Source organism: Carassius auratus, chromosome 39, assembly GCF_003368295.1.
Source record: "Carassius auratus strain Wakin chromosome 39, ASM336829v1, whole genome shotgun sequence".
NCBI lineage: Eukaryota > Metazoa > Chordata > Actinopteri > Cypriniformes > Cyprinidae > Carassius > Carassius auratus.
In genome coordinates, this window is record NC_039281.1 from 8258906 (window position 1) to 8330994 (window position 72089).

Below are 72089 nucleotides of genomic sequence, written 5' to 3' on the forward strand. Positions count from 1 at the left end.
TTCTTTTGGACAATTCTGTTTCAGTTCACTAGTTTGTTAACATGCAATGATGTAACGTATATGCAATTATATTATAAAAGCATCCAATAATGATGTGAAATGTGGATGTTTTACATGTCTACAGCATATCAAGTGAATAAACTAGTCTTCAGCAGCTCACCTTTTTACATAAACAATGAGAAACCATAAAAACCTTAATTTTGCCCTTCAGTCATGTATTCGATCGGCCCTTCATTCAGAGTGACCCAGGCATCTGTACGTGATTTTGGTTAAGTAACTTGTAGATCTGTGCTCCTCAGTTTCAGTCGTTTAATCCGAATTGATGAACCGATTCAACTAGTTCACTAAAGAGAACCTGTTTTAAAGAATGATTCGTTTATGAACCAGACATCATTCCGGACTGTTTGCTGTTTTAATGTTGTAAATAATATTCAGTTTCTTGCGCAGACGAATCGCTTCACTTCAGCTAATAAGCTTCTTTTTTTTTACTTTAAGAATGAGCTCTTTAAACCAGTGGTGTATTGTAACAAAGTTCTTCGTCTGTAGTTTTTTTGGGAGTATTTGTACTTTGAGTTTTTATATTTCAGCCAACTTTTACTTTTACTCCAATACACTTACTAAAGAATTTATACTTTTGCCCCAATTTCCCTGAAGCATATTCGTTTCTTACTACAAAATAATCTGAAATTAGAGGACTGCAGGAAATCAGTTTTTTTTTTTTTTTTTTTTTTATCATTGGTCTGGCGGCTGTTAGTCAGACTTCTAAAAACACCTTTCCTTTCAAACAAGTGTGCGCGCAACCGAAATTCCCACTCAAGTCGAGTCAGGGGTGTGCGATACAGCATCGTCGTCTTGATGTTGTAATGTTGTGTGATCTGATATTATCAAGTAAATCACCAAATCACGCACAAGATTTACTAGTCTATTAAAACTCAAGACCATTTGTAGACCACAAAATCTATTCTGTATGCTTTTTTAGGTTTATTTAATATAGTTAACTTAATCTATATTACAAAAAAAAATAACATTTTTTTCTGACAATATTAGCATGAACACATTTAATAATAATTTGATACAAGTCCAGTAAAGCAATAAGTGACTTGAATAAGTGATTTTGACTTTGTGTTTCTTTAGAAATAATTAATGGACAAATGGAGTCTTTAAATGCCTCAGATGTAAAGTTATTCACTGTCAAAGTGACGCCAAAATGAATGGGAGGTCAATGGGATGCTAACAGCAGGTGGGGATCTGCTAGCCAATGGTGGCACCCAGGGGTGCTTCAAAAAAATATGCCCCCCTGCTCCGAACTCCCGAAATGACTCAAATGATTCGCGAACCCGCTTTGAACTCCCGAACTGACTCAAATGATTCGCGAACCCGCTACGAACTCCCGAGATGATTCAAATGATTCGCGATCCCGCTCCCAACTCCCGAATTGACTTAAATGATTCGCGAACCCCAAACTGTCTCAAATGATTCGCGAACCCACTTTGAACTCCTGAACTGACTCAAATGATTCGCAAACCTGCTCCGAACTCCCGAACTGATTCAAATGATTCGCGATGCCGCTCCGATCTCCCGAACTGACTTCAAATGATTCGCGAACCCGCTTTGAACTCCAGAATTGACTCAAATGATTCGCGAATATATATATATATATATATATATATATATATATATATATATATATATATATATATATATAAATTTCATTTTGCATTTACTTTTACTTTCAAAACTTTTATATAAAAAAGTTTAAGGTTTAAAAATACTTTTTTTTACTTAAGTAGCCTACAATAAATATCGAATACTTTAAGACTTTTACTCAAGTAATATTCTAAATGGTGACTTCAACTTCTACCAAAGATATTTTCTTGCAGTTTATTGCTCAGTGTCACATGATCTTCAGAAATCATTCAAATATGCTGATTTTACTAATTTGTAATGGAATTATATATAACGGCGAGACATCATAATCTGTTTCAAAATTCACTTAGTGACTTGGTTTCACTTGCTCCTTTATGTATGCTGGTTACATAACGAAGAAATCTGAAGTCTGAAAATTTCTTGAGTCCCTCCACAGCAGCATGGGGGAACTAATCCAATTTGAAGGCTATTTAAATTCTAGAAGTTGCCTATCCTTTCCCCTCCTCAGGCTTCTTTTTACCCGACCTAGAGGAAGACAAGCTCACAAGTTATTGGGAAACCGTAATACGTGCATAATGTCCAAGCTCTGGTGTTGAAGCGCATCTTGCAAAAGATGGTGAGCACAGGCACAGGTGCCAGCCTTGATTATACTGCTGAGCTGTCAGTGTGCCTTTAGAGCACAGCATAGATTTTAGCATACTTCCAGATGAAACTTTGCTGTGTAACTTGTTCTGTTATTCAGATGAATAATACTTCCAATCGTATGTTGTGTTGAAGAGAGGTGTGCTGTTACTACAGTCCCTCATGCACACAAAAAGTATAACACTAGCTCATGTGGGTTGGGCCCGCATGACATAAAATTTATAATCAGATTTAAGGCCATAAAAAGTCAAAACGGTAAAAGAAAGTGTTAATTATGTTGTCTAGAAGTCTTAAATTTTCTCTCAGAAGTCGCTAGTAAATTTCACAAATAATTACAACGAAATGGCAAGTAACATACTGAAACAATATTTTATTGTAAGACGTACTTCAGTATTCCTTCATTTGCAACTTTTTTTTTTTTTTTTTTTTTTTTTTTTTTTTTTTTTAACAGTATGGCATTGGAACAAGCAATATTTAACCAAGTTTTTATTTGTACTTTTTAGCAGAATATTTTTTTATTATTATTTATCTTTTTTTTTATTACACTTTTTTTTATTCTTAGCAGTTAAAAGTGCTTTTTGAAAATGATTTTTTTAATAAAATCTAATTAATGCAAATATTTATTACACTATGCCATTATTATTATTATTATTATTTTGCATGCAAACTTATCTGTTTAATTAAATTGTGAATGACATGAATCACATTAAGGGTAATCCAGATTGAAGGAAATTTTATATGCAATTCAAATATTGCATCATAGGGATTGTGAGTTGGCTTGAAGGCATAAGAAAGTACAAACACACATTTTGCCATTCTTGGACACCAGACACTTTCAAAAGTTATTAAAATTTTAGTTAAGTACATTTTAGTTAAGGTTTCTGAACTCCATCTCAGCCTGCGCATTGCAGCCGTAATGCATGACTTTACTTACACGCTTCCATTTGTTCTCATTACATCAAAAGTGTGCACATATGAGTATTTTAACACTCCAGAAATACTGCTGTGTCTGTAATTGTAATGTCAGTAAGTTAATGTGGAAAAAGAGCATTGCATCTGCTGAGAGCATGTAACATGTTTCTCCTGCATTAATTTTTCCCGTTGGTATTTATACATGCTGAAAGCATGTGATGTTTGAAAAGAAATGTGCAAATGCTCTGCTCTCTTGTCACTGTAATGATTTGTTTCTCCTGGCTGCTGAAATGGAAACTGAGCAGCATCGGGAACATCCCAAATGTATGCTGAACACAGATTCTTTGTTGGCAAATGTCATTCATGTCATTCCTCAGCAATGAGGAAGCTATGAAGATTTGTCTTCATCTGTGCAAGCGGAATCGAAGCTAAATAAACAAATGGTGGTGTGTCATTGGGAAAATAGTGTGTAGGATTTGTGTGAAATGGCCTTATGTTATTGTTACTGTATGGAGGTGTAAGAAGATATAACAGAGCCAAGACTTCCAGTGACTCGTTATATGTGAGATGCTGAGTTTTAATCGAATTATCTAATTTAATGTAATTTATAAGAATTTTCTTATCCCCTGAAACTGTCTGAGATTGTGGCTAATAATAATGACAATAACAATAAACAGCAATTTTATTATCATGTCCAAGATAGAAATTGAACTACACTGTAAACTAAAAATGCATTTCTTAAAGTTTATTAATTTGTAAAATTACAATACTTAGAACTTTATTTCTTAGTCCATCTAAAAATGAATGTTTGCTGAAATGTACATCCAAGATATAGATGAGTTTGTTTCTTCATCAGATTTGGAGAACAGTAGCATTGAATGGGTGCCATCAGAATGAGAGTCCAAACAGCTGATTTATATTTAATGAGGGCTGTTTGTACAAATAGCATGACTTAAATCAGTTTCTTTCAGATGTTGAACAAAAGAAGATATTTTGAGGAATGTTGGTTCCAAAACAGTTGCTGGTAGCCATTGACTTCCATAGTATGGAGAGAGATAATAAAAAATGCTATTGAAGTTAATGGCTACCACCAACTTTTTGATCCCCAACATTATTAAAAATATTCTATTTTGTGGAGATGAAAGAAAGTCATACAGTTTTGGAACAACGTGAAGGTGAGTTAATGATGACGTAATACTTTAACTTTGGGGTGAACTACCCCTTTAAGAGAGCACAGTTTCAGAAAGAGCAGAAATGATGTGGAAGCCATCTGTATGAGACTTCATTTAAGCTATTCTGTCAATAATTTACATTTAATTCCACTGATTAATGAGGATGACACTCTCAATTAGTGATTAACATGCCATTTCTTTGACCCTTATTAAGATTTGATTTAGAAATTATTTGTTCCAGCCATTTCTGTTTCAAACAGTCCATTGTTTTCTTTTTTAATATTATTATTTTATTAGTATTATTTTCCATGTGGTGAAATGTGTTGGCCACAGATGCTGCCAGATTCTTAACCTCTTCTGTGCCTTCAGAGACAGCTGTGAATGATTTCTCCAGACCTGTAGCATGGCCACAGACACAAAGCAAACACATGCTTATTGCTGTTAAACACTGACACACTGGCTTTATGCAACATGGCTTGAAGTGCTTTCACACGACTGCCCTTTGAGGACAACTCAACATTTTGGAGGGGCTTTGTGTTATTCTGGGGACTGAGACCTGCTCCAAATCCCAGTTCATTTAGGCACCAACAAAACAACATGGAAAGAAAGGATTGCTCATTTCCTTATCACACTACCTGTTCTTCCCAGGACATGTATTTCTGAATCCCTCAATGACTGTGATCTCCAGTGGCTGTATCTGCAGCTGATAAATTGGGGTAGAGAAAGCCCTCTAATTTGTTCTGACTGAATAAGTCATTGTATTCAAGCACTTTCTATTTTAGGACCTTTTGTTCTTGTTACACAGTGATAAGAATTAGTGCTGTAGAGATTAATCAAGTGTAAGCGAAGCATGAAAAAAAAGCAAGTGTGAAAAAAAAATTCAAAGCAGGTATTAAACGGGGCATTAGTTTAACTCATTCTGTCATTCTGTGCCAAACATTAAGTGACCATTTCTCATTTTTTCTTTTTAGACAGTCAAATAAATACATAACCAAATTTTTGTTGTCTGCACATCTAAAACAAGGAATAAAACTGAACAAAACTCATGTTAATGCATCAACAAATCTGATTTTAAGTGAGCAATGCTTAACTTCTGCATCTATTAATACTTTGAATTACAGTAGCTTCTATTCATTTTAGTAATTTTTAGGTGCTTTTGACATTTATTTGTTTGTTTGAAATTATTTAGCTTTGATTTATTTTTATTTCAGTTTAAGTCTTAGTAAATTTAGTACATTAACTTTAGTGCTTAACTTGAAACTTTATTCCAGTGAACAAAAACTAATTATATATATATCTTACAAATGTATTGTGTGTGTGTGTGTGTGTGTGTGTGCGTGCGTGCGTGCGTGCCTTGTCTCTTTGTCCAAAGACAGCAGCATGTTGCTCACACACTTCCAGGTCTGCATGCACCAGCCAAGAAACTGCCATTGAGATGAATAGAAATGTGACCGGATAGTTCTGTATGAATATATTAGACCATGATTTGAGGCTCACACCATCTTAACTGTGGCTCAACTAGTATTAAGACAGGATTATTCATTTGTATATCTGACCAATGATCATAAGCTTTTAAAAAATGCAGAAGCTACTGCATAGCGTTAGCTACTGTACAAGCTCACGCTCAGAAAAAAAACGCTACAAAGCTGTAACTTGTTCAGTGCTTTACGGTACAACAGCTAAAGGGTATTTATTTATTCTTAAACTAAACATATTATTACCTTAAATGTACATAAAAGTTCATGTTAGTATCTAAAGTGTATATATTAGTACATGTTAAAAGGATATCGCCCCGTCACCAGCCCAGAACTACATTTCCCAGCAGCCTGTCTGGTTTACACCTGCACCTCATTAATCGGCACACCTGTTACTGATTACTTCATTTCTCCATGCTATATAAACATGTGTCACAGCACAACTTTCTGGTTTCATTCCTGTTTCTCCAGTTCTCCAACCCTGTGTTGGTGTAATTCTCCAGTCTACCTGCTGATGGTGAGTTTTTACGTCTTTTGGTGAACGTCGACCTGTCGTCTTTGTTCTTCTGTCCTCATATCCTTATACCTACAAGGGAAAAGGAAACCAATTATCAGAAGTTGTTTTCATTTGAAGACTGGACACTTACCTGAGTTGCTGTTTGAAATTGCCCAACTCTTTAAGATAAAAATGTAAAAAATCTCTTTTTTTTTGTGATTTATCACTAAAAATCTTAATCTAAAACTCGTTTTCTTTCAACTAACACAGGTCTTGTATTTCTTTTGGGAACTGATTAGTCTTAGGCCTCATTGATCTGAACGTATGCACCTTAGTTTTCAAATGTTGCTGTTTATTATCAATTATTTATCTGTGCACATCACTTTGTAAAATCATAATCCCTTTTAATCTTCAATCAAAAGCATTAACATATCTGCTGCCTCAGTGATTTTTCTTCTCTGACATGTTCTTCAAACTAACATGAGATCACAGCAACAATGCACACATTGTCCAGTTTTACTTATTTTATTTTTTTCGTTCCCTGGGATACAAGTATGTCTCAATAGGGAAGAATTTTTTTTTATTTTAACAATAAATCTTAGACTTGCTAACACAGGCATTAGATAACATTACACCAATAAAATAAATGTTACGGGAACAGTTAAACTATGTAAACTGCTACTGAATTCTACTGTAAATGTAGTGAAGATAGTAGAGGCACAACGAAGGGTGTGCGATTTATTGACAAAGGTAAATCTTAGTTGTTTTTCTGTTTAAAATAACTAAACAACATTTTGCCTATTGTGATTTTTTTTTTTTTTTTTTTTTTTTTGCACTGGTACATTGGCTGGTTCAGGCCTTTTTTGTGTCTTAAATGTAACTCGATATCAACTTGTTTGTTGACCTGTTAAATTAAAATTATGGACTGTTTAAAATGTATCACATTAATTAAATGACACTGTTGCTTGTATGATATTATAAAAACTTGTTAATTGCATTCTAGGCGACATCACAAATTAACATTTTGTGACATTCGATAATGACAGCTTACATATTGTTAAAACAGTTACAATATCACAGATGATAAATATCACACTACCTACTTTTCACACATGACCTATTTGTGAATCTCAGCATGTTTTTCTGCTGTCTGTAGGCCTCTTTTACCACTGAATTGCATTTTGAGATCTGTAACTCAGCTGAATACAATTTTTTGAGATCCCTGCCTGTTGCTCTTTTCTATTGTGGCCATCAAGCTTTTTTAAAAGCGAGAACACGTTTATACTCCCAACACTGATGCATTTTCAACTGACAATATAAAGCTCAATTGCATCCATCACAATGCATTTTTTCTTCCTGCCTCTAAATGTATTCACATTTTTTTAAAGGTGCAGTCCATAGTTTCCTGCGTACAATGTTCTGCTTTTCAATGTCCAGCTCAGAACGCTCTATTGTCTGGATTTATTGATCGACCTTTCCACATCATCTGTCTCTACAGGCAGAATCCAAGCTGAGGTCTTCTGCAGTTCAGCTTTTTTTCCAAGACTAAGACAAACTTTAGGTGATTATGTGCCGACGAGCCTGAGTTTGAATAGCTGGGATCTTTGGCCTTGAGATGAAGCCTGTAGGTCTCTCGTAACACGCTGTCACATGATGGCAGCTGTTCACAATGGGATTATAAACTCTTCCCGCTTCCAACTCCATCACTGTCACCGTTAGAGATGTTTAGCATGGTAATACATTGCATGAATTATTGCCTAACTGCTTAAATCATCAGAAAGGAAATTAAACCCTTTTGTAACTCTTTGTAGTAATGTCGTTTTCATTCGTATATTGTTATTACAGCTTGGTTAAAAGGGCTAATACAGTAGTAATCCATTTTTATGTTATAAATGCTTATTACATTTATCTTTGGAGTAGCTGATTCTTATCAGGATTATTATCATTAACTAAAACCAAAACTATAAAAATTATTCTAAAAACATTACTTGAAATAAACATTAAGTAATAATCTAGTAAGAATAAAAACACATTTAATTTAGGCGACATTTCTCATTTTAATTTAGCTAAAACTAAATAAAACAACTAAGTCTTAATAAAAAAAAATTTTTTTTTATATATATATATATATATATATATATATATATATATATATATATATATTTTTTTTTTTTTTAGTTAATAAAAATGACAAAAACACAAAATGACTAAAACTAATATTAAAATGAAAACTGAAATATAAACTAAAATCTGAATCAAATCATTAAAATTGTAGTTACATCTCTCTCTCTGTATGTGTGTGTTGTATAGTCTTTGTAAGTATACCACTTGTTCATTTAAATATGCAAATTAATACGTTAAAAAAAAAGGTTATAGGAGTTAAAAAATTCTAAATATTAAAAACCGTAACCGTTAATCATTGTTAATAAAACAACAGTGAATCTGATGCTACAGTAGTTAGACTTGGTGGAAGATTCAAGATAAAATACAGATAAAAATGTACCATTTCAATTCAACTGATATTTCATGTGGACATTTATTAATTTGTTGATCAGCCGTGTAATACATGAGATATTGTGTGAGGTGTCAGATATCGTTATCACTGAATAAACCTCAACGGATATTCATACGAGGATGCTTAAAGGGATAGTTCACCCAAAAATGAAATGTTGTTAATTTACAGTAATTTATGCCTTTAATGCAATATTCTGATAGTCACGTTGCTGCTTTCTGTTTGCAAACATTACTATATAATGACGTTTTTCTCCAACCAATTGAAGTTACAGGGAACGTTCACGAAACTGACACTATTCACCTTTAAAACTCAGCGGACCAGCAAACAGCCAAGTGATAGCTTCATAAAACTCATAATGGCCCCTACAGCTCATTTGCAGGGTAACTACCTTTGGATTTAAACAGTGTTGCCTTGTGTCAGTATTGCGCTGTATTGGTTTCACCGAAATGCTTCGGCTCTCTGGGAAGAGGTGGTGTATCGCTCCTAATAAACGGCGAGTGGAGGAAAGAGGGAAAGATACGCACCCCTGCTGAGTAATGCTTACAGGAATCACAAACGCTCAGTCGAGCATCTTGGAAACACACATTTGCTTGTCTTCTCGATTGCATGTGCTGGATTAAGAGGAGGTTTAGTTAATTGGAATAAATGGTAATCTTTTTCCACGTGCATCTGGCAAACAATCAGAGCGGTAGAGAAGATGTGGGTTACACATTAGCATTGCATCAGTCCAGATACGTATGCTTTTGTCATATACATGAATTAATAAAAAAAGAACCTATTTTTAAAACATTAATGCGGAAAACAGACCATGAAATATCTAGAGGGGAACAGAAAATCAGCTTCATCCTTGCACGAAATGTGCCTGGTAATAAGATCGAGAGGAACTTAATGCATCTCTCGACCATCAGCGTTACATTAAGCTGTGTATAACTTCCAAACATACAGTATACTATACATCTGAAGCACATTTACATTCTTAACAGACAGAAATAACTCATGCAGTGTACAAATCACATTATTAGCAAATATCCATGGCTCTGGTCCTTTTCGATCGAAAGCACTGCATTTGACTTAGTTGACCACAACATTATTTGCCTGGAGTCTTGTCTAGGACTTTTTACAGTGATTTCATTCATATTTGTCCAATAGGTGTTTTACTGTTTAATTGGGATATTACTCCTCTACTAACACTCCTCTCAGTTGTGGTGTTGAAGCTTTATAATGGCATTGGAAATAGCGGTCAAGCTTTTTGAAGCAAAATAAAGTGCATCCATCCATCATAAAAAGTGCTCCACATGGCTCCAGGGGGTAAATAAAGGCCTTCTGAATCAATGCATTTGTGTAAGAAAAAAAGTCCACATTTAAAATTGTATAAACCGTCGTTTTATAAACGATCTGACCACAGACCACACTCAATTAGATTTATCTCTGATCACCAGAGATGCTGTTATCTGTGTTATTCCATTGATTCTGTCACGGTGCACAGAAGCTGCCAGCTTCATCATTTTAAATGTGGCTCATCACGCACAAAGTCATGCTTTTGTTATGATTTTCAGCATCAGTCTCCCTGCAGCTGCATGGTGAGTATTGCTTTTGCAAATCGTCTTTATTGAGCTAACACTGTGGTTCTCAATTCCAATCCTCACGTACCACTGCTTTGCATATTTAGTCTCTCTTTATTGAACACCTGATTGATAACCAGCTAGTTAGAAGAGAGCTGCATACATTAACGGTGTTCAGAATGACATTACAGAGTCTTACTACACAAAACTTACTAGAGAAGTGTGAAATATGAACAACTGAGCCAACAGGGTTTTAGAAAGTGATAGGAATTTATTCAAGCACTGGCAAGTCAACTTTTATAAGGAGATATTATATCCATTATTTTTTAGATGTTGGGTTGCTTTTCAGAAAGTTGAACTCAGAGATATGTGCGCTAATTAAATTGAAGAGTATTGTTGTTTGATGATAAAAGTGCTTTTTCTTTTCCCAACTTAGAATAGAGAGAAGTTTAATTAATATAAAAAAAAATGTGGGTGAAAAGAGTAAACTCTGAAAAGAATAAACAATTTTCACAGTAAAATTAAAGATGTAAATTATGCACACCTACATGAGGTGAAAACTTCAGCCATATTTTTGGTCCTCTCTCACGGTGACTGCATTTTAAGACCCAATGACAAGCTGAATAATTTTTATTACGATTTCACTTTTGCGATTTTCAAAACAAATTCCTTGTTTGCAATAAAACTCTTTCTGATACTAATTGACAGATAATTTATTCAAAAGTGTCAAACATGGTTTCAGAAAATTTCACAGAAAAGTTTTTTTTTTTTTTTGTATAATTCATCCACACCATTAGGTGTCAGTATAAAGTCAAGATCACTGTGTGATTTTTCTAGAAAAACAAATGATTCGTTTCGAAAACGATTTCTAAGAAACACCATTGAAAGTTTAACAGAAATCACCAAAACACACTCGTAGCCAATCATCAATAAGGGGGTGTGTCCAGTAGTGTTCAGGGAGGAGTCTTTCTTAAATTGAATGTTTGTAAATTTGGGGGCGGGGCTATCAAGATAGGGATGTGATTGTTTTGGCATGTTTTTCAAATATCAAGTGTTTTTCAGAAATCGCTTAAGTCAAGTCACCTTTATTTGTATAGCGCTTTATACAACACTGATTGTGTCAAAGCAGCTTCACAGTGTAAAACAGAAAAATAACAAACAAGTCAGTATTGCTCCGTTAACACATAGTAGTAACTTCCTAACTCTAGTGCATAAATCAGTTTGAAGTAATTGACTGAAAGTAATGTTCTCCCAAGAACAATAAATTCACACTGGCCAGAGTATGTTATATATTTGCTTTTGCTTTGCATTGTCCTTGTTGTGTCTCCTGAGTGCTGAAACTGTCAGTGGTCTGTTAATGAGGTAACTGAGGGTGTGTGTGTGTGTGTGTGTGTGTGTGTGTGTGTGTGTGTATTAATGAGCGAGAGACAGTCTGTGAAGGACAGTGTTCAGCTGATGTTATCTGTAGTATCTGTACCTTATCTCAAAAATAGTCCTTTACATGACAGAAACTTTTCACTCCCGTACAAGCTCTACATCGTTAACAAAAGCGGAGACAACAAATCCCTCTCCTCCTTCACTCCCTGAAGGCGATCACTTTAGTGCAATATGCAAACTAGAGCTTCATGCTTTTATACTCTCATGCCTGAATTAATGAAATCCAGTATACGGATTTGAGCTTGTGCCGTAGACTGCGGTGCCAAAACCCTTTAATACCAAGATCAACATTTGAATGTTTCTGTTGTGTCATTGCTTCCTGCTGTGATGCCTGAAATATTACCAGACACTTCAATATGTTTGCTTTTATTTCCTACTGTGGAAGGATTTAATATCGGCCGCACTCATTGCACACTGTGATTTAAAGTTAATGCGAATAGCTTCTCGCGACCCATTTTACTTCTGTAATGTGAATGAAAAAGGACATTTAAGAAAACAAATGTTAGGCGAGATTTGAATGGATATTGAAAAGAGGACGTTGCATGCCAGAATGAAGATAAATGTGTTTTATCTGTGGAAAAACTAATACAGGAGTCGTCACAAACAGGATCATTAAAGTTCGGTTGGTAGTCTAAGCAGGTATTTGTTTTAAAACATTTTTATTCCTTATATTGGTTGTTGGATGTTGAATCTGAATGTAGTTCAGTGATGTGGCTACTGGTGATTGTTAGTGGATGCAGTGTTACACATGTTTATTCATGTATTCCTGGTTTATAGTAAAACAACAATAGGAAACTCAACAAAGAAATACAGATAGACATGTCTGATGAGCCGATTTTACACAGACACTCATTTACATACTGCATGATAATCTTTTGCAGCAAGGTCAGTGTCAAGTGGCCATGCACAGACATTTTAGTGAGGTGTTATAAAACTAAATTGCTTTAAATTCACATTTATATATCTAAAAAATGATGGTTAAAGTGCTATTTTTGTTGCTGATTTTTTTTTATTGGTTTAGCATTTTTGTCACTGTCAGGGTCGACCTAATGTCACCCACATAAGGATCGTTCTCTGTGTTTGCAGCTTTATATATTCAGTAGTTCTCATGGTTTTGGCAACACAATACAGACTCTGTGTTTAATGACTCTCTGAGGATTGGATCTAATCCGTAAACGTGGGTTAACATCCATACAGAGTTTGCTTTATTAAAACATTGAGAACGATAGGTTCATTTGGCTGTGTTTATTAGTAATTCTAATGAAATGTTTGTCAGTGGCTTGTCATGTTAATGAACAACACTCTCTGGTCATTTCAGGGATTTGCATAAAATATAAATCTTTGAATACTGTTTTCAGTTTCCTTTACACATTACACCCTTAAATGATGACACTCCGAGGACTGACAACGCTACGAATACAAAAACAACAAAAATGCAAATGTGGCCTGTTGTTAGGTAGACATTTAAGTTTAAAAAAACATTTTAGCCTGCTCTTCCTTAAGCACAGCACTGCATTTTTAAAGTGATGGTTCACCCAAAAATTTACATTTGCTCACCTTCAGGCCATCCAAGATGCAGATGAGTTTAATTTTCATCAGATTTGAAGATCCAACTGGCTTTGAGTGTAAAATAGTTTATATAATTTAAGTTAACTTTCCAAAAGTTTCCAAAAAAATCTAGAATCTGTTCATAAATTCAGTCGAAATATTCTGCCTCTTTCAACCCTAATTAAAATTAGATTATAGTTATTTTATTATTTATATATTTTTTTTTTACTTTAAATCCTTTATCTTGCCACAAGACCCAATGTTCAAAACATGGTTACAAGCTTGACTTTATGATATTCTGGTCTGTACACTGAAAAATATAAAATAAAAATAAAACAAATTTTCCCTCAGAAATCGCTAGTAAACTTTGCAAACAGTTACAAAGAAACAGCAAGTAACACATTGTATTATCTATCAGTGTGCGATTTATTTATAGTCTACAATAGTATCGTAATTACCATATTCGGTAACACTTTATAATAACTGCACACTATTAATCATTAATTAAGCATTAGTTAACAGATATTCATAATTTATAAAGCATAAATAGACATTAATAGGTAGTTTATAAATACAGATATAAATTTGATTTAAAAGCATATCTATAATGTGTTTAATTTTATAGTAATACTTTTTTTCATTTTCATTGAAGTATAGCATTGCCAGTGATTAATAAGATCACAAGAAATTGTAATTACATGTAGTAAATTCAGGTAGTTATAAAGCATGTAGTAGTGGTCAGTTAACTATTTAAGTGAGCTCATCTAAAGTGAGGACTAGTTCTGCCTTGTAAAGCATTTATAAAGGATATTTATAAAAGCTCAGTTATCTTCTAAACAGAAAAAGGACACAAACACAACACAGTGATACAGAACGTAGAAATATTATAAGCCTTTAAATCTCTCTTGTAAAAGCTTTACAAAGCATAGATAGTCCTCACTTTAGATGAGTTAAAAAAATAGTAAACTAACAACTACATATGGTTTATAACAACCTGAATTACAGTAGAAATACATATTAATAAACAATTTATTAACACATTAATTTTTACTATGTCTGATTAATAAGATGTATGAATGTGCATTTAAATAGTTTATTAATCATTTACTTACAATTTCTAAGTGATCTTATGAACCACTGACAACTCCTTAATAAGTGGTGTGTAAATAATGCTATACTTAATTTAGAAATGATAAATTGACCATTAATAAAGTATGAAAAAACAATTAAATACATTATAGATATGCTTTTAAATCAAGTATAAAGCATTTATATCTGTATTTATAAACTGCTTATTAATGTCTATTAATGCTTTATAAATGATGAATTAACTGTTTCTAATGATTAATAGCGTGCAGTTATTATAAAGTGTTACAGTCTCATAAAGGAATTAGTCTAATAAAATACATTTATAATTCAAGATGCGGGGGGTGTCTCCATATGACTCTTATATTCTTTAAAATTTATATCGTCTGATATAGTTAATATCACGAGTGAATTTTGTTCTCCAAAAACCAGCATGATTGCAAATGCGATATTGATTTAATGACGAGCTCAATAAAAAAGAAGCAATTATTATGTGACTTATATTTTAAGAAACTACGGTTCTTGTTTTTGCTGCATTTCGACAATAAAAGTAGTTTCGACTAATTATCGTTATCGACACAATTCCAGACAATATTGAGATGTACGTTTTTTTTTTGTTGTCATTATCGCACACCCCTACAACCATCTATAACAACTCCTCAGTATGCTGCATTTTCTTTTAGGTATTATTCATGTCCATAGCACGAACTGTGTCGAACAGGATACATTGCACATTTTAATATTTAGAGTTAAGACTTAAACGAATAGTATTTGTGATACTCGTTTTCTTAATGACCACATTGTATTAATGGTTTAATTAATGCAGAATGAATGCAATTCTCTAGTGCTTTTTCAATAGCCATCCTCCAGTATACAGTACAGCACACGTATTGCACTTTATGCTCCATTCAAATGAACAAACAATATGGCAAACTGGCTTTCAGCCCAGATTTGATCTTATTTGTGTATTTAGTTGTTAGACGATGCATTAGCGTTGACTCATGACTATGCATCTATTTTTCTTTTAAATAGCTGATGTGACTGCAAAATGTTCACACGTTTGGTAGTTTTTAATAGGGATCTGTCAGCAATGTGAAACTGTATGTAACTTTACCAAATATAGCTAGACACTCCCACTGCAAGATACACATTGGCTGCTATTGTAAACCGTTAAAACACTATAACTTGCATAGGAAGTAGAATTATTTTAGCCAGGTTTTTTAGGAAACACGAGCTTGCCCAGCTGCACTGGGGGTGGAAATAAACCTCCAAGTCCAACCTCTGGTGTTGATTGTGAAGGTAATTGGAAAAGTAGGTTGCGCAGGAGGTGGCATATAGAGTGTAATTGAGTGCAGAACTTCTGGAAGTCCTCAGTGAACCTTTAATTAAATTTCATTTGGCATCATAAAGAGGGCAACTTCAGCATCATGACTGACTCATCCCTCACTTAAAGTGTGTAGGTTTGATTTTGGCATTTTTGGTAGCCATTAGCTCTGGATTTTTCTCACATTGGTGCCCTTTGTTTAGTCACGAGTTGTCAAACATTGGCGATACTCGTGTGCTATATTCATGAACAAGTATGTAACCAGTGAAACGGTCCGTGTCATTACATCAATAGTGCTATATCCCCCTACTTTCTACATAAAGCTGTAATATATCCACAGCCAGCACAATTGCAATGTAACTAATATGATAAAATAGTCTTTCAGTATTACGATAACTGTGATTTCTGAGCTTAATGGTCTTGGACTCTAGTGGTGGTGTTGTTTGTGAGTGTGTGGCCGTTATTGCTTTCCCGGATTAAAGTTGGATGTGAAAGACTTGCTGGGTCATGATTCTTCTGGGATCCAGACATCCGGGACAGGACCTGGAGCTATTAGCTGTTATTGCCATCGCTCTTTCTCTATCAGCCTTCTGCTCCGGAGTAAATTTCAGCAGCTGAACTGATGACCACAGACTCGGAGGTCGAACTCTTTAGTTGATTTCTGAATAGCTGTTGTCGTCTGATATGAGTCTCCTCCTGCAAAAGCGAGTGCAGTGCATGCTGGGGTGTCCCGTCTCTCTCTGTCAGGGCTTTGTCATGCATTGTCACTGACCCGCACCTCACAGTGGCTGTCACGCCGGGCATTATAATGAGCTCCTGCCCTGTCATTTCCACCTCCTTCCCTCCACGCTTCTGCCTGACAGAAATCAAACAGACAGTCACCAGAAAATGTTCTGGGATAGTGAGATGCACCAGCTAAATCTAGCTCTTTACCAGTTATTGCTGGCACAGAATCTACATGTTTGCTTTAATCTCTGATCTGTTTATCCAATCAGCTTTGCTGAAACAGTCTTTACAAGAGATTCAAAATACTATTCCATTCTAGCATGTCACATTTAAGCCAATGTATTACTTGCCATTTATATGTAAATAACTCTGAAAGTTACTAGCAAATTTACTTATCAGTTAGTCATCTCTTCCTGTTTTAATGAAACTCGATGTTCTGAATTGGTCAGTTTGATTTGAGTTATTTATTTATTTCCGTGTGTGTGTGTGTGTGTGTGTGTGTTACAGTGATGCAGAGATGTTGTCGTTGTTGCTGTTTATGATTGATAGTGCTCTCAAAAAGAAAAATTCTACTCCACGATATTTGTTCTGTAGTTTTGCTTTGTTTTGTTTGATAAATTGCAGGTTTTCTCTTATTTCATAGTCCAGGGTTCCCTTACGCATGGATGCACATGCATACTCTTCAAAAACTATGCTTATCGGGGACATGCTGAAATCTAGAGATTACTATGTAATCAAATAAAATGTGTGATAATGTACTGCATGTTTGTACTAGTTTGCTTATTGTGACTATTAAAACCCACGTCACAGTAACAGGAAAATACACTTCTAACGAAGTTTTGGAACGGTAGTTTCAGCCACATAAAACAAGGTTTTAATGCTATTTGATCTATATTTTTTAGGAAACACACACATACAAAAAAAATACATCTTATGTCTAAACATTGTTGACCACAGCTGGCTAACAATGCCTTTTGGAAACTCTCTCCGGGCTTGAAATGACTTGAGGGTGAGAAAATGTATCACGTTATTCTTTGTGTGTGTGTGTGTGTTCTTGTTTTTGTATCATATCAGGACACAACTCTGTATAATGACATGGGTATGACACAGGTATTACAAGGAGAGGGTGACTTATGAGGACATAACCCATGTCCCCATTTTATAAAACACTTATAAATCATACAGAATGAGTTTTTTTGAGAAAGTAAAAATGCACAAAGTTTCCTGTGAGGGTTAGGGTTAGGTGTAGGGCCATAGAATATACAGTTTGTACAGAATAAAAACCATTACACCTATAGGATGAACACACTTTACACAAAAACAAACGTGTGTGTGTGTGTGTGAACTTTCCCTTTTAAACCTAACACATTTATTTATGTGGAATCTTTTGCTTGAAGTGTGCTTGTGATGCATTTCTGTAAAATGCATGCCGCTTGGTTTGACCTTCTGTTATCTAATGCAATGACATTCATACATTTTTCAGTGTAGCAGATAATTGTCAGGGGAGCATGATGTTCCAGGAAGCTTTGCTCTTTCCCCTCTCTGTTGGTGTGCTGATGATGAGCGAGGAGCGTGTGCTGTCATACGTGGCTCCTGACGACAGACAAGATGAGCTGGAGGTTACTGAGATCCTGATGTTTCCTTATTGCAGCTCACCTCTTCCTTTATAATTGGCTGCTGTTGATAAGATCCTAGCGGCGGTGGCGGCTCTCAGACAGCGATAATGCCAGCTTCAGAGCATCAGTCGATAGATTAGGTCCACTAGACAAATTCCTCTTCATTGCCTGCCAACACTCTGTAATGACGCTCTGACATCAATCTCAGAGAGTGTTACCGTATATACACACACTTGTGTCATCGGCGTCTGCATGTCTCACACCAGCCAAATCCATTTTCTTCACGTTCTCAGGAAGCCTCCATGTCCTCCGTGAAATGATGTCTGACTCACAGACCATGGAAAACATCATGGAAGGATATACCGCATTTTCCGGACTATAAGTCACACTTTTTTTCATAGTTTGGCTGGTCCTGCGACTTATAATCAGGTGCGACTTATTTATCAAAATTAATTTGACATGAACCAAGAGAAATGAACTAAGAGACATGAACCAAGAGAAAACATTACCGTCTCCAGCCGCCAGAGGGCGCTCTATGCTGCTCAGTTCTCCTGCAGTCTACACTGAAGACATAGAGCGCCCCCTAGCGGCTGTAGACGGTAATGTTTTCTCTTGGTTCTTGGTTCTAAATAAATGGGACTTATAGTCCAGTGCGACTAATGTTTTTTTTTTCCTCATGACGTATTTTTGGACTGATGCGACTTGTACGAAATTTTTTTTTTTACAATCTACTAACACCCTACTGACCGTTAGGAATGGACCTTCAATGTATCTTTTTTCCCTAAAAGTCATATGTTTGCTTATGGATCAGAATTCATACAAATTTGCCGCCGATTCACCAAATTCGTAAAAGTTGCATTTTCTCATGAGATCTGTGTAGCTGCATTGTGGAAAAAAAAAAACATTTAGTAAACGCTTCTGTAGTTTTAAGTGACTCACTTTTGCTAATTGTTTGTTAAGGTGTTGATGTGATTTTTATGCATGAGTAATAACAGATTAGCTTGTGTGAGTTGTAAACATATTTTGTAGTTTTCGTGAGCACTTTAATATGATACACAAAAGCAATGTGATTTTCATATTCAGCATGTCAAACTTAAAAGAAACATTAAAAATAATGCTTACTGTGTTTAGTAGCATATCGCTTTATTTTATATCACTGGAAAACTGGTGAGACATGGTAAAGAAAACAATTTCTAACTTTCTTGCATTCTACCTTCAAACCTTTTGTCCTGTACCTAGACATTTGAGTAGTTCTGCAACATCAGACAGAGGAGCATTTTGACGTGTTTGACTTCAAAAGAGATCGAATAGATTAAAGGCAAGAAGGATGTCAAGTTTCCCCGAGCAGCGCTTACACTAATACATCTTTCCCTCCTGTTTAATGAGAGATTCTTCTGTTTTAAGTGTTAAACAGATCTGCTTGTCTATTACACCTGCTGTTTGAAAGACATTACACAAAGATTTCGGTTTCACACAGGAAGCAGGCCAGACATGCATTCATGAAGCTTTCTGACAGCTGCATTGCTCATTTTTGTCCCCTCAGTGCCAAAAAAATAGAAAACCTAAGAATGTGTCTCTTATGTGGGAAGAGTGAATTGCTGAGCCTGTCAAAGACGCATCCCTTTGGGAGAACAAACCCAGGGGGTACAAAAAGAAGCATCACTAGGGACTAAGTGGTACTGTACCAACAAACAAAACTGATTCAGTTCCCAGGGAATTATGTGAGAGCAAGACCGGGTATGTGTTATAGGAGAAGCTGAAAATCAAGGATCAGATGTCTCCATGTGAACAGAATGTGTAATGAGGACATCACCTGTGTATCTCACCTCAAGCCAAGTCTTGTCTTTAAGAGAGCAGCTTGTTTTCGTCGTAAAGTTGTGGATCAACCACCTGTTCTACTATAACAAGCTCAGTAACACATGGACATGTCCAGCTGTGCTTATTTTTGCTATTCCTGCTTGTTCAGTAAAGATTATTTGGCATACACTATGCGATGAAATAAAGAACATAAAGTCCCCAAAACAGTTTTACCCAGCCGGCTCCGTTAGCAAAAATGCTAATGCTAACGCTAATGCTAACGCTAATGCCTGGCTCACCCCAGGGATCTTCTGTTCATTAATCACCACGGTCAGGAATCAAACTTGACTTTGTGTTGGAAAGCCAGATTCTGTGCTGGCCATTGTTTGTTTGAAACCATATAGCTTGGTGTTTAGTGTGCAAAAGCTGCTTTAGAAGATTTATGGAAAGGGTCATTCAGAAATCATTGACATCCCATGAGTAGATTGTCTTAAGAGTGTGTTTGATTTAGGCCTGTCATGGATAAATAAATATGACATTAAATCCACCAGTAGGTGGCAGCAAGTCCCTGTCTTCATGAGTGATTCATTGAATCATTCATTCAAGCGATTCTTTCAAAATGCTTGATTCATTTAGAAACAAAGGGTGCTTCTCAAACGTCCTACCGAGGCTGAGTCCTTCCTAGTTGAGTACTTCAGAGTCGTCCTTCATATAAACTATTTTTGTTAGCAAAAAACAAAAACAAAAACAAAAACAGACAGTATTGTGTCTAAAGTGTAACTCACTCAACATTAACATCTTGTTTGTTGCATGAAATCAATGTGCGTTTGGCTTTATGGCATTTACTTGTGTGATATTATTTACTATATAAAAAATAAGTTAAACTTCAAAGAAAGTAAAATGTTTTCAATTAGAAAAAAAGTTGAATATGTGGTTACAAATAGTATAAAGATAGTGTTCAGATGAGTGCAGAATGCATTAATATTTTAAGAGAAACACTATGCAGACATACTAGCGTTAATAATAAACAGCTACTTCAGTAAAGAAAGATGTGAGATGTTTCTTATGCAGTAAACACTAGTGTTAATGTTAGGTAAAAAATTTTAACACTAAGTTGCTTTGGACAAAAGCGTCAGCTAGGGATGCACGATAATATCGGCACAACATCGGTATCGGCCGATAAAAGCTTAAAATGACCATCATCGGTATCGGCCGATATGAATATTTCTGCAGATGAGCCAAACCGATATTCTCCAAGTGAAATAATTGACCTGTTTTTCAGGTGTGAATGTCTGTCTACATTTGTAAAATAATACATTTATGGTAGAATCAGTACAGAAGAGATACATGGATTTCTCTTCAGTAAAATTAAAGTTTAAATATATCAGGCGAAAATGTTTATATATATCGGTATCGGCATCGGACAAAATTATTTAGAAAATATCGGCATATCGAATATCGGCCAAAATCGAATATCGTGCATCCCTATATAATAGTTGAGGCAAATTCTCTAAAGTTAGCTAAAGAGTGGTTGCAGTTCTCAGTGCAGCTAACAATAGTTAAACTGTTATTTACAGAAGTTGTTGACTGGAAATGGTGCTGAGAAAGTTTGTGGTTTAGGCTTTAAATGTTATACCATTAGAAGAGACTGCTTTGGTGCGCAATGCGAAGGTTTGAGTGACCTGTGAAGACCTGGTGTAATTGTTAGGGAGACCCGCACGAGTGTTAGTGATGTGAAAGCAAAGGGTTCAGTTAATAGAGGAACATCAGCTGTGCACAGCCATTGTTCATGCTAAGATGAGGATCTTGACATTTTACTGAGGCTATTGTGCTCGTTACAATAAGATTTCCAGCATTGTAATCACTGGCTTTGACGAAACACAATGAAATTGTAGTGAATTAGCCTTTTTGAGAGTATTTCTGCACAGAAGCTTCTACATTCAACGTAAGGGTCAAGTGGATTCTTTACAGGATTGAATCTTAGTCATTTAGGAAAATGTATTCAGCTTGCATTCTCACTAGCATTCATAGGTGTTCATGTGTAGTGTTTACATCTATATGTATGTATGTTTATGAACATTTAGAAATTTATTGACCGCCTCTGAAGCATTTATCTATACAAGCATAATAATGGAAAGACCCATATGATTTTTTTTTTTTTTTTTTTGTGAATGAAGTTTTATTGTTACAGTTTAATATTACAAAGTAGACAGGCAAGTGAAAGCAACTAATAATATATATTAGTATATATTACACACACACACACACACACACACACACACACACACACAAATTATGTAAATATTATGTAAAACAATGTTATTAATGTTAATATATTATATAAATGTATATGCAATTCTTCAAAACTTCATACATAAAAAATGATCAACTTTTATTAATAATTTATTAAATGCAATAAAATAAATCTGTGCCATTTATTATCTTGTCTTAAAGAACTAATAAATCTTAAGTAGTTAAGCAGTGCTTTTTCCATTGGTTAGGTTTTATCTTCCTCAGTTAAGAAAAATAGCATTTGAATGATACTTTTTCCACAGTTTTTGCTTGAACGTGTTACACATCTAATCATTTCTGTAATACAGTTTCATTTTAATTTTGCAACTTATAAAGCATTAAAATTAGTATTCATTTTACAAATTAAAACTAGTGTGTGAAATGGGAAATGAAAATTATGACATTTTTATTTTCATTTTTATTTTGCACCAAAACGTATATATACACAAATTATGTAAATATTATGTAAAACAATGTTATTAATGTTAATATATTATATAATTGTATATGCAATGCTTCAAAAGTTCATACATTAAAAAAATAATCAACTTTTATTAATGTATTAAATGCAATAAAATAAAACTGTGCCATTTATCATCCTGTCTTAAATAACTAGTAGTTCTTAGTTAAGTAGTTTAGCAGTGCTTTTTTCCATTGGTCATGATTTATCTTCCTCTGTGATCCAGGACTGATTCCACTTCAAAATATACTGCTAAAAATAGAAATAATGCTTAAATAAAGGAACATTTTCATTATTAGCTCCCCAATCCATCTATAAATAAGTGATTAATCATTTGACCACTGTGTCACCTTTCTTCATCTTTGTCATCATAGCAGAATACCCTTTCTTTGCATATTTAAAAATAAGCCATGATTACAATCTTGATTGCGTTTTTTTTTTTTTTTACCTGATTGTGCTCTGAATGTCTAATTCTGGGGTGTAATCAGCCGGATTTAATCAGTCTGCTCCTGTTAACTTGTATGCAGACTGATGATGGTTTAATATAATGAATGCATTGTGAATCCAGAATGTCTTGTGGACTGTGAATGTGGGTGAAGGGTTAATCATGTGTTGGTTATTGATAGCTGCTCTGTTAACCTCCTCAGGTCTTAGAGCTCAGAAGATACTGTCAGACCCGGTTTCTCCTGCTGTCTCCCTCTTGAAGCTCCTCACATGAACACACATATCCATTTCTTTCTTTATTAACACATTTTTGCTGTCTAGAGCCATACATACCATCCAAAGGGTCAGAAGCCAAAGAGGTGATTCTACATAATGCGACAAAATCCTATTCGAGATTTTAAAAGCTTGAACTGATTTTACATGTAAAGTCAATTCAAATGTATCTGTATAGTGCTTTTCATAATGCTCACTGTTTACAGAAATCATTATAGAGCTAAGAGGAAATATATTTTACATTTTGTGAAGATACAAGCATTCAGGCAGTTGAGATCTGCTATACAGTAGCCTATAAATCACTCTATGAGAGCATACTATACAGATAAAGTATAGTTTTCAACTTGCTTAGCAATAATACAGTCACATTTTACAAAAAATAAAAAATCATGCAGTGAAGATTTGCTTTCTAGTATATATCGCTTATTGTACTGTATGTGTGCAAATACAGAAGGATGTACAGTAATATATATCTATCTTTTTGCATGAAGCTGTTCCGGTGCAATAATACAGTTTATATTTCTGCATCGATACACAATCATGCAATCATTTCTGCAACTTAAGCTTGTTGTGAGATTTAAGAGTTGTGAGATTTAAACTCGCAATTGTGACTAGAATTTGCGATTGCAAGTTTATATCTCGCTATTCTTATGGATGCATATGGGTAGCAATATTTAATTTGGAATGTAATATGCAAAATGACAATGCAATATGTAAAATGGCAATGCATTTCTGTATTTACGTTTACATTTTCCAATACATTTGTGCAAAGCTTGGTGCAAATTGAAAACTAAATTACATACCGTATTTTTCGGACTATAAGTCGCATTTATTTCGAACCAAGAACCAAGAGAAAACGTTACAGTCTCCAGCCGCGAGAGGGCGCTTTGTTTTCAGTGTAGGCTAAAGGAGAACTGAGCAGCACAGAGCGCCCTCTCGCGGCTGGAGACTGTAATGTTTTCTCTTGGTTCATTTTTCTCTTAGTTCATGTCAAATTAATTTTGACTATGAAAATGCAATCGTAAGTGTCTTGACTGTGAGTGTTAATGCAATTAAGAAAAATAGCATTTGAATGATAATTTTGCCACAGTTTTTGCTTGAACGTGTTACACATCTAATCATTTCTGTAATACATTTTCATTTTAATTTTGCAACTTATAAAGCATTAAAATTAGTATTCATTTTACAAATTAAAACTAGTGTGTGAAATTATGTAATTTAATTTTCATTTTTATCTTGCACCAAACATTGCACAAATGTATTGGAAAATGTAAATGTAAATACAGAAATGGATTGCCATTTTACATACTGCATTGTCCTTTTGCATATTACATTCCAAATTGAATATTGCTACCCATATGCATCCATATATTCTGACATCTTTACTCAGAAGTGTGAGATATAAACCTGCAAATTCTGAGGAGATTACATTATTTTATTACAATTCTGACTTTATAAAATGCAACTGTGTGTTGTAAATTCAAAATAGTGATACCTAAACTTTCAGTCCTGAGAAAAAAGTTACAATTTCTCGTTTATATCTAAGAACTGTGAGCTTTAATACCTTGAAATTCTGATTTTATAACTTGAAATTGTGAAGTTTATATTACGTAACTCTAAAAAAGTCGCAATTACGGTTTTCATTTTTTATTCACTGGCAGAAACAGGCTTCCATATAATCCAGACAGAAGACAGCCGAAGAAAAATATAAATTAAAATGCATGTTTAAATCTACAAATCACACAACATTTATTTACATATTTTGAGATATTTACATATTTTCTTCCACAGAGCCGAGCTGAAGAAATGCAGCCTGGATTTGTTGTGTTATCTGTCTGCTTTGCATTTCTAAACAAGCTATAGTCATTATTCTGTGGTTTTATGTAGATTTCTCTGCATCTGTTCATATTCTTGTTCTGGCTTTGACATCTCTTCATTTAAAACCTCCAATCCAGATGGTGTCTTTACCTTACAACAAACGTTCACCAGTCTTATAATTTGGTAATATTTCACAAATTACTCACTGTCAAGGAGAAACAAATCCTGAAATTTTCTCAAAGGGAAATTATGCTAATGAGAGCTGGGCTATGAATATCGTATGAGATGTAATGTGCTGTTACCGTCCTCACTGCTGCTTGATTTATGACCACCAAAGCAAATATGTGCATCACATGCGATTTATACATAAATATGTGCAAATGTTTGCATTTTAACCTGTCCTGTGTTATAATATAGTTGTGTCTATTTATTATTATTCATGCTGAGCTCATTGCATTTGTCTTATTTCTTGTATCAGAGCTAACCGTGATGATAGATCGATCTCAAAAGAGGACGTCTCTGTTGACTTGAGGGTTGTATACAAATGGCATGGTGTGTTTTTATCACATTATTGGGTAAAGTGGTTTACTAGTGTGAACATGGTTTAATTTTTTGTAATAACTTTGTGTATTCCTTTCACAGGCACTAATAATGGTGTGTCTCTTTGGATAAAGGATCTGCTAAATGAAGAAATGTAAATGTATGGGTTGGTTTTTTGATGGACATAAGTCCAGTGAGGAACCTGACAAGTGCCTCTTTCAGGATTAGGAGCAAATTGTTGTTCCTCTGCAGTCATACTCAAGGCCTTATTGTGTTGCTGTGTGTGTGATGAGGAGTAATTCATCTGTAATTGGTGTGAGTGTCGCTGCAATTAGCCATGTAATAAATCTATAGCTGCTTTTTTCTTCTCCCAATAAATGCTGAATTGCAGCAGTCTTGTGGTAATTAATGTCCTCTCTGGCAGTGTAAGTGGGACTTGTATTCTGTCATGGCTTCTTGACTGAGCCATTAACTAATAATTGTTTCCTAGTTACATTTTAAATGAAAAGCTCATATCATGAAAAACTGAATTTTTTGAAGTTAAATTACCCTAAATTGGATCTGACCACAAACCCACAAGCTGTAAACACTGCAGTCCATTCTATATGTGAACAATTTGCATCGAAAGTCTTAAAGATGCAGTACCAAAGGCTTGTATAATTCTAAGTGTCTAAAAAATTAAAATTTGTTGAAAATGTACTCGCCCCCAGGCCATTTGAAGAAGTAGATGAGTTTCAAAACATGTTCATTCTTCATTTGTTTCTTCGATTCTTGCAAACACACAGCCTTTGGCTCCACAAGACATTAGTAGTTTGACTGGAGTTGTGTGGATTATTGTGATGTTTTTATCAGCTGTTTGGACTCTCATTCTGACGGCACCCATTCACTGCAGAGCATCCATTGATGAGAAAGTAATGTGTTACTACATTTCTCCAAATCTGATGAAGAAACAAATGGCCTGATGGCGAAAAAATTTTCAGAAAATGTTCATTTTTGGGTAAATTAGTCTATTCTTTCCGAAATGTTTCTCTCAGACATTGCACATAACTGCACAAAAGCTTCACATAAGTCTTGTTTTAGCTCGGTGCTTGATTGACAGGCAAGTGGGCGGTCCTTCGCTGCCATTAGAATGCATTCCACCTTATGCTTTTACATTATTACTTATGAGCATTTTCAAACATGCATGTAAGTGGACAAACTCGCGATGCTTTGTGGCCCGTATTTAGTTTTTTCCGAAAAGTTTTAGAACTACTGCCTCTGTCTGCATTTAATGAATGGTAAACAACAGCAATCACTTGGTGTTTTAAAACACCATTGTGATTAGTAATCATACAAATAATTGCCCATAAAACTTAATTTCTGAACCTGACACCAATCTGTGTAAAACAAATGGTGATATAACATAATTTGGGCTTTAAATGTCTACATCTCTATGCAACCGTGAAGGAAAGTAAACCAGACAAACAATAGATAAGGGCTAGCAATTGGTTTTCACCTTGCTAATGGCAAACACATACCTATATATGCAGTGTTTTGAGCCGGATGTGCGTTGTAGTCTGGATGTTGAAACAAACTTTGACAGGCTCTGTAGATAACTGCGCTTCAGGGCTCTCAGTGTTTACCACAATGATACATGCTTGTTATTGATTAAGAGTGTTTGGAGAACTTGGGTTAAGCAGTAGACCCTCCCTGACAACAGGGGGAGATATTCATAGAGAAACTTGTGAGATTCTTCATAAAACTTTTGATTGACAGTAAAATAAGGCCCATAGTGTAAGCAGAGGTGTCTCATGTTCACGTGGAAAGGGTCACACATACAGAAGGCAAGGATGGATTCCCAATTGAGAGCGAAATCATAATTAATTAATGCCAAAAAGCCTGTTCTGACTTGGAAGTGCTAGTCCAAAAGGGAGCAAGTGATCCACTTTCTTTTAAGAGTTATGAGACATTTCCAACTTGCCTCCAACTGGACTCTCTTGAGTAACAAGCAGATTTAAGGACATTATTTCAGGATACCTTTGGTCAGAGAGGATTTTCCAGGCAAATGGAGCGTGTGACAGAAACACGTGGAGCTGCACGATGACTTATTATTTGTTGCACCTGAAGTTTTCCGGGTTCGGAATGGAAGTAATTCATCACATAAATAGAAACTGGCTGTTTGCTAACAATGCACTTTAATATTTAACTACACTATTTTGATTTGAAAAACGTTTTTTTTTTTTTTTTGTGAAATAAATATGTACATTTGGTTTTCAACTGATTGCTGCTTGTGCTGAATGCTAGCTTGGAGTGGGGTCCATTATTCATCCAAACCAGGCTCTTTGGAAAAACTTCTCTATGATGACATTTCTGCAAAATTACTTTATGCCGCTTCTTGCATGTTTCGCAAAGAGAAATGTCCATTGAGTGGTGCTAAACAGATAATGCTCTAACTCATTTGAAAATAACATAACACCTACTCTTAACCCTACCCTAAACCTAAACTATAGCGTGAACTAGGGCTGCCCCTTAATAGTCGGCTAAACATTAGTTGACAAGAAGAGGCTTAGGTGACCAATTATTTAATTTTTTTAGTCAAAAGTCAGTATCTGTAATGGGCAGATCATTAACGGCTGGTCCTTGGGGTAATTGCAGTATATCGGGCATGAAATTTAAACATTCTCCTGTCATTCACTGATCTCAAATATAGCCTGTCATTTGAAATTGAAAAATGAAAGTTGTAGCAACTTTAAACAGCCGTTCGCTGTATTGTTAAACTAGATACTATAGAAACTAGATACGCAATCAACAACATTTTATTCCTGATAACAGAAACAACATAAAATATGCTGTCATTTGTGTTCATGCTGCAAAGAGTAAGACATAATTTGAAACTTTAAAGGGTCTATGATATCAACAAAAAGTTGTGCTTTTGTAAAATAAAGAAAACAAACGGTATGCGATTTCTGTCATCTCCTCAGAAATATGTCTATAGAAAACAAATCTGAAAACAAATATAGTCTCATTATATGATCTGACAGAAAGGTGCATTTCTGCAAATGTCGGTCACTGTTCTCTGGAGATGTGAGTCAGTATCGTTAGCTTCTTCTATGCAGCCGATGCTGACTCAGAAAACACTAGGTTTTTAATAATTCAGATATCACCTTGCTATTTTTTTTTTCCGACATATTCATAGTCATTACTTTTGCTGGTGCTTTATGTGTGCACTGGTTTAATACTGGTCTACTCAACCACTAGTCAATTAGAAAAATCTTTATTCAGGGACAGCCTTAGTGTGAAAAAAATTAAAGTGAGATAAAATGCATCTGCTGAAACAACTATGCACATTAATATTGCTTCTACAAGTCTTTGACTTCTTTTGTTATAACTGTGTTTTGTAGGACTCATACCCAAGCTCTTGACATCACACGTTATGACCCTATAGTTTCTTTGTGTTTGGTTTGTTGGTTTGTGTGTGTCTGCCCAGGTTGCTGCTGATTGGTTCCTGCAGACTCATTGCTGTTGTTCTCTGATTTGATTTCTCTGCCTTAAAAGAGATGACAGCATTTCCTTTTGTGAACCATTCTGTTTGTGCTGTGCTTGTGCTGATTTACGCCAGTTGTATAATAAGAGAGAGATTGTTTGGATATCTGTTGTTTTGTAACGGTCCTGGCTTACTCGACCCTTGCCTGTTGTACGATTTAGATTTTGGATATCCCTCTGAACTTGATGTTTCTTTTTAAATATTCATTGTGAATATTGTTAAAAATTTTGGAAGATTAAGGAGTCAGACGCCATCTTTTAGTCTTTCTAGTTAATAGTTTGAAGTTAGGTTAGAGAATTAGATTTTTTATTTTAAATTTTTTTTGGATAGGTAATTAGGAGGGTTTAATATTTAGAACATTTTGTTTACTATTTTGGCACCGTCAGCTCCTGAAAGTGAAATCCCAAATAAAAATTCAAAAGAAGAGCACATTTACTACATCAGAAAAGCCATACATATGTAGCTGATAATGTGATGAAAACATTAAAATGTGATAAAGGGGTTTTGAGGTCATAACCAGTGCTGGGTAGATTACTTAAAAATTGTAATGTGTTACTGATTCCAAATTGTAGTTAGTTACGTAATCCATTACATTAAACATTTTAAGTAATATAATTACTACTTGACTACTTTTTGATTTCTTTTAGGTTACTTTTAACCTAACTCATTTATCACATTGATTTAAATTGAATAATATTTCAAATGTAATATACATAATTACAAGTATGTCATTTTTGGAATACATGTAATCAGTTACTACATGTAGTAAATATAGGACAGAACAAATGTTGGGTTAATTTTACCCAGCAAATTGGCTTGTTTATTTAACCCGGCGTAATGGGTTGATTTAAACCATCTAATGGGTCGACACATTTTTTACTTTAGATATTAAATAATGTGTACAGATTAATTTAAATCTTCTAAACTTTTGTAAAAAAAAAAGGCTAAGATCCCCACCCAGTGTTTCACTCTTAGGTGAAATATGTTGCGACTGCCTCCATAACCTGCCCAGAAACAAACAGTAAACTACTCTGAGGACATATAAGATGTAAATAAATCTGTATTTTACAAAATAAATGTATCAACTGATCATGCTTAGAACTGCTGTCTCCTGAAGAGGATGCAAAGTCGACCCAGGAGCTGGATAACTCAAAAACTACCCAAACACTGAAAAAGTAACCACCCAAAAAGAACCCAGAATTTTTAGAGATTTTTTCAGAGCTGGTCAAAACATGTGTTGTTGAATCTTAATTTGTGTGAAAAGGAATACAAGTTGTCGTATTACTGTCAAGAACTGCAATACATTTTGCCTTGATAAGTTTGAGTTTTGCACACACAAAAAAGTGTTTTGCACCTGCCGGCATCCCAACCAACACAAATCTGTCAGAATTCTTTATTCTTAAAATGTGGTGGGAGAGATGGGCGAGCTGCCAGTTTGGAGCGTATCAGAGTTTGCCATAAGGAGGTCATGAGCCAATGTGCTTCAAACTGAATGAATACATTGAAGATATCACACTGCGCTGAAAATTCATTTTGTTGAGGTTCAATAGCAGCAGTACGTTTGCACTGTCAGAATCAATCAGCCGAGATAGAATATCGAAAAAACAGAACAAATGTGTTTATAGTTCTAAGAAAACCTGTCCGGCAGGATCCTAGTCTAGTAAAAGCTTCAGCTTTTCAAGGCTTAGCACAAAGAATCATATTCCACCAGACAAAAAAAAAATGTTTACTAAACAATTAATTGAGATATCTTTATCTATGTGACTTATTTGAGCTAGTTTCTCTGTCATTAGCATCTCTTCAGCCAGATGCATATCATCCCTCTGTAAACAGCATTGGCTTTCTATAGTGAAGATTGCATTCTCAGCGGTCTGCCGGTTTCCCCATTGTGATTCAGAGTCAATACATTGCTCAGTGAAATTAAATGAACTTGCTGGTGTCTGCCTCTCTCACTCCGTTTCCTCAGCATGCCGAAGTGTCCTTTTTCTTTTTCACCTCTTACTTCCCTTCCAGTTAGTTTTCTTGCCAGTAGCCAGCATCTAGGGATCATTTCAAGAGAGTCAGTATCGTGATCGAGCTTGCTGGACTTCATGAATGATAGCAGTGCTGCATGTTCTGGGTTTGATATGCATGAATTTATCTTGTGATGAAGTTACTGTAGTGCTCTGGGGCCTGAAGCTCACTGGTTTCAGTGCTTTAGATGTTTTTGCATATTGATCATGAATAATAATGAAGAACAGTGCTTGTGTTGAGCCAGCACTCAACAGTATATGCAGTAAAGATTACTCTAGAATTAACTAGTAATGCAGAAATGTAGTTATTTAAATTATTTAGAATACTGTGCAGCATTACTGAATATTTATTTATTTATTTATGGCATTATAATACAAGTCACCATTCAGGCTTGAACTGGTTTTTAAAACCACCTAGCATTCATCCTTTAAATTGGATAGTCATAGTTATGGATTTAATTATAGAAACACTGACTGAGATGGCATAAAATCAATAAAACCAGATAAAGGGAGATAATCTGCCTTCAAAAGAGTGCTATTTTTATAACTGCACTAACTTAGAGCTTTAATTAAGGGAAGCTCAATAAATGTGCTCTGTGTGAATGAAGGATGAAGGCATTCAGTAGGGTTAAGGTGAAACTCGGACTGTAATTGGACAGTAAGGAGACTGAGGTATTCTGGCATGTAAAATCTGCAACACAGCAAGAGGAGGGTCAGAGGAGACCGTGATTACCTGAGAGAGTCAGTGTCCTTGAGCCCTTGTGTGATGAACAGAGAATCTGTCAAAGCCTGGGCCAGAGAAACCTGTTTATACAGCATCTGCACATCTGCAATCACAGACTGGCTGATTAACAGCGTGCACATTTTCTGGACAAAAACGAGCAAATTAGGCAGTCTGACTGAGATGAGCGAACAGTTTGTTTCACTTTAATGTGCGTTTATCTGAAATGGATTACAATAATTGACATGAGAAAAAAACTTTAATGGTGTGACAGTCTTCATGAACGGTTATACAGAATGATTCTGTGCATCTTTCACAGACAGACTGAACTGATTATTTAACTTATTAATACTCAAAATAGGGGTGTGACAGATTTATTGTCTGTGATAATAGTGTAATCATTCTTTTAATGATATGCAAGCTGACTTAATGCAGTATGTCACATTAAAACAAAAACACATCATGAAAGTCCAAAAGCATTTACCACAATTTGTTTTTATGTTTCAACAACGAAGCAGAACATCGTCTCAGGGTAACACAGTGGTGTTCTTTATGTTTTGCTGTTTATGAACAAATCATTTGAGTCAATGATTCATAAGGAAATACATGAAGACAGTGGTCCTGTCCCAAAGACAGAGGAAGAAAAAAATTAGACATACAAAAACGGAGAAGATTGAGAAAGCCGAGGAACAATTTATGAAGTGCGTGTTAAACAATAATAAAACTCTAACTATTGACTCTGCAATGCCGTAGCTATTTTAGTTTTCTTCTTAATAAATGTATATTTTTAGCTACCAGATGAGATAATCAGCATTCACATAATAATTATACTTTGACAGAATCTCTAGAGTAAGTTAATGACTGTAAAGAATGTGAATTTAAGTTTGTGACATCCCTCTTCCTTAATACAGTTATTAATGAGTTATTATTATCAGACATCAATGATATTTACAGTTTAACTGAAATGAATACAATAACAGAATAGCTTAAAACACACGTATACGAAGAAAGATAGAGGAACAAACTATTTGAATAGTTTAAGATATGTGTTTATGTACAATAATTCAAGCAAAATTGTAATGTAGTATTAATTAAAGGTAGTTACTTTTATTAAAATTTAGCTGGTAATATTATAATAAAATTGTAATAAGCTACTATATATATATATATATATATATATATATATATATATATATATATATATATATATATATATATATATATACACACACAGGGGTGGTTCTAGGGTGAGTGGAGATCCGGGGCTTAGCCCAGAAAAATCCATGTATGTGACTTTTTATTTTAATAAATCATAAAGATTTACCTTGTTTAAAATATACAAAAATAATAAAAACAAAAACATATTTAAAACATTTTATTTAAAGTATTGAGGAAAATACATTTGCTTTTTGCAAACAAAAATTAAGAATTGCAAAACAAATAAAAAAGCGCGAAAGCAATGTTTTTGCAATACATATTTTCCATGGTCATATCTATTAATTTATTTTGCATGTCAATCTAGTTTGAGCTTGCGATACCATTTTTCCTTTGCGCTTTACTTTTCTGCACGTCTCTCTTTTCTTTTGTGGCACTGCTTTGACGTGGGGGCGGAGTCAATAGTTGGGGGCGTGTACAACATGCCTCCATGGAAGTTACGTCATCGTCCCGAGACACAGCTCACTGATCCAGGTCCTGTCATGATGAGCAGAGACTTTCGATTGGATCGTTTATTTTTATTCAGTAGCATTAAAACATTCATGTTTTCGTTTTATTTACTTTATTAACAAATGTTTGTGTATTAGCAGCGTTTGCTCAATGTTAACATGTACATCTGCTGTTTATTTCTCTGGATGTGCACACTTTTATAGCATTATGTGTATTGGGATAGCAAATCATTTGAGTCAATTTGGGGATCGCGAATCATTTGAATAAGTTCGGGAGTTCGTAGCGGGATCGCGAATCATTTGAGTCAATTTGGGGATCGCGAATCATTTGAATAAATCCGGGAGTTCGTAGCGGGATCGCGAATCATTTGAGTCAATTTGGGGATCGCGAATCATTTGAATAAGTTCGGGAGTTCGTAGCGGGATCGCGAATCATTTGAGTCAATTTGGGGGTCGCGAATCATTTGAATAAATTCGGGAGTTCGTAGCGGGATCGCGAATCATTTGAGTCAATTTGGGGATCGCGAATCATTTGAGTCAGTTTTGGGATCGCGAATCATTTGAATAAGTTCGGGAGTTCGTAGCAGGATCGCGAATCATTTGAGTCAATTTGGGGATAGCGAATCATTTGAATAAATTCAGGAGTTCGTAGCGGGATCGCGAATCATTTGAGTCAGTTTGGGGATCGCGAATCTGGCTGTATATGGATAGGCATTTTTAACTAATTTAGCTAATAGCTAATAGCTAGTTCTAATTACGTTTTCCACGCTTGTTTAGGTGTGAAATGTGAACTCATATTTTTTTATTTAATGATGTGCCTTTTAACAGTATCAAGTATATTCAAAAACTAAACAAATCGTGCCTAAAAAGTGCACACATCTTGGCTAATGTAAAGTTACATGATGAAGTCATACTAGTGCGCGTGTGCATTTTGAGTGCGTTCTTTCAGTGCATTATTCGGTGTATTCAAATGCGTTTATGAATGCATGTGAATGATCACAAAATTCAAGATATGAACCCTTTGTGCTAAAAGGGTTCTTTCTTGTCATTATAGAACCTTTTTAGCATAAAAGGTTCTTTGTAGTTGAGTAAAGAACCCCAATGATCCCTTTCTTCTAACAGTTTGTTGTCATATATATATATATATTCAATTTAATAATCAAATTGACCTTCTCTCCTCCTTAAAGCTGCAGTAGGGAACTTTTGTAAAAAAAAAATATTTTTTACATATTTATTAAACCTGTCATTATGTCCTGACAGTAGAATATGAGACAGATAATCTGTGTAAAAATCAAGCTCCTCTGGCTCCTCCCAGTGTCCTATTGCCATTTGCAGTTACACATCGCTCCCGGTAAGAAATCAACAAATCAGAGCTGCGGTCCGTAACTTTGTTTGTGTTCAAAATGTAGAAAAATGTATATAATAAGCGAGTACACCATGAATCGCTTTTCCAAACCGTGTTTTTAGCTTGTCCTGAATCACTAGGGTGCACCTATAATAAGTGTTTATATTGGGATTATTTTAGATTGCTTCGGGGGTACCGCGGCGGAGTAACCCAGTACCTTTGTGATTCTTCATAGACATAAACAGAGAGAAGTAGATCCGGCTACGATGTTCTTCCGCAAGACGCAAGCAGTTCTGTTTATTAACCGCTAGAGCGTCAAAAGTTCCCTACCGCAGCTTTAACATAGTTATAAATAAATATTTACTTTGACAACTGAATTGTAAGAAATACTAAAAAGTGTGGCTGTGTTTCATCAATATAATTAATTTAAGCACAATGACACCTAAGAAATGTTCATACTCTTTAGTGCAATAACAAAATAAAAATACTTGAGTCATTTACATCTCTTTAGTGTGTCCTTCATGCTGACATTAAACCATTCATCTGTTCCTGTAAAGCTGGATGATATGATATGAGACGACACACTTACAGACCATTTCTCTTTGCTGATCCTTTGGGCTTTTTCAGGTTGTCGACCCACAGGTTTTGGGTGGGTTTAGGTCAGGGGACCTGGATGGCCAAATCAAAAGCTTCATCCACAGGGTCAGTGGACAATTTCTCTGTGTGGATTTGGAGATCTGTTTTCGATCAGTGCAATAAATCCAGACAAAGATGGTGTGTGTGTGTGTGGCCTAAAATCTCCAAGTGCAGTCCATGATGGCATTTATCTTCATGTGTCATCACATATCGAGTTTTCTGTCTATTTTCTCTCATCTCTTGACAGAATCAAGTTGTGATCAATGTTCTAGAGATGTTTAGTGAATGCAAGTTGTACATATTTACGATAATAGACACTTTAGTTTGGCATCTCACTCTTGGTTTGAAAGTATCTAATGGCAGTCTTTTAAACGTTACTTTCGGGTGTGAAGTGGTTTTTAAAGGTTGACAGCTTGGCAATGAAGGTATTTCAAACAAAATGGACTAAAATATAGTGTTCCTGTAGCTCAACTGGTAGAGCACTGCGCTAGAAAGCAAGCAAGCGCAAGGATGTTGGTTCGATTCCCCGGGAACACATGATAGGTAAAAATTGATAGCCTGAATGCACTGTAAGTTGCTTTGGATAAAAACGTCTGCTAAATGCATTAATTTAATTTAATTTAAAATGAATAGACTTACCTGGTTTTAATTCAAGTAGAAAGCTCTTTTATGAAGTCATTTAAGCTCTTAATTAGTAAGATCTTACGTTAAAAAGCTTTCAAATTTTTATCATGTGTTAATTTTAACTTAAGTTTGTTTGTTTGCTTGGTTTTTATTGTATTTATTTGAATTTTTTGTAATTGAGTTCTTGCCATGGAAAAAACCTCAGATGCACATGACATTAAATAAAATTAAACTACTATGACTTTAATCCATCCCACTTTGTTTCAATAGGAAATACATCAACACTGGAAAGAAAACCACACTTGTCAAAGATTACTCTTATATTTACAGCTTAACATCAAGCTGACAGTTTTCTTGCCTTTTCGTCTCATCTTTGCCTATAATTCTGAAGGCCACTGTATATACTGTATATTACGTTGTGTGTGGTTTACCTTCAGCTCCTGTCTTGTGTAGATAAGTGGCCATCCACCATTTTCATTACAAAGACCCGCCGTTTTGAAAGACAGAGGGGGATTTGAGAAAGCGTGGCTAATATCTTTAGTTTTCCCAACAGAGCTTGTTTTTTTCTCCAAGCGCGCGTCATGAGGAACATGAGCGATTGGCCGCCCGACTGCAGTTGCCCCTGTCTCCATCAGAACAAGTGGCATATGTTCTCTACAACAGGCTTCTGCACCTGAAAATGACCTTTATTTCCAGCGCGGCCGCCTGTAGCGAGCGAGTCGTGTCACTGTGCATTTGCGTCTAATGGCTCTGTGTGTCAAGAGCATACGGCCTGTTAGCTCCCCTCACACGTATGCCACATATACATCAGTCCTGACTGCTTCTTTATAGTCTTTCATTCCCAGTGACACTGCCGAGGGGAACAACAGCTCTTGTCGTCTGCCTGAACACCTCAGAGATGCAGCAGTGAGTCTTTTCCACGGGCAGCACGTCCCTTAGAGACATCAAAGACTGGCCTCATTATCAGAAAATCACTGATCATATGATGGTGTCCGGTGGGAGAAAACCTGTTTAAGCGGCTTATGATCGCTGCAGGCCTCAGAGCTGTCCCGGAGTGACTGTCCTGCTTGTTTTCTTTCTCAGGGACAATGCAGAGCAGGTAGGAAGCTGTGGAGATGATGAGTGAAGACAGCATGTCTTACGCGCGATCCCTCTCAAGTGTGCAAGAATGAGTGATGCTTGAACAGTGCCTCTCTGGGGTGTGTACACACATTTGAGGATGCACGGAGTAGTATACAAACAAAACCAGAAAGCTTCTTATGAACACAGTGGTTTCACGTGGTTTATGAGAATGACTTGCATTGATGCTATAATTGTCTTCTCTTGATTGTGTTGCGGTGTGATTTACAGAAGAAACTGTGGCTTGTTTTTACAGCACTGTGTTGTTGTTTGTGTTTACCGTCATTTACCATTGGGAAAAAAAGAGATGTTAGTTGTTACAATGGAACCTGACAAATGATTTTCAGCACAATGTAAACAAACAATTATGAATCATGATTTTTTTTTTTTTTTCATCCTAATCTTCTCAACAGTTAGTTTCAGTCCTCGAATGTGATTGGCTGAGAGTATTGATGCAGACAACAGCTTCAGGTCTTTTCATACAGGTTTGTATTACTTTTCTATGTTTGAATGAATTAATTTGGTTTGTACGCTAAAGGTTTGCATTCAAATATTTGCATATTACATATATTAAATTACATATATTCTGATTAAAGCACATGTCACATTCACAAAAAAATAAAATAATAGTAATAAAAAGAAAACATGGAGAACGCCACCATGAGCTTGTCACCAAAGACATTTTTAGTTTTGAACATGCAATGCAACATAAACTAAAATACCATTTTTTTTTCCTTATATATTTTTAATTGCAATTATTCATTCTCCTCCACCAAACAGTTCTGACACTTTCAAAACCCTGCTGCACGAAGCTTCGAAACATTTGCAAGTCCTTTGTTTCAAATCAGTGGTTGCCATTCATGTGATTTTGTTGCATCAAACTGTTTTGAACAGTGGATTTGAATCATTTCAAAATTCCAATGCAAGCCATGAATGAGTGTCTAATGGGATTTAACTGATCCCGGGTCTGTTTTATAATCTAAGTTTATTCTCAAGTTATTTAATTAATATATTTCATGAAAACATTTGCAATTGGTTTGTAAACAGTGTCATTAAACATGTTTTGACTGAGTTATTGTTGCATGTTTGATGCCATGTTTAAGATGCAGATAATCATACACATCACTGCACTGTGCTTAAAGTTGAGAAGTATTCGATTCAAAAATATTTTGGCAGGTTTTGAATATTTTGCCGTTCATCGCAATATTAGTTTGCATGAACACAAAGCTTCTTTTCCTGAAATTTACATTGCTATTCCGGTTGTGACTGTCAAGAGATTCACTGAATCATTCTTTCAATTCATTTGTTAAAAAAAAAACAAAACAAAACTGTGATTTCATGAAAAAAAAAATTTCAATTTTTTTTTTCTCAAACCTTTTGTTTATCGAAGTGTTTTAAACAAGCAGCATCACACGATCATGTTGTTACATATGTCAGTCGTCGCTTGAAATAAGATCTAATATGTTGAAATAAACATGATCAAAGTAAAACATGATCAAAAGTGTGGGTGCTAAGGACAGATTTCAGCTACAACGACAATATTTTAATGCATCCTTTTTAAAAACGTATACTGTGTGTGTGTGTGTGTGTGTGTGTGTGTTCCACTGTAGAAAGTACTTCATACATTATTGATATGTCACAATAGTGAACTATACCTTTAAATCTTTGTATGCAAACATTATGATGTCCATCGCAGCCACAGAAAGCAAATTTAAAGTGCTGGTCGCTCCAATAATACCTTTCCCATTATTAATTCTTCTCTGAGTGTTGCTCTCTCAGTGGAGAGGGGCGAGACTGGAGCAGTGCCCCGTATATTACATGGCCTCGTGACGAAGCTCTGCAGGTCTTTTCATAAATAATGCCACTCATTTCCAACATAGAACACATCGTATAAAATATTTAGGGCCGTTTGGGAGCTGTAAAGCAGTGATGGAGAGGCAGTAAACTCCTGAGGACCCTCTCTCTACTGTTAGCATGCTCAGTTTGTGAGTTTATGCTAGTATAAACATTATCCCCAGCCAGGAGTTTAAAATAATAGCCAAAAATGACTATTTAGAAAGTTCTAATCACTCTTGCATCATTCCAACCCAGTATTGTTTTCATTCTTCCATCAATTACAAAGTGAAATCATAAGCAGAAAGTCTGAACTTCTGTTGACATCTAAAGTGGATGCTGATTTATACTGCCAATCTCTTAAAATCAAAAAAGAACCATTAAAATATCATAAAAGTGGTCCATATGAAGTCATCTGAAGTCAAACCATCACAGTTTAAGCTGTAAAACCACTTTTGTTTATTTTAATAACTCGATTATAATTTATTTTATGTCTTTATTCATTTAAAATTGTACTTATTACATCAGAGTGCATTTGAGATCACTACTTTGATTTGCCTGAGCAGTTGTTACAATTAACGAACTATTAATAATTTAGAGGTTGGGAAGGTTTTGCAGAAATGCACTTGCTCCATCTCATTAATCATTGTCCATTTAACATCCAAAGATCACATTCTCTAGAGAAAGAGAGAGCGCAACACTAAATTATACAATTATACACGAGCACTTGACTAACAGTGGCTTATTTAGTTTAGTTATTTAGTCATTATTTTTTTTTATTATTATTGTTTTCAGTATTGAAATGAAGATAAATAATGCAAATGACAAATGCACATTTAAAAATTATTTAATATAACTTAAACTAAAATAGACATAAAAATGAACACACACACACACACACACACACACACACACACACACACACACACACACACACACACACACACACACACACACACACACACACATATATATATATATATATATATATATATATATAAACTAAATCAGAATATTATTGCTTAATTAATTAAATATAATATGATTAATTTTGTTGTGTACTCGTGCTGCACTCCAAACCTAATGTGAACAGACTAATTGAATCAGTTTGTTTGTCTTTGCACTGTTTTTTGTTCGTTTCCCTTTCTGTGTTTTTTGGAGAGGGACGCTGTTCTGCCCGAATGTCTCTGGACTCCTGCTGTGTTTAAATATGTGTCTTTGGTTGTGAAATTCAGTTAAAGAAAGCACCGTCTGTTTTGCGAGCTCTTAGAGTGCTGATATTTCGACTGAGAGCAAAGGGAGGGATCTACCGTGCTCAGGTATGATTTAAAAAAAATCATAACCTCCAGATTCGGAAATAGTTATCATGCATCTGTTTTCTATCGATGTTTTAAATATTATGCATGTAAATATTTTATTGTGTTCAAATACGGCTAAATACTTTAACCTTTAACACACAAACTAACCCCTAGTCTGCATTTTTGCAATTAAAATGGTAGCAACTGATTGCATGTAATTTGAATTACATAAAAAAAAGTATTTTGTAAATAGTGTATTTCATTTTAAAATACTCCTAATCAGATTACAGTGACTTTGTTGATTACATTATTACATATTCACACAAAGGCTGTGTAAACTGATCTAATTTATTGATTCTTTTCTTCTCTCTCTCTTTTAAATTTGTATTTCTAAAAATCCTACCATTTCACAAATTTGCTAATAAATTAGCAAACCATGCTTCTGAACTTGTGTACCTAAAAAGTGCCAAGCAACTAGACCATGAATGAAACAAATAATTAGTCAAGTTACTAAACACTCTGTGACCTTCATTAACTGCTGACTCTGGAAGTTTGGACAAAAATATTTGAAACCTGGAAGACTTTGGGTAAATAATGTCATTGCTACTTTCATGTGTACTAATGTCTGTTCATATAATGTATTGTTTCATGCATTTTATGATATTGGTATAAAAATGTTAAATATTTTCTTTCTTTTTCTTTGCTCTCTTATGCCAATTTGGTGCATTTTAAACAAGTAATCTGATTTAAAAAAAAAAAGTAATCTAAAAAGTAGTCAGATTACATTGCCTAAAATGAGTAATAATAATCGTTGTCAACGATTTTCAACACCACTGGCCATTTTATGTTGTTTTATTTTACCCATGTTCCAGCAGGGAACACATTGTCAACATGTTGCTAGCAAGTTTCTAACATATTGTGGCTAGTTAAACTGTTTAACACAGCGTGTTTCTAACATTTTAGTATGTTTATGGCATGTTTTAACATTGCTAGCACGTGTTAGCACATTTTTCTAGAATGTTTGACCTTGCATGTTTTTAACAGACAAATTTGACCATTTCATGTTTTTACTGTATTATTTCTACGTTTAAAAAATAAACTCATTCATTCATCATGTTTTATCATGTTGCTACCACGCTTTAACACATTGCTGACACGTCTTAGCATATTTCGAGCATATTTGAGCATGTTACTAGCATGTTTAACACATTCGTTGTATATTTTAACATGTTAATATCATGATGTGTAGTATGATTCTGGCATGATTTAATATGTTGCTAGCATTTTTCTATTAGATTTTAACATGTTGCTATCATGTATGTAGCATGTTTTAACATAATATCATAATATTTTTGTTTTAATACATGCTTTACAATGTTAACGTTTAGACATTACTATCATATTTCTAGTATATTAGCTTGTTGCTAGCATGTTTTGGCACATTGCAAGCATTATTTATCATTTCATGTATGTTTCTGCCATTATTTAATACGATGCTAAAATGTAGACAAAATATAGCACACAAAGACAGTCAAGAGTCTGAAGTATGTTGGCTTTTCCAAGGCAGAATAATTATGATATAATTTTTTGCAACAATGTTTCATGGTATAAAATGCTTTTCTTTCTTTTTTTTAATCTTTCACCGTGTTCTCTTGGCTGTTATCCACTGCTTTCCTGCCGTCCTGCCGTCTGCAAGTCATTAAAAACCTCAAGCTGAATTTGCATATTTGTTGCTTAATCAGAAAAAAATATAAAAGGTCCGGTAAGATCTGTAAATATCTTGGGTTTACACAGAGGTGAAGAGTGTAATTGCTACGCCAGATACATGCAGAGATAAACATAAGTAAGCCGTGTTGGAAACTTCATTATGTTGGCACTTTACCTAGACTTAAAGGTGAAGTGTGAGAGTAATTTGCACATGCTAACACTACACTGTAAATTCAAAACAGGTCTGTGAATAGAAAACAGAGCTGTTCAGTCATGACCTCGATTTGGAGGCCAATCAGGAGCGCTTGCTCAACACGAGTTGCCTCGGGAAATCTCAGATGGTGTGTTTTGTTATACACTAATACCTATCTTGAATTTTAAAGGTTTACATTTATAAAATGTTAGCAAGTTGCTAGATAAGGAAAGCAATGGTTCTCTGATTATGCCTTTGTGGTATTTGTAGTTTATGTAGAAACTGAGCGTTATTTACAGCATTATTACATGTAATCCAGAGCTTGAGACAAACAGCTCAGACTCAGACTGGAGTAAGGTCTGCTTCATGAACGAATCATTCTTTTAAACTGATTCTTTTTAGTGAACTAGTTGAATCAGTTCACCAAATTGGACTTTACCTTCTGGAATAGTTCTCTGCCCGAGCAGCACAGATTTACAAATTACCCAATCAAAGAAATAATGGAAATAATGTTCAGTTTCTTGAACAGACTGATCATTAAACAATTCATTTGCAAATTGGACTGATTCAATTTCAGCTGTTTTTGAGTCAACAACTCAATCCAAGTTAACATTTTCCTGAATTGCTTTTTACTCAATTACTCAAATTAATTCCACAAGTAATTTATGTTGTAAAACAAAACGTGAAAGTCTTTTTACAAGAAATGTTTGCCAGAGATCTTAATTTACTATATATTAAAAAAAAAACTATAGTTTGTTCTAAAACCCTTGCGACATTTTTAAGGGATCACATGGTAAAAAATTATAATTATCTTCTGGGCTGTACAGTACTTCAAACTGAACATCTCTATTGAAATGTAAACCACTATCGACAACTACTTCTTGAAGTGCATCGTTTCATCCTATCAGGAACAGAGATTTATCAGGTGTAACAAGAAGAAATGCAAAACAATGGAATTGTTTCGTTGCTTTCAGATTCACTTGTTGTTAACTAACTTGTGTTCATCCATGAAGAGCAGCAGTGGCTCCCTGTAGTCCTTCCACTTCTCATTATATCTCTCTGCTGACCCACCACGCTGCTGCTCATTTCTGTGATTGATTAGTAGTGGAATTATCTTTTAGCCATAATGGAGACAATCAGAGGTGGTCCGTCTAAAGCTTGTTACACACAGCTCACCCAAGCAACACATTTATTTGTGCATCCATAATAACAGGTTACAGAATTTCCATTGCACATGTAAGTGCTACTGCAATTAGAAGATTGGCTTTTTTGAATTTAGAACCAAGCAGTGTTGGGAAAGTTACTTTAAAAAAGTAATTAGTTACAGTTACTCACTACTTGTTCCAAAAAGTAACTGAGTTAGTAATTGAATTACTCTATAATAAAAGTAACTCGTTACCAGGGAAAGTAACTATTTGCGTTACTGTAAAAAAAAAAAAAGTTGCTACATGTCAGAGAATTTGTACTTTTTTTTTCTTTTTTTCAGTTTTCACAAGTCAGTTTAAATGAGTAGAACGGACAGGTACATAACTTTCAATATTTATTGCACGTCAACAGACAGCAAGAGTTTTATCCTGCACTTCAAGTATTATCTTTGTAAGAAAAGTGTTTTTGGCCACTATTTTTGTAGATGCGTGTCACACATTACGTGCACGTTCTTGCCTTTGACCACAATGAATTTGAAGTAGTGCTTATATCTTCACCTTGAAAATGGCAACTTTTCATCGGATTGCTCCTGACTCGCCATCTCTGCTGCGAATCTCGGTGTAGCTGTTGCGTGTGTGTGTGTGTGTGTGTGTGTGTGTGTGTGTGTGTGTTTGGCGCCACTGGCGCGTGTGCCGGCATGTGTGTAAAAACACTGGCTCTGATTGGCTACCATGAAACACATGACTCTGCCTTAGCCAATCATAATCGCTTATCTCGTTTATTATCTCACCTGCTCACTCGCTGTCTGAGCCAGGGTTCCGTTCGGATCGCATAGTTTATTAAATCAATGCATAGTAACGCACCGCATTTAACGTCCAGTAACGTTAACGGCGTTGTAACGACGGGGAAAACGAATTAGTTAGATTACCGCGTTACTGAAACAATAACGTCGTTACATAACGCCATTCTTTTAAACGCCGTTATTCCAAACACTGGAACCAAGGAACTTATTTCAGTTCAGTTTCAGTCTCATGTCTCTCGTGTCACTCTCTTCGTGATTGCTTTAGATTTCTGAGGAGCATTCAGACAAATGATGCAGTGTTCCTACTGCGGCCAAATTGGATGTTGGCCATTATGAATTTTGGTGTAAATTCTGTATTGTGCAAATGCAAAGTACTTGGGGTCAGAGCCACCTAGTGGTCAAACATGACAAAAATGTTTAAAAAAAATATATATATATATATATAATTTCATACAATCCCATATGTACTTTTTCATGAGGTCTGTTCACGGCCCACTAATGGATAGGTTCAAGTATAAGGCTAGGGGTGGACATTCATACTCGCTTTGTTTCTAAAAATCTATACGAATTGTAAAAATTTATACAACGTCTCATGGTCTGCCATAGTGCATGTTCTTTATTTTGAACTTCATCGAAAATGTACTTTTTAAACCCCTTCAACAGTGGTCAACGGATCTTAACCTTGACTCAAATCAGTTTTGCTGATCAAAAGTTATCAAAGGTGCTGTATGTAATTTCTTTAAGTTTCACAGCCCTAAACCACTTCGTGTCAACATTTAATTTGGTAATGTTAGACCGTTTTTTATTTATATGCTGTTTAATGTTTGATGATCGAGTTATTTAACATATCCATCTGCTTACATTCACGATTGCCTGTTTCTGCTGCTTCTTCGCCTGTGTTCGATCCAGACTTTGACATGATGTTTAATAGCGCCTCCTACTGTATAACAGGGAAAATACGGAAAGCCAGAAAATTCCGTCAGTGGCACGGAAAGAGTTAATGTAGCTGTCTTTGTGGTCCATCCTCACAAAAATAAAGTTTGCTGGAAGGTCACATGACTTCTGGAACCCAATCTATCATTATATCCTCTCAAACCAGGACAGCTTCTTTGGTTGTGTCCATCACACACACACACACACACACACACATCTCTGTGGGTATTGCTTCACCTGTACAAAAATGTCACAACAAAAAGTTGGAGATCCCAGGGGGGCTTGCAAGCAGCTTCAGCGAGTAATAGAAACATACATGAACATACAGGTGTCAGATCTGAGCCCATGTGGGATCTGTCAGATTGAGGAGATGTCACGTCTCCCTCAGGCACTGATGCCACCTGCCAGGTTAAGTCTGTGTGCCGTTCTTCAGTGTTGCTTGTACATCTGGAGATATCTTATACAGGAAGTTACCATACGTGCTAAAACTGAGTCCCAGGGAAAAGAGACTGACGCACAACCAAGGATTTCATCGTAATCTGCTTAATCGTAAAGATAGTAGAAGGATGACACATTCCTTCAGAGATTTATCTCTTGTTTTCGGTGTCACGTCTATAGTGTGGTGTGTGTGTATTTCGTCAGTATGTTGCTTGACAAGGGATTAATGACTTTATTTCCTCAAAATGGCATATTCTTGCATCATCGCCGTCTTTATCTCCTCAAACCAGACAGTAGCCGTTGTTGTGAATCTGTCGTGAACATAGATAGGACGACAATGCCAAAAGAGTTTTTTTTTTTTCACTTTTGAAGTGTAATTCATTCTAACCTACATAAATACAGGCTAAAATCATGCACACACTCACAAACGCTCACAAATATGTTTTATTGACATCTCACTTTGTTACTGGGTGAACATCGAAGGTTATTATCTGTCTATAAGCCTTTGTTCTCCTCTGTCTCTCTCGTTTCGGACACCGATGGCATGCACGGTGGGACAATCCCCGCTTCCCACCTGCCACGCAATCGATATCCAGCTTGAGAATTAAAGGATGCTGAAGTCGGTATTGATCTTGCGCTGTAGTGTCCCTGTGCCGCAGACAGGCTCTGGTGATTCCCCGAAGCACATTAAGACCTCTGAGAGATCTTGAGAAGATGTGGATGTGTGATCTGCAAGAAGCCATAAGAACCAATAAGCAAAGCCACGTGAATGTGAGCCATTTCCTGCAGATGTAATGAGTCACACACACACTATGGAGGTAAGGGAAGATGATCTCACAACGTCCGATCATGCTGAGGGTCTGCATTGGCAACATGCATTAGTAGATTTATTACTCTCCCATTCTGAAGATTTCTAAGAGGCTAAAATGCTTTCATCATTTACTCAAGTTGTTTTTAAACTGAATTTTATTAAACTAATTTATTTGTTTAAAATTCATTTTATTTAAATATTTTTTATATTATTCTAAAACTGTAAATGTAAAACGGGGTTAACAATAAAAAAATTGCATGTGACAGTATATACTGTAAGGGCATGTTAGTCGTTTTATAATTGAGTCAAATTTGGACAGTTTTGTATTCCCAGGAGACGTAAATGTGTTCTAACCCTCTCCATGGCATTTGTTTTTTTTTTTACATTTAATTCATTTTAATAAATTCCTTTCAATATATCAAATACATTTTAATTTAATTGTTATTGTATTGACTATGTCTCTCACCAAAGCTGCATTTATTTGATAAAAAAAAATACAGCAAAAACGGTAATGTTGTCAAATATAATTTCTATTTTAAATAATTGTTTTCCATTTCAAGTTTTTAATATAAATATTTAATTTTAACTACATTTATTATGCATAGTTAATGAAGTTTGAATATTTTTAACAATATTTTTTTTTTTTTTATTAGTGCATCCTTGATGAATTAAAGTATTCATTTTTTTTCCAGGCAAAAAATAAAAATAAAATTTGACTTATACATAGAAGAAAGGTCCTTATTATTTCATTCACGTGCATCATTTCTGTAGTACATATAGTTAGCAATTTCTAGTACAATTAGTAACTGCTGTAGTATGCAACTCACCCATCTAAATGTTTTAGATCGTGTCTAATTGTTTTTTGTATTATATTTATATTTTTATTTTTTCTATTCTTTGTTTGCTGGAGCTTTTGTTCCACTGGAATGGAAAGCCTTCTGAAACTACAGTAAGTACATTATTTTGAACAGACTGTACTGCTATACTGAACAGTTTTGTTTTCTGGTGCTTAAACATGGCATTTATTCTGACTGAAGCGTGGCAAAACATTTGAGTTTGATATAGATGAAAACATCTTGACAGTGATTGCAGCTACATTCTAATGGATTCATCTTCTTCCAGAAAATATTACCTGAAACATCTCCGACATGTAGCAAAACATTTGATTTACTCTTTTAATTCCAAACCGAATGTTTCTCAAGGGTTTGCTGTAATAAGACATAAGAGAGACATCCTGTCTAATCCATACTGAACAGAGTAACACGCAGATCCTTCCGTTCATGAAGCGCACATCTAATTAAGCTTCAGCTCAACTTCAGCTTTTCATATTCAGAGTGTATGAACATGAATGGGGTTTAGAGGGGTTTGGTAATTAAATGTGGAAGACGCATTCGAGGGAATAGATGTTCTCTGTTGCAGGCGGGAAGATTTCTTCGCTCTTGAAATCGCTTTCATGTCTTCTTCCCGACCGTGAGATTATTCAGCAGGAGTCTGAGGGGGAGTAGGTTAGCAGGAATGGATGATTTAAGGAGATCTGGCTGCTAACTTAACCCTGGATTTCCAAAGCGACCGTGTTATCCTGTGCTGAGGATACTGAGCTGGTTTTAGAAGGTGAATGGTGGTATTCTGTCCAAGAGACCCTCTTTATTCCTACAATAAATCTTCAGACACAGCACTGATGGAGAGGTTCACTAAATGCACCCACCATTAGTGCTTTTTTTTTTGCATGCACTTTACGTTGCATTGAATCAGCGCCTGCACCACTAAAGAAATTATGCAAACCAAGTAACAAACGGCCCACAAAATTGTGAGTGAACGCAATTCTCCAATTGCAGGTTATTTATGAGTGAAATATCTCTGAATCCTGCAGCTTCTTATCAGTTTAGAGATGTTAGGATGTCATTTAGACTTCCCAGAACATAATTTAAGATTCTATCTCTCTGTGTATCATATTTAAAGTATATTTTAATATGTATCTTCATGTACATGTTGTACAACCAATCAGTAAATAGACCGCAAGTCTTTCAAACCTAAAATAAACATTACAGAAAAATGTCCTAATTCATTTAGAATTTGTTATTTTAGTTTAATGTATATACTATTGTAATCCTTATTAATATTTTGAATTACCCTATATTTTCAGCTTTCATTATTTATATATTTTTTTTATGTTTTGTCAGATTTTTTAAAGGATTTCTATTATAGCTTATATTTGTATAATAATAAATACTGCTTGAATTTATTATATTTTCAGTTAATTGCCAGAAAGCAAGGATTATTTAAGATTTTTAAGTTTAAGATTTCCTATATTGTTGTATTTCAGTTTCAAATAACATTTCATTACATATTGCAGTTTTGCAAAAATGTATGTAAACATACATATATATGATATATATGTATGTTTACATACATTTTTGCAAAACTGTACCTGTGCATAAAATTCATTGCAATTTCCAACAATAATGAAACGCCAATGACTTCTATTTCTTTTCAGACAAATTTTGCTGACAAGGGGAAATTAGAAATTAGTTTTTAGTGCAGTTCTTTCCACATTACTATGTTATGACCTCAACACACTTTTACTGCAGTGCATGATTTGTAAACTAATACATTTTGACATTTTCATACATATTTATGGCTTTTTTTTAACATAGTAAACTTGCTCTGTAGTGCACCCGGTACAGCATTGCACTTGCGTTATGAACCATTCAGGTACGAGTTGCATGAAATGTGAGTCACTATAAAAGAGCTCAAAGCTATAATGACATTGTTTCTTCAGCAAGTGTGTTTTTATCTTGTGTTTGCTTTTGTCTGTCGGACACAATCCCAGATTCTGGATCGAAGCTCATAACAGAGTTGTTGTCAAAGTTCAAACGGACTCAAAAACAGGTTTTATTGAATGCAAACAGGATTAGATCACAGCTTTGTTTTATTGCAAGAACATATTGACTTTACACATTTGAAAATAAATGTGCCATGAGCCTTCGCCCAGCCGACTGCATGTATTAAATCAGGGCCGTGCACAGACCTTTTGAGGGGCATGTGCTGAAACTGAAAAAGGGCACCCCCCCCCCCCCCCCTTTTATATCAAGATTATTTAGTTAGCCTGCATAAAAGGAAGAAATGGTCACATCTTCATGACAAATTCAATAACACAAAATAATAGTCTCAAAAGCTTTAGATTTATTCACGATTAATAACAACCATAATAATAATATTAGATAATTAGATAATATAGATAAACAGGGTTTTAAGGGCTTCTTTAAACCTAATACAACAGCAACCTTCTGTGAGCCATGTATCTGGCAAAAATTTGATACTGTGGTGGACCAGGGATGTTGGTCTCTTGAAGGTCTCTTATTCACTACACTTTCCCTAAAATAAGTCAGCAATGAAAAAATAAATAAAAATAGTGTGAAAAGTACAGTTGCAGTGAAAAGCATTTCTGAAGGATCACGTGACACTGAAGAGTACTGAACTGCAGTAATGATGCTGAAAATTCAGCTTTGATCACAAAAATAAATTACATTTTAAAAAATATTCAAATAGAAAACAGTTATTTAAAATTGTAAAAATATTACACAATAGCCTCTTTCACACAGTAATACCAGTAAAGTTCCGTAAAATTACCAGAACGACTTTACAGGTAAATTCAAAAATGCGCTGTTCACACAGTCAACGACATTCCGTCTTTTTTCCAGAAAAGCACCATTCACACATCCATTCCAAAATACCGGTAAATTCTGTGACGTAATTAATCTCTAAACAGCTGCGCTTGTATTTTTAAACACGGAGGGTAATACGTGTTCAGTATTTCTGTTTATGGTTTAATTTTTTTTTAAAATTTATTATTCATGTAACTGCTTTTGTTACAGAGACATCGTAATAGATGACTGTTTTGAATAATTATACTCCCCATTAATAAAACACCCGATGCTGTCTGGAGCTGACCAATTTAGTGAAAATCGGATTGAAAGGATTAATAGCACAATGAAGTTGAGATTGTAAATTGCAGTCTGTAAGACGCACTTTGCAGAAAAGGTGCATTCACAAATGTAGCCTGATCCAAATTCATATCAAATAGTCTATCAGCGCAGATAAACATGTTGTGCGTATAAATTGAGTTCAAAATATGTCCCAAAGCACCGGAAAAATTACCATGAATGTGACAGAGGGAAATAGTAAAAATATATTTGAATTATTTACTAATAGACTAGTGTTTTCTGAGTCTGTGCCCCAAGGATGAAGTTGCCTGACTCCTCATTAGATGCGCCTCCTAAACGGATTATGATTGTATTTAGATTTTTTGTTGTTTGTTTTTATTATTTCGTTAAGTAGTAATTAAAAGCTTTCTATAGATATATTTATCATGTCTGTGAGGCATGTATTCGCTGTGTTTCGGTATTTTGTAAGCTCTCCTGTTCAAGATGAGACGGCAGAAAGCATGTTTGTTTTCTTTATTTTATATTTCTTTATTTTATATTTCTTTGTTATATCATGATCGCGCTGGCACCTATGTCCCAAAAAAAGCGTGCTTTATCTTGCGTTCTCCGCACAAAATATACATATAGCGCGCATCTGGGTTCAACGTTAAAACATCGTTATGCTTGAACTGTTTTATATCTGTAGATTTTATTTTAGACAATTCGTGATGATTTGAGAAGGCTAAACATAGGCTATGTAAACTCTCTCTCTGTGCTGGCCGCTTTAAAAAAAAAAAACTTAGCCTATATGCCTGTTTAACGATCAAAAACTGCTCCAAACAGTAGTATGAGCTGTTTTGGGAGAATTGGAAAAAAAGACGTGCTGAACATCCTCAAGTGAGTTGCGGGGCAAACCGAAAGTTGAAGCCGAATGTCAAGCACTCTTCTTCACTGCTCCGACTTCTCGTTTGTGCCCTATCTGTTTTTCCCTATGTAAAAACTAAAATTAAAATTAAGTTGTAAAATTAAGTTGTAAAACTTAAAGTTATTGTTTTTATTATTTATTGTGTTCGGCATGGTGGGCAGCGTGTGATTTCATGCAGTGCCGCGGGTTGAGATCCACGTAGAGCTAGGCCTAACAAGATTTGTGGAGTAGCAGAACCCCCAAATAGACGGACAAAAGTCATAATGGGAACAAGAAATACTCCCAATACTACTTCGTTTGTGATGGTCGTTTATTTTTTAGATATTAAGACACAATGTTTTCAGTTTATTGATGACCTGACTTTGTCGGCGACAGTTAACAGTTATTTTATCATATGTTACTGCATCACTAACAGTTTCTCTCAGATGACGACAAATTAGGCTACACTGTTAGAAATGTCTGTAAATTTAACAGTATTTAACTGTAAAATGAACTGTATTTTACTGTAGGACAGTTATACAGCATATTACTGTATTTTATAGTTACATTTTGGGGAATACCCTCTTGGTGACACTAAATTACAGTATTTTTAATTTACTGTAAATCTAAATACAGTAAAGAAAAAATGAGCGCGAAACCTGACCAATCACAGATCAAGTTTTATTTCCCACTTGGAGAAAGAAGAAAACAAGACACACAGATGGGAAAAGAACCAGTCAGATGCAAAGGTGGGTACAAATATTACTTCTTTTACTTTAAATATATTATATCTTTGGTTTAACTAAAAAAAAAATATATATAAATAAAAAAACGCTGCCACTGAACGGCGCGCAGTCACCTCACATTTATGCTGTGAAGAGAGCTAGAGAGAGTTGTGGTGACACTGTGCAAACATTCATATTTCTTTCCTTTCTTTCCCTTTTCTGAACGTTTCACCGCCAAAATATGGACATTAACGGGTCTCTGCCTTGGGTTTGACCACTCCAGGAGCTGGTGAGTGTTCATGTGAACTGTTAGCCGAACAACAAAGCTTTCGTGGATTTAGCTTAAAGTCAGTCGGATTTTTTCCCGCTATTATCGCTTGCTGTTAACTGATTACCCCATGTAAATGCACGTCATGCTTGTAGTGCTAGAGTAAAACCAGCAATGTTCGTGTCGTGTGCAAACACTGGCGTCTCTGTGGAGACATTATACGCCTTTATTAATCATGCCAAAGGGCATAAAAACACGGCGAATTTAAGTTTTTCGTGTGCAGTTCCTGAATGCTCATACACTTTCCAAAGCCTCTCCGCCCCTCAGTCTCACATTTAACGTTACCGCAAACACATAAAGTTAAGGAAACTAAACAACCAAGAGAAAAATATGTCTACTTCAAATGTAACATTTGTTCTGTACATCAGCATCGGGAGAATAACACAATCTCGTTCGCGAAAATGCGCCGCAAATGGCACAGAACATAATGGAAATGTTTTCAGGGGACCCCAGTAAGTGACGAACCCGACTGTGTATGCGCGATCAACGGCTGTCCGAATTCACTCACTCGTTTTCATTCACAGCTTCAAGTGAACCGTATTAGTGGACTAATGTAGAAATGAGTGAATGAGTGTTAAGGGGGCGATTTCGGATTTAGCCAACGTAATTTCCTCATTATTTTAACCTGGGATGTTCTCGTGACAAAGCAGCATGGTGTCTATCAGTTTAATAGCTGTACTTAGGACATAAATGTCTTATTATTGCTGTTAACATAACTGTTGCAAATAAATACATTTTATACAAAAAAGTTTTCGTAATATGCTTTATTTATCTGTGTGTCTCAACTTTAAAATTAGCTGTTTCATCTTTGGACCCTACATTACCTTACATTTCTTACCTATGAAACTTATTTAAACATAACATTACAATTTTTTTACAATGTTACTAATGTATAGATTAATATCTTACCCTCATGTTCTTTTTACATTTTTTATATTGTATATAAAGTTGTATGTCATATGTAATCTCTGTATTTTTTGCAAGAAAACAAAAGTAGACGTTGAGTACTAAACATGCTCCATCCGGGTTCGTCACATATTGGGTCCCCTGGAAATATTTTCGTTGTGTTCTGTGCCATTTGCAGTGCATTTCTGTATTTGGTTGTGTTGTGAGTATTTGGTTGTTTTGTTAGACATTTTTCACATCAAATGATCTAACTTTTTTTTCTGTTATGTAAAGGTTAAATGTTAACCCTGACAACAGCAAGTGCTCCTCAAAGTTCCACGTCATCAAAAGAAGTGGGAAGATGGTGCAAAGGAAGAACTCTGGTCTGAACCCTCATGTATCCTCCTTCATTAAAGGGATAGTTCACCCAAAAAATTAATTCACACATTAATAACTCACCCTCATGTCGTTCCAAACCCGTGAGACCTCCATTTATCTCCTCTGTCCCTCCATTGAAGCTGTGTGTTCGGTCTGCTGTCCATGTCCAGAAAGGTAAGAAAAACATCATCAAAGTAGTCCATGTGACATCAGAGGGTCAGTTAGAATTTTTTGAAGCATCGAAAATACGTTTTGGTCCAAAAATAGCAAAAACTACGACTTTATTCAGCATTGTCTTCTCTTCCGTGTCTGTTGTGAGAGAGAGTTCAAAACAAAGCAGTTTGTGATTTTCGGTTCGCGAACCAATCACTCCATGTAATTGGATCCTTTTGAACCAGTTCACCAAATCGAACTGAATCATTTTAAACGGTTCGCATCTCCAATACGCATTAATCCACAAATTACTTAAACTGTTAACTTTTTTTAATGTGGCTGACACTCCCTCCGAGTTCAAACAAACCAATATCCCGGAGTAATTCATCTACTCAAAAAGTACACTGACTGAACTGCTGTGAAGAGAGAACTGAAGATGAACACCGAGCTGAGCCAGATAATGAACAAAATACTGACTCGTTCTCGAGTCAGCCACATTAAAAAAGTTAACAGCTTAAGTAATTTGTGAATTAATGCGTATTGGAGACGCGAACAGTATAAAACGATTCAGTTTGATTTGGTGAACTGGTTCAAAAAGATCCGGTTACATCGAATGATTCATGAACTGGATATCACAAACTGCTTTGTTTTGAACTGTCTCACAACAGACCCGGAAGAGAAGACAATGCTGAATAAAGTCGTAGTTTTTGCTATTTTTGGACCAAAATGTATTTTTGACGCTTCAAAAAATTCTAACCGACCCTCTGATGTCACATGTACTACTTTGATGATGTTTTTCTTACCTTTCTGGACATGGACAGTATACCATACACACAGTTTCAATGGAGGGACTGAGAGCTCTCGGACTAAATCTAAAGTATCTTAAACTGTGTTCTGAAGATAAACGAAAGTCTCACGGGTTTGGAACGACATGAGGGTAAGTTATTAATGACCTAATTCTGATTTTTGGGTGAACCAACCCTTTAAGGAGTTTCTGGATTTCAGCTGGCAAAACTATTAAGCTACTAAGAGCAAATACATTCTACACAGGAGTTTTCTGAATTTGTAAATTTTTAAGATTGTTCTTATGACTGAATCTGTTCATGTCTGTTGTTTTAAAATGCTCTTAATATGAAACTTTTATGTATAAATGAAATGTATTCAAGTTTTTGGAAAACTGAAAGTACAATCTGCAAGAATATTAAAATGTTATTTCAAGTATTACAATTTAACTATTAAACCAATAAAAGAAGTTAAACAGTCTTTTGTTTCTTTTTATAGTTTTTACTACTGAGACATGAGACCTGTTGAAATACAATAATTTGTAAAGTTTTACAATACATAATAAAAGTGAACCAATTACAGTAAATTTCACAGTGTAAAGTAATATTTTATTGTATTAAAATATATAAAAGGAGAAAAAAACATAATTGTGTTTTACAGTAAAAAATATATTACTGCAAATACATTTACAGCAAGTTAAATGGTACTGTAAATATGAATACAGTATTTTTACTGTAAGTTTAATTTACAGTAAGTTACTGGCAAACTGCTGCCAGTAAGTTACTGTAATTTCTACAGGAAATTTTTTACAGTGTACTTCATCCTACCGGATAATAGGAAGCGCCTTAATTTCACTGTCGCTTCAGTTGGATGGATGACATTTATTTTATTTTCTTAAACATTGGGTGAATGCTTGATGATTGGAAGACGTCTTACGTCACCGCGTTCTGAACTCTTACGTGCTCCTACCGGTAATTTTCCTTCTGCGTTCACACACAGCAGAATTCCGAATTTACTGGTAATGTTACAACTTCTCATACCGTTAAATTTCCTGAACGAATTTACCGGTATTTTTTAAAAGATCCTGTTCACACATGACCTCTTTATGGAAATTTACCAGTAATTTTCCGGAAACGTCTCTATGTGTGAAAGGGCTTAATATTACTGATTTTGCTGTTATGGATCAAATAAATGAAGCCTTGGAATGAATCATGAATTACATTCTGTATGATAAAATATAAAGATTTCAGTGATCTTCTGTAATTTTTTTTTTTTAGTTACTACTACATTACTGTAGTAAAACCATGTATTACAACATTTTAAAAAGAGAGTATACAGAGAGTATACCATAACATGATTAGCCTAAATGTTAATAAATTAAGTGTATCAGCAATCATAAATCAAAGAAGAAATTTCTTAGAAATATAGTTATCTAGGTGACGAGGATCACTCGTCGCTGTGTGTAAGTTCCAGTACGAAACAGCGGGGGGGGCGCACCTGTTATGATTTTCCGATGGTAAAAACATTATATGTTGTTGTATTACTTATCAATATATCGTTTTTGACCAACGAATGTGTGCAAATGTGATTTTTTTTCTGTCCGTCATTAAAACGGCGACGGCGCCTGACGCTGCGGGGATCACATTACATTTTCATCTACAGGTTACAAACTAGTTTTTTTAGCTATATAGACGGAGCGCTCAGTTTTTCCTGTGGTAAAATGCATTTGGCCAAATTAGTATTTTATAAAAGATGAAATGCAACTGTATGCACAGGCTGTGTTGGCTATGACTAGATGGCAAATGCTAGCCCTCTCTCTCAGGCGACGTCCCACATGTCTCAGTCAGTGAGTCAGTCAGACATCAAATAAATAAAATATGAGCCTTTATAGACAGTACTTATTCAAACAACAAGATATTTATTTACCCTTTGCAAAACTTTGTTCAGCTCAGCTGTTGTCTACTGTGCGGCTGCTGTTGAACTTCAGTTGATTCAATGAATATAGAGGGGGCGGAGTTATCAGCTTACTGACAGCTTGAGGATCGAATAAGATTTACACAAGCTCGTTTTAAGAACTTTAATTTGGTAAAACAGACAGACAGACAGACGTAAAGGGTGACCAATAGCATTGATTAAAAAAAAAAAAAAAAAAAAAAAAAAACACCTCCAAAAAAAGGGCACTTCGGAGAGTAAGGGCAAAAAGGGCATGTGCTCTGCACAGGTTGAGCCCTACCTGTGCACGTGCCTGTATTAAATAATGTACTAGTTTTGTTTTTAGGGGCTTGTGCTGTTTAAATAATAATTGCAGTGCACACTTTACCTGCTAATCTCTGTATTAGCCTTTTTCTAAAGCCCAGTATGATTTCAAATCGTCTGTCTCCTCCCCCCAGCTGAAAACATTCAATTAACAGCTAAAGCAGGTTGTTGGAGATTAGACTGTGGAGATCCAGTAGAATTAGAGATGTCTTGTGTGCACAGGCCTCACAGCTCCACTGAAGGTAACAATGTAAAGCTAATAACCCGAGACCTCAGGCAGTAAAACACAGTCCCTAAGTGCATTGCTGTGAATACGTTTGTTGCTTGTTTTTACAAACTGAGGGCAGAAACTATTGAACAACAGCATTTCAAAGATGCTGGAGATTGTATGTGCTGAAGCCGGATGCAAATGAAGCAAATACATGGTTCATATGGCTAGTAAGTCAAAGTGTGTTTCAGATTAAATAAAATCTGTTTCCGGTGATTCACAGTTAATTAATGCTGATTGAGCAGATTGTTATTTACAGTCGAAAGACCATATTTTTGAATGCACTCACCATTTTACACTGAACTCTTGTGTTGCTGTCAGTGGTGGACGAAGTACACAAATCAAGTACTTGAGTAAAAGTACAGATACGTATAATAAAATATTACTCCAGTAAAAGTAAAAGTACTCCTTTTTCAATTTTACTCAAGTGAAAGTACAAAAGTACTAATTTTTTTATGTACTTAAGTAAAAAAGTACTGAAAGATAGATGTTTGCAATTTTATATAGGCTAATTTAATTTTATATTAGCACTTTTTTTTTATAATCCTACTGCTCAAAATACCTGGGATTTTTTCCAAAATAACCACTATATGGAATCAAGATATATTTTTGTTGTTGATATGGACTAAGCTGATGAGAGTAATTCACTGTGAAGCTTACACTGTGATGTACCTGAGAGAAAACAGAGATGACCATCTGATCTTCACCAGTAAGAACAAAGTGTTTTAAAGTTTGTTTTTTTACAGAACATCACAGTTATATATGACAAGATAATAAGGCCTGAAGATTTTAAGGAAATATAATTATATTTTCATAATGATTTTTTCCTTCTCAAACCTTGTCTGTGGTGTAAAAACACCCCTGGCCAAACGGGGTGCATCTCTTCCCACTTTGATAATTACAATTACCATGTTCTGAACATCACATCCTTTCTTTTCTCCCCATATGTAAAAAAAAATATATATATAATTTATAAAAATTACCTCAAGTTAGCACCAGTAAGCTTGTTAGCTAGACAGTTAGCATCAGCTAACAATATTTACTTATTTTCAGTACGGTTATGAATAACGTCCTTAATAACAATGGATGAAAAGTTTAGAGCTCTACTGATGATTAAGTCTAGAGTGTGTCCACCTTTGTGTGTGTAGTCCAAATATTCATTTATCAACAATTAACTGTTTGACAAACACTTCCTGCTTCGATGTCCAAATCTGAATCAACCGAGTCGCGAACATGCTCCGAAGCGCCGATCTGAATCAACCGAGTCGCGAACAGGCTCCGAAGTGCCGATCTGAATCAACCGAGTCGCGAACAGGCTCCGAAGTGTCGATCTGAATCAACCGAGTCGCGAACAGGCTCCGCAGTCCCGATCTGAATCAACCAAGTCGCGAACAGGCTCCGAAGTGCCGATCTGAATCAACCGAGTCGCGAACAGGCTCCGAAGTGCCGATCTGAATCAACCGAGTCGCGAACAGTCTCCGAAGTGCCGATCTGAATCAACCGAGTCGCGAACAGGCTCCGAAGTGCCGATCTGAATCAACCGAGTCGCGAACAGGCTCCGAAGTGCCGATCTGAATCAACCGAGTCGCGAACAGTCTCCGAAGTACCGATCTGAATCAACCGAGTCGCGAACAGGCTCCGAAGTGCCGATCTGAAAACTTCGACCAAAGCATGTAAAAAATAACTCCATTTCTCTAATAACTCTATACTAACTCTACAAATCTATGAAAGACTCAGATCACGTATCTAAAAATAAATCGCTATAGTAAAAGAGAAATAATAAGAGGAGTGAAGTTTCCTACCGTTCTGCTGTGTTTGGTCCTCACGCGCGTCTGACGCTCCGCAGCGCGTCTCCGCCCCTCACACGCGCATTTACAGCGCTAAATTAATCATTTTTGCTAATTATTATACATTTACTTCTTTGTCAGCTTCAGGTACTTCATTTATTATTGTTCAATTAACTGTTTGAAACAAAAAAGTTGTATTTCAGTAATAATTCTTATTATCAAAATAAAATATATAAAATAATGGTTTCTATTTTAATATCCTTTAAAATATTATCTATTTGCTGTATCTTCAGCATCATTCCTTCAGTCTTAGGTGTCACATGATCTTTAGAAATCATGAAAATATGATGATTTATTATTAGAACAGTTGTGCTACCAAATATTATTTTGGAATCTGTGATTATTTTTTCAGGATTCTTTGATGAATAAAAAGTTAAAATTAAATAAACTTGAGTAAAAGTACAGATATGTATAATAAAATATTACTCCAGTAAAAGTAAAAGTACTCCTTTTTAAATTTTACTCAAGTGAAAGTACAAAAGTACTCAATTTGTTATGTACTTAATTAAAAAAGTACTGAAAGATAGATGTTTTTAATTTTATATAGGCTAATTTAATTTTATATTAGCACTTTTGTTTTTTTTTATCCTACTGCTCAAAATACCTGGGATTTTTTTCAAAATAACCACTATATGGAGTCAAGATATATTTTTGTTGCTGATATGGACTTGTGTTTTAAAGTTTGTGGTTTTACAGAACATCACAGTTATATATGACATCATAATAAAGCCTGAAGTTAGGAAGAACATCTTAAGGAAAATATAATTATATTTTCATAATGATTTTTTCCTTCTCAAACCTTGTCTGTGGTGTAAAAACACCCCTGGCCAAATGGGGTGCATCTCTTCCCACTTTGATAATTACAATTACCATGTTCTGAACATCACATCCTTTCTTTTGTCCCTAGATGTAATTTATAAACATATATATATAGGTGGTTGAATAAAAATATTTGGACATTATTTATAAAAATTACCTCAAGTTAGCACCAGCAAGCTTGTTAGCTAGACAGTTAGCATCAGCTAACAATATTTACTTATTTTCAGTACGGTTATGAATAACGTCCTTAATAACAATGGATGAAATGTTTAGAGCTCTACTGATGATTAAGTCTAGAGTGTGTCCACCTTTGTGTGTGTAGTCCAAATATTCATTTATCAACAATTAACTGTTTGACAAACACTTCCTGCTTCGATGTCCCGATCTGAATCAACCGAGTCGCGAACAGGCTCCGAAGTGCCGATCTGAATCAACCGAGTCGCGAACAGGCTCCGAAGTCCCGATCTAAATCAACCGAGTCGCGAACAGGCTCCGAAGTGCCGATCTGAATCAACCGAGTCGCGAACAGGCTCAGAAGTCCCGATCTGAATCAACCGAGTCGCGAACAGGCTCCGAAGTGCCGATCTGAATCAACCGAGTCGCGAACAGGCTCCGAAGTGCCGATCTGAATCAACCGAGTCGCGAACAGGCTCCGAAGTGCCGATCTGAATCAACCGAGTCGCGAACATGCTCCGAAGTGCCGATCTGAATCAAACCGAGACGCGAACAGGCTCCGAAGTGCCGATCTGAATCAACCGAGTCGCGAACAGGCTCCGAAGTGTCGATCTGAATCAACCGAGACGCGAACATGCTCCGAAGTGCCGATCTGAATCAAACCGAGACGCGAACAGGCTCCGAAGTGCCGATCTGAATCAACCGAGTCGCGAACAGGCTCCGAAGTGTCGATCTGAATCAACCGAGACGCGAACATGCTCCGAAGTGCCGATCTGAATCAAACCGAGACGCGAACAGGCTCCGAAGTGCCGATCTGAATCAACCGAGTCGCGAACATGCTCCGAAGTGCCGATCTGAATCAAACCGAGACGCGAACAGGCTCCGAAGTGCCGATCTGAATCAACCGAGACGCGAACATGCTCCGAAGTGCCGATCTGAATCAAACCGAGACGCGAACAGGCTCCGAAGTGCCGATCTGAATCAACCGAGTCGCGAACAGGCTCCGAAGTGTCGATCTGAATCAACCGAGTCGCGAACAGGCTCCGAAGTGCCGATCTGAATCAACCTAGTCGCGAACAGGCTCAGAAGTGCCGATCTGAATCAACCGAGTCGCGAACAGGCTCCGAAGTGACGATCTGAAAACTTCGACCAAAGAATGTAAAAAATAACTCCATTTCTCTAATAACTCTACAAATCTATGAAAGACTCAGATCACGTATCTAAAAATAAATCGCGATAGTAAAATAGAAATGATAAGAGGAGTGAAGTTTCCTACCGTTCTGCTGTTTGTTCCTCACGCGCGTCTGATGCTCCGCAGCGCGTCTCCGCCCCTCACACGCGCGTTTACAGCGCCAAATTAATCATCTTTGCTAATTATTATACATTTACTTCATTGTCAGCTTCAGGTACTTCATTTATCTATATTTTCAGCATCGTTCCTCCAGTCTTCAGTGTCACATGATCTTTAGATCTGATATATTATAGGGAGTAACGATATGTTTTATGAAATGTAGTGAAGTTAAAAGTACGATCTTATGCTTTGGAATAGTGAAGTCAAAGTTACTCAAAATAAAACTACTCCAGTAAAGTACAGATACTTGAAAAATGCTACTCCATTACTGTCCACCACTGGTTGTTGTACATATGTTATCAATCTTTACTGGCCTTCTACAGCTTTCAAATATTGAAGTAATTGTGTCGCTCAAACTTTGGATAAATGTGTCATCTCTTTTGATGATTTGATATCAGTATCATGCAATCATTAGATTATTATTTATAAATATAGACAGCATGATTGTATAAATGTTTTTTTCTTTTTTTTTTTTTTGAAGAAGAAGAAATCTCTTCTGCTAACCAGTGCTACTATTATTAAATTAAATAAAAAATTATATTTAGTGAGAATGCGATCTTTTTTATGTTTAATCTTTATATTTTTTTAAACAGAAATCTTTTGTAACTTTATAAATTATTAAGGGATCTAGTGTATGGTAATGATATGTGCATTAATATGTGCTTTATAAGCATAAATAAACGGTATGCCTAATTAAACAATATGCTAGTAAAATGCATGTTAGTACGGTAAGCAACAATTGAGAATTGGTCGTTGAAATAAAGTTTTGCATGAACAGTATTATTAGGTTTAAGTAAAACTGTTCTCCAAAGTCTCTGATTTCGTACATGCTGTTCTCTCTCTGTTGATTTTGTCTCTTCAGTCTTTCTCCATCTGGTTGTCTGTAAATTGCTTTGACAGTGTTGAAGTCAGGAGCAGGTGAGCATGCGATGGCTGCCGTTTTTAACACTGCAGCTGTGTTTGGCACCTCAAATAAACTTTGGGGTTTTTTATGCAGCTGCTTGCAAGCCACTTAACCACAGGGTGATATCAAGATTCAGTTCAGCTTGTGTGCCGTCGGTAAGACACCTGATTGGACCTTGATATTGTCCAATCTTCAGGCTGTGTTTGGCTCATCTTTGTCCTGGAGTCATTTCAAGGGAATCTTTTTCACTGCAGCTCTGTGTTGACTTCAAGGCATATGAAAATTAATCACAGCCGGTCGTTACTGCAGGCTCTTTCATTGGAAATATTACACTCATCGGACATTTTGCTGACATTTGTCATTAAAGGCTTACACAAGAACAGTTTTGATGTGACTCAATGCTAATAGAATTGAATTGTGATCTGTAGCACCTTTCATTTCAACATTGACAGGGACCAAATTTTACATTGATATTTCTTTATAATATCAGCAAGTGCTTGTTAAATGTTGCTGTATTTTACCCAAAAGTTGGGTTAGTCCATATTTGACCCAAAGTTGAAGTTCAAAACAACCCAGCTTTTTTTAGAGTGTAGTTCAGGACTAGAACAAGTTGTCTTTTTTTGGAGGATATGTGTCCAAAGAATGATTAATAGATACATTAAAATCTGATCCTGGAATAGAAAGTGCATTAAGACATTTTTATTTATTTTGTGAGTTTCTCATCTAATTTGTCAAAAATGATGAAGTATCATACCCATATATATCTATTTCTAAAAATCAAAGTTTGTTGGTTTAGTGAAATCACTAATAATGGAAATTGACCGAAGCTATCTGAATCTGACCCTTATATATCCCCACCAAATTTCTTTCTCAAAAGTTTATTCCATCCGAGTGTTCAGTGCCATGTGAGCTCCAAATATCCGTACCCCATTGAGATTTCCCCATTTGTAATCAATAGTAGAATGATACTCAGAAACCTGATTTGTGTTTGACACGATCCCTGAGGCTTATTATGTACTTGCAACATACAGTACTATAAAACACACACGCAAAACAGTTTAGCATCGTCCTGACGAGCACCCAGAACACACTACTGTCATCTTGGTGAATTTTGCACCCTTCACATTTTCTCCAAAAGACCTAAAAAATCAAATTTTCATGCAATTTTTATCAGACAAAAATCTACAGGCCAATGGTTTTCCATCAGAATGCATTAGGTTTAAAATCAAGACACTGCTCGTCTTGTAAGTCCTCATCCAGTGTCATTCTGACCCCTGTCCTTGCATTTAATAGCAAGACGGTTTATAGAGAATGTGGCACTCTTCGTGTCAGCTCGAGCTTGACACCGCTGGCAGAAGAAGTGTCTGCCGTGAGCCGCTCTTGATTTCTGTGCTTGGTAAAAGGCAGTGCTCATGAGGGAGCGATTCGGCTCGAGCACAAGGCATCAAATATAAGAGCTGGCAGACGTTTCCATCAAGGTTTAAAGGTGTCATTCTCTTTTATAATCCCATAACCCCTGCAGGGCCCTGAATGTGGCGATGCAGAGCTGACTTTTACTCTCTTACTCCACTCGTTTAGGGTGAAGCACCATTAGAGGCTTTGAGCTGGCTATGTGCTTGCATAGCAGACGGGATCCAAAGAATGGTTTCGAATCTCCACAGTGGCGTATCAATGTCTATTACTCTCTCCCTCACTATCACACATCTAAGTTTAGCAGCATTGTGAACTCAGGTGTATGAGTCAGTAAAAGTGCTCTGACACTAGACACAATGCATGTGTGAATAGGAGCTGATTTCGTAGCTGTCAGCACTTCTAGGTCTTACTGTTTAGATGCTACAGCATCCGGACGTAGCCAACATCTTACTGAGGCAGCTGCTTGATGAGGCGAACGGATCAATAAACACTCACCGTCTCTCTCTTCTGTCTCCTTCATTCTGCCTCCGTTGCTGTTTCTATTCTGCTTTGTGAACCTGTCCACACAGGGATAACCTACAAAGAAAGTGCTGTGACCACAACAGGGCCGTGCACAGACCTTTTGAGGGGCATGTGCTGAAACTGAAAAAGGGCACCCCCCCCCCCCCTTTTTTATATCAAGATTATTTAGTAAGCCTGCATAAAAGGAAGAAATGGTCACATCTTCATGACAAATTCATTAACACAAAATAATAGTCTCGAAAGCTTTAGATTTATTCACGATTAATAACAACCATAATAATAATATTAGACAATTAGATAATATAGATAAACAGGGTTTTAAGGGCTTCTTTAAACCTAATTACAACAGCTCTTGTGTACTCCCTCTTTTTTAAAATTGCATTTATAGAGAAAAAAATACTTGACTCATACATAAACATGTTAACCAAATAATACAAATTAGCTTATAAAACCAAACAGAAACCAAAATCTTTTTTTATTGAACTTTATGCACTTTTTTTATGAACTTTGCAAAGAAAAAAATATATATATTCTCTTTTTTAGCTATTCTGTTTGTTTTTATAAGCTAATTTGTATTATTTGGTTAACATGATTATGAATGACATTGAGAAGAGGGGAAGGTGAGCAATGAGTCAAGTATTTTTGACAAACTTTTTTGAAATATAATTTAAGTAATTATGTCCAACTCAATTCCAGATTATAATATACTATAGCCATACCGTTATTATAACATATCCAACATGTATCCGCCTACCTGGCAGAAATTTGATGGTGGACCAGGGATGTTGGTCTCTTGAAGGTCTCTTATTCACTACACTTTCCCTAAAATAAGCCAGCAATGAAAAAAGAAATAAAAATAGTGTGAAGATTTTCACAGTGATCTTCAGTAAAAAAAAAAAAAAATTAGTTACTACTACATTACTGTAGTAAAACCATGTTTTACTACATTTTATACATGTGAGGACAAGCGGAGAGTATATCATAACATGATTAGCCTAAATGTTAATAAATTAAGTGTATCAGCAATCATAAATCAAAGAAGAAATTTCTTAAAAATATATGTTATCTAGGTGACAAGGATCACTCGTCGCTTTGTGTAAGTTCCAGTATGAAACAGCGCGGGGGCGCACCTGTTATCAGGGCCGGCCCTGACTAATTTGCTGCCCTAGGCAAGATTTTACCTGGTGCCCCATGCATCACAGCCCATTTCACCCTGTCCATGGGTTTCATGATTTAGCATATATATATATATATATATATATATATATATATATATATATATATATATATATATATATATATACACACACACACACACACATTACAGCAGAACTGTTTCCAACACTCATAATAAATCATATTAGAATGATTTCTAAATGATCATGTGATAGACTGGATGTTACATGTGACACTGAAGAATGGAGTAATGATGCTGAAAATTCAGCTTTGCATCACAGAAATAAATTATAATTTAAAGAAAAAAAATAATAAAAAAAATTCCAATTATTTTAAATTGTAATAATATACCACAATAATATTAATAAATGTAAATAATATAAATAATAACATTTTTCTGTATTTTTGATCAAATAAATGCAGGCTTGATGAGCAGAAGAAACTTCTTTCAAAAACATTAAAAAATAGTAATGTTTCCAAACTTTTGGCCTGTAACTGCACAACTGTAGAGTAAAACATTAATAAAAAAGTGATAATAAAAAATGCGTCTTAAAACCAACATGATTGTACAAAATCACAGTCTGGGGACTCAGAACTCAGAACAACTGCTAACATTAAGTTTGAGGTAAAAATAACTACCATGAAATTATAGTATCTTACTCATATGCAATAAATTGTTCTTTCACTACATCTCTTTACCTCTGTCTTTATCCTCTTCTCTTCTTTTTGGCAGTGTATCTATCGCAGACTATGCTCATTTATAATGTGTCATGTAAATTCGGCCTTCCGTCACAATCAGGAAACTTTCACCGTGTCTAGAACTGGCGCGAGCCGCCAGGCCCGTTTCTACGAGCTGTGTGTTAACAAAAGCAGTGCTGTCTACATTGGATGCGGCGTCGGGCACACTACACAACAAACTACCAACAACTGATCGTGCGCGCGCTCTGTTTCTGACGCGCTTCAAGCACTCGATGGGCAGGGGAAGATTCAAGAGCCGGACTTTGTTTTTTTTTTTTTTTTTTTGCTTTATTTGGTAGTATTTCGAATTGATGGTTTTTAAATATTAGCCTATTATTTAAAAAAAAATATATGTAAAAAAAAATTCACTCGTTCACTCATTCTGGCGCCCCTATTGATGAGTGGCGCCCTTAGCATTTGCCTATACCGCCTATGCCGCGGGCTGGCCCTGCCTGTTATGGTTTTTCCGATGATAAAAACAAATTATATGTTGTTGTATTACTTATCAATATATAGTTTTTGATCAGCAGCGAATGTGTGCAAATGTAAAAAAAAATTTTGTCTGTCATTAAAACGGCGACGGCGCCTGCCGCTGCCGGGATCACATTAAATTTTCATCTACAGGTTACAAACTAGTTATATAGACGGAGCGCTGTTTTTCCTGTGGTAAAATTCATTTGGCCAAAATCGCATTTTATTATTGATGAAATGCTACTGTATGCACAGGCTATTTAAGTGTTGGCTATGTATTGGCTATGACTAGATGGCAAATGCTAGCCCTCTCTCTCAGGCGACGTCCCACGTGTCTCAGTCAGTAAGTCAGTCAGACATCAAATAAAGCCTTTATAGACATAGTGTTTAGTAGTACTTAATCAAACAACAAGATATTTATTTACCCTTCGCAAAACTTTGTTCAGCTCAGCTGTTGTCTACTGTGCGGCTGCTGTTGAACTTCAGTTGATTTAATGAATATAGAGGGGGCGGAGTTATCAGCTTACTGACAGCTTGAGGATCGAATAAGATTTACACAAGCTCGTTTTAAGAACTTTAATTTGCTAAATATTTGTAAAACAGACAGACAGACGTAAAGGGTGACCAATAGCATTGATAAAAAAAAAATAAAAAAAAAACACCACCAAAAAAAGGGCACTTCGGAGTGTAAGGGCAAAAAGGGCATGTGCTCTGCACAGGTTGAGCCCCACCTGTGCACGTGCCTGGACCACAATTGTGAGTTATAAACAGGGGCAGACTTAACCAATAAGAGAGGTAGAGCCCTAAGGAATCATGGGATCCCATCTGATATTGGAGAAACATGTTTGGCAAACGCTGCAGTGTGTATTTGTGTTCTGGAGAGCGGCAAATGTTTATATTTACTGAGTGTTTTGCAGCGTTGAGGAATATAAGGTGTTTAAGTTAGAGTTTTTGTCCAGTGTTGAGTTCAGCGTGCTCATGAATCGTCATTAAAAGTGCAGATATGATGTAAATAAGAGATGCATTGTGCAGTGTAGAGAGCTTCATTGATTAATAGGACGTCATGAGATTGCGATTAACTGAAGTGAGCTGCAGCTTTTAGAGACGGCTTTCCTTTGCATGAACTACCGTGCACACAAATAAATGCGATGACTGCTTGATAATAGAATAATAAAAAAAAAATACATCTGAAGGGCTTTATAAACTATAAACTATGAAAGAGAAAGCAATTAGATATACGCTATGTGCATGCACTGATGTTGTAATTTCAGACACATCTAAGAAGGGAGCAGATGTAAGGATGAAGTTAGTAAATAATTAAATTAGTAAACGGTTCATCTGAGCACTTGAATTGGTCAACAAGTAAAATAACTGAGCTTCTTGAAATCACTGTGTAACAAGACCTAACAGGTTACGTAAAAAAATGCTTATTAGCATGGCTAATAGCACATATTAATGCATGACTTTATTCTAGATCCCTTAATCCAACCCCACACCTAAACTCAAGAACTACCCTATTACGCAGCAAATTAGGAGTTTAACGAGGGAAAAGTCGTAGTTAAAAGTGAATTAGTTTTCCCTTATCTAAAGTGTTACCAAATATTCTAGCATAGCCTAATTAAAATTAATTTACAGCATTTACATTACTCAAAACTCATTTGAGACCTTTATGGGGCTCTCGTTTACACTTTTGCAGTTTTACAGCATCTCGCTTGCATTGTATGGAAAAGAGCCGCATGAACATTCTTCTAAATATGTCATTTTGTGTTGTACAGAATAAAGAAGGACATACAGGTTTGGAACAGCATGATCGTGAGCAAATGATTGCGGTATATTCATTAGTGGTTTAACTATTCCTCTTAGAGAAAGAGATAAGGAGACTTACAGTGCTTACAACATCTTTGTTTCACAACGAGCAGAGTTTTTCACAGCACAGCATTCCGTCAAGTTCAGGATGTTGAATCTGGTTTTGTTGAAGAACGGTGTTTTGATTTCATCATTGACATTTGTGTGCATTCGGTTGGAAAATGCACTAGTGTCTTGATTTTGTTTTGCTTGCATTGTAAACGCCGGCCTTCTGTTGTGCAGCCATGTTTTTTTGCTTACCCATTCCTACGGATAGGATATACTCGCTGAGTCGGCATCTTGTCAAGGTGGTTCTCAGGTTTATTTCTGTCACAGTGGACAAATCTCCTGCCACCGTATACTTTAGACTCAGATAGCATTGCATACACGCTTTTTTCCACAAAGTTATATGTTGTGCTTCAGTAAATATATTGTTGGTAAATGCTACAATCGACATCTCAGTTTGAAGATCTCAGTTTCATTTTGCTGAATCATTGAACGCATTATAGGCAAGGCACTGTTTATTCATATAGCACATTTATACACAATGGTAATTCAAAGTGCATTAGATAAAAGAAAAGAAAATACATTGACATTGATTGAAACATTGATTAACCACGTCCCCCTTGTTACCTCGTTATCTTGTTTGACCTGTGTATAAAGCTGTGTGTCTCTCATTCTGTCTTTGTCAGTTGTTGTGGATGTTACCCTGGTTTCCTTCGTGGGTTTTCCCTGCTTGGTTTTGTCTGGACTGATAGTCTGTGTTTTGTCCCATTTGTTTGGATTTCCCTTTAAATAAACTGCTGCATTTGGATCCTCTCCCTTGCCTGCTCTTTGCCTGTCTTGCATCCAATCATAACACTGTTCTTCATGCAATCCAGAAAGACAGCAAAAAGCAAGCCCAGCAAGATTAAAAAAAGTAATGCAACACAATTGTTTCCATAAAAAGTAACACGATATTGCAATGCATTATTTTTAAAAGTAGCTTTCCTCAGCACTGCTTCCCAGTGATTTGATAATATTCAAGTCCGGTGATTTGTCTGGCGAGGCCAGATGTTCATCTTGGTGCTCAAAAAAGTTTATTTTCTTTCATATTTTAGAACTGGTGTCTGTGATTACAGATTTAGCGATTGCAGCTCTTTCATAGCTTTATGAACCAGTTTTAAAACAATCAAAAGGTTTTTACATTTTTAATATTGATCGATTCAAATAAATGCTGTTTTTTTTAACCTTTCTATTCATCAGATAATTCTTAAATATCAAGGTTGTGACAAAAATATGAACCAGCACAACTGCTTTCAACATTGATAATAATCAACCAGTCAAACATACTGAAATAGAAAATAAATGTTTTTTAATTTGTAATAATATTTCACGATATTACTGTTTTATTTTCTGTATTTTTAATCAAAATAAAATGAGATTTAAGAGAATCGTATTTTTTGACAGTCCTTATATTTTACTTTATTTTACGTCTTCTCTGATGAATTATGTATATGTTGTGTCCCAACACAGTCATAATCGTAAAGACTGTTGTTCGTAAAACACCAAATAATTGGGCTGTTAAAGTTACAGACGCTCCAGCGAAATGGGCTCCATGAATGGTTATTTTTGGAAGACTGATAGGTCATTAATTTCACAGGTTGCTTGCACTAAACACTGCTAAACACTACTTACACTCACTAATGTGCAAACTTCAGAATCCAGACAATGAAAAGATGAAAGACAATTGCAATGTATCTTTTTTCACTAGTCTGCAAATATTTAGTAATCAGTACCATGGTATATTTCAAAGAACCTCCGATGCATTGGCTGCAAACAAAGGCTCAGACTCTTTGCTCTGTTGCACAGTATGAGTATGATTCACATATGCAATATGAGTTTTCACCGTGCACACGATCAAACAGAGACATCTCCGTTCCCTGTTTGACTCCAGATTAATGAAGCATTTAAATGGAGATCTGAGAGCAGCTCATCATAGAAAGAGCACAAGCACACGGCGTCCCTTCTGCAGGTGCATAATGTCTCTGTAGTAAACCCATTTGGAAGCATGTTCTTATTACACGAAATTCAGTCAGGTCCTGTCAGTCTCCATTTGCATGCAATGTTTTCATATGACAGGCTGGAGTTATTTCTGCTTCTGTCTGAAGCATCGCGGTTGTAGTCCAGATAGTTTACCGTTTCAACCACTTTTTACAACTGAACCAGAGTGATAACATTGGTTTTGCACTTTCACATTCAGCTCGTTCACACGTTTAACAAGATTTCAGAATGTGGGAATATTATACATTTCTGAAACAAAGTTGATTGGAATTACTTCCGACTAATGACAACAATAATAGAGATCAAACTTTCATATAAACACCTTTTTCATCCTCAAGGATTTGTCAGATTGAACAGTTTTGCAGCAAAGTGCTTCTAGGTTAGAAACGCTCTGGATCGGCACTAACTACTTGAGTTATGACAGAAAGAGCAGCTTTAGTTAGATTTAAACTAATTTCTTGTGTGACACGCAAAGGCCAAACGAAGCAGCTGTGACTGTGAGTGTTTTATTTGAGAAAAGCCAGACTGTAAAACACTTGTCACCTCTAGAATAGGCCTGAGTGTAATTTTGCACTCGTGACAGTGGGGGAATTTGTAAAATGCCACACAACTTATAAAATCCCACGATGCAAACAGACTGTTATAATCTGAAAGCAAACAAGACTCTAAAAGGATTGCAAAAGGCCCTACAGTTTGAAACATATTGAAATAGGAAACTCTTATTTTAATGTTAATTCATATTTCACAATATTAATATTTTGGTGTATTTTCAATCAAAATAAACTGGTGAGCACAAGATAGTTTTTAAAACATGAACAAATCTTACTGACCCCAAAGTATAGTTGTGTACATCAGTGACTTTCACAAATGAACTTTTCACAAATAGTTTAACCCACTCACAGTCACAGCTGCTTCGTTTGGCCTTTGCATTTCACACAAGAAATTAGTTTGAATCTAAATGTAGTTTAACCACTGTTCTCCAAAAAGTACTGTAGATAGTAATTATTGATTTGTGCGTCACAGGTATTGGTAGTTATTGCATTAACTCCTTCATAATTTTGTAATTGGCTCAAAATCATTGACTTTTTATACAATCTGACCATTTGTTTTAAAAAAAATTTTTACACTCTTGGGAAAAAAGGTACAAAAGCTGCCTCTGAGGCGGTACCTTTTCAAAAGGTAGACTTTTGTAACATTTAGGTACCAATATATACATTTTAAGTACTTATATGTAACTTTAAGGTACCAATATGGACTCTTTAGGACAGGTACAAAGGTGTGCTTATTGAAAAGGTAGCACCCCAGTGACAGCTTTTGTACCTTTTTTTCTAAGAGTGTTGTAAGAGACAAACAAATAAAAAAAAAAAATAAAAAAAAACAATCTACCTCTATAACTTGCATTATTAAGGAGAAAGTAGGTCCTCTTTGCCCTTTAGATTAAAAACATTAAGAAGAAAAGCACAATTTTTTGTTTTGTTTTGTTTTGTATGAACACATCTAGCTGTTCCTGTGAAAATGAAAGCATTATGAACCACGTGGCATTTGGTCGCTTTCCCAGATGCATCAAATCGTGTTAGTGAGAAACACATGGTGTGG

At 35.5% G+C, this 72089-nt stretch overlaps 1 long non-coding RNA gene across 1 annotated transcript; it reads left to right on the forward strand.

Annotated features, from left to right (window-relative positions):
• Positions 1-6295: 6295 nt before the first annotated feature.
• LOC113058149 (uncharacterized) lies at positions 6296-26161 on the forward strand. The gene is made up of 3 exons (XR_003277929.1): positions 6296-6365; positions 25721-25794; positions 25885-26161. It is a non-coding gene; the product is annotated as an uncharacterized LOC113058149 (long non-coding RNA).
• Positions 26162-72089: the final 45928 nt, after the last annotated feature.